This window comes from Pinus tabuliformis, chromosome 4_1 (genome assembly GCF_031772625.1).
Source record: "Pinus tabuliformis cultivar Carrire ecotype Pingquan chromosome 4_1, CPIR1, whole genome shotgun sequence".
Classification (NCBI taxonomy): Eukaryota; Viridiplantae; Streptophyta; class Pinopsida; order Pinales; family Pinaceae; genus Pinus; species Pinus tabuliformis.
Window position 1 is genome coordinate 235,058,714 of NC_142303.1, and position 72,089 is coordinate 235,130,802.

General features: G+C 35.5%; 1 protein-coding gene across 1 annotated transcript; it reads left to right on the forward strand.

Annotated features, from left to right (window-relative positions):
• Positions 1 to 48,437: 48,437 nt before the first annotated feature.
• LOC149175114 (uncharacterized) lies at positions 48,438 to 52,509 on the forward strand. Its single transcript, XM_089421049.1, has 3 exons — positions 48,438 to 48,835; positions 49,008 to 49,762; positions 50,060 to 52,509. The coding sequence occupies exons 1-3, from the start codon at positions 48,438 to 48,440 to the stop codon at positions 52,507 to 52,509; spliced, it is 3,603 nt and encodes a 1,200-aa protein (XP_089277175.1).
• Positions 52,510 to 72,089: the final 19,580 nt, after the last annotated feature.

Here is a 72,089-nt window from a genome sequence, read left to right on the forward strand (position 1 = left end):
ATTCTCTACCTCTTGACTACTGGCAAACAGAATCTCTATCAGCTATAGGAAATAAGTTAGGGCACTTTGTCAAAGTTTTTGAGGCTAATAGAAGGGGAAAGTATACTTCCTTCACTAGAATATGTGTGGAGATGGATCTCTCTGGAGCTTTGCTGGATGAGGTTATTCTGGAAGTTTTTGATGAGGAATGGATACAAACGGTAGATTATGAACATATTCCTTTCAAATGTCGCAAATGTCATGAACATGGACATCTGTTCCGAGATTGCCCTCTCAGTAAGATCGAGAACAAAAACAACGTGGATATAATGAAGGACCCAGAAAGCTTCTTCAAGGTGGAACACAAAGGAAAGGGGGGGAAAAGAGGACTAAGAACACACAAAGTGGCAGGACAGCAAGTTAACCAGAACATGTTCCAAGTCCTCGAAGCAGATGAAGGTCCAATAGATACTGCTAAAGCAAAGGAAGGAAGCCCAGTGGACGAGGAAAAAGAAGAAGAAAGTGTTCAAATACAAGAAAACAACAAACAAAAAGAATTTATGCTAAGTACTGCAGAACAGGCGATGGATCTTGAAATGACCCAAAGTGAGATGGATATGGAGGACCATGAACTCAAGGAAATTCTTGAGAAAGAGAACCTAGACTTAGAAGGTTTCTTGAATCAAGGAACCAGAGATGGGTTAGACTCGTTACCCACAGAGGAGTTCAATAGGGTTCAGCAACTGTTTTTATGGAAGACCCAAACTACGGGGTTGGACAGACTAAAACACAAAGATAGACAAGGTAAAGAAGGAGTGAAAATGATGAAAAATATAACAGGACTAGCACCCAAAATCCTAGGAAAGAAGAGGGGCAGAAAAAAGCAGAACAGGCTATTAATGGAATGTGGGAAGCTAATGATAGATTCAGGTAAGATGAAAGACCTATCCAGCTACTCCTTTACTAATCTTTAATTATGAAGTAATAAAATGAAACAAGCATCCCTGGATGTGATTTTCATTCAAGAAACTAAGTGTTCCATTTAGAAGATAAGAGACATCCACAGTAAATGGCTCAATATATTTGAGTTCCTGGAAGTCAAAGCAGAGAATACAGCAGGAGGTATTCTCACTCTCTAGAATCCACAAAAAATTGACTTAATAGATGCGAAGGAATCTAGGGATTATTTATCTATAGTAATGCAACCAATAGGAGAAAAGGAAACCTACCTAGTTACAAATGTCTATGGCCCACAAAGAATGGATGACAAACTTAGGCTTCTAAATTATCTGGAGACTCTCAGAAATAGACATGTAGGAATACCCTGGATCTTAGGGATGATTTCAACATGATTAAATCACTCACGGAAAAAAAATGGGGAACCAGAGTGCTTGGCAAAGACTCTTTGGCTTTTCAAACCTTTATTGATAAGATGGAGCTGGTGGATATTGAAATGAATAACAAAATCTTCACCTGGAACAATAAAAGAGGAGGAGAGTCTCAAGTAGCTTCCAAATTAGACAAATTCATAATCTCAGAGGATCTTATGCTCAATGAAAAGGAAATGGTAGCAAGAGTGCTACCCTTTGGCGGGTCAGATCACTGGCTGGTTCAACTGGAGGTTCAAGGCATTGGTAACCCCAGGAATAGACCTTTTAGATTTGAGAACATCTGGCTTTCCCACCCAGATTTCATCAACAATGTAACCAAATGGTGGGCAAAGGATTTAAACATTCAGGGAACCAGAATGTTCCTCCTACAGAAAAGATTAAAACACATCAAGCTCAAGCTTAAGGATTGGAACAAGAATGAATTTGGCAATATCTTTGAAGAGAAAAAAATGATTGAAGGCAGACTGCTGGTACTTAACCAAACCCTTATCAAAGAGGGCCATGACAAAGACCGAAGTGATCAAGCCACAAATATCAGCAACAATGGGAGAATATATGCAAACAAGAGGAAATATTCTGGAGACAAAAATCCAGACTTCGGTGGCTAAAAGAAGACAATCGTAATACGAGATTTTTTTACAAATCCACCATGGCAAATAGAGCTCATAATAGGATTTCTTTGATTAATGATAAAAGAGGAAATATTCTCAAATCTCATGAAGATATAGAGGCAATTCTAGTCCGGTACTTTAGAAACACAAAACAAGAAACATGTTATGAAAGAGATCACCACTTCTGGGACTTCATGAAGCACATACCCAGGTTGGTTTCCAGAGAGGATAATGTTAACCTTTACAGGCCTGTGACCAAAGAGGAGGTTAGTGGGGTTCTCAAAGAAATGCAGAATGGTAAGGCGCCAGGCCCGGATGGCTTCAATGTCGATTTCTTCAAAGCGTGCTGGAATATTGTCAAACAGGATATTCTGCAGGTAGTGGAAGATTCCAAGAGGCACAGAACCATTTTGAAAGCTCTGAAATCCTCTTTCATAGCCCTGATCCCTAACCAGGAGATGGCCCAAACTCCTGATAGGTTCAGACTTATAGCTCTATGCAATGTGATTTATAAGAAAATATCAAAGGTGGCTGCAAATAAACTCAAACCCCTCTTGCCTTCACTAATTTTGGGAGAACAGTCGGGATATGTGGAAGGAAGGCAAATTCTTAATAACATCATCCAAGCTCATGAAGTGGTGCACTCTCTTACTAGTAAGAGAAAAGCGGGAATGATCATGCAACTGGACATAGCCAAAGCTTATGATAAATTGAATTGGAACTATATCAGGAAAATTCTGATTGCTTTTGGGTTTGATCACAATTGGGTAAGATGGATCCTGGCTTTGGTTACTTCTGCTAGTTTTTCAATTCTAGTTAATGGCTCTCCTTCGGAGACTTTCACCCCTTCTAGGGGCCTTAGGCAGGGTGACCCTCTCTCACCCTTTCTCTTCATCCTCATGATGGAAGGATTGGGCAAAGCTATCAAGCATGCAAAAACAGTTGGTAACATCAGGGGGATTCAACTCTCCGACAATGGACAAGCCTTAACTCATCAGCAATTTGTGGATGACACCATGCTTCAGGGAATACCCACAGTCAAAGAAGCTCTTGCTTACAAACAAATCCTCCATGACTTTTCCAAGGCCTCTGGTATGGAAGCTAATCTCTCCAAATCTAAGATTTTTTTCTTCAATACTAACATTGCTATTCAGAAGAATATATCTAGAATTCTGGGTTTCCAAAGAGACTCTCTCCCCTCGAAATACCTGGGGGTTCCTTTAACGGAAAAACCGTTACACAAGAGTATTTGGGAGCCAATGATAAGTAAGCTGCAAGACAAGACCAGGAAATGGACAGTAAGATCATTAAACTTGGTTAGCAAGTTGGTCCTCACAAAGGCTGTGCTTCAATCAATCCCAATCTTTATGCTTTTAGCTATCCCTACCCCTAAAGGAATTCTACATCAAATGAGAAACATTCAGGGAGACTTTCTTTGGGGCAAGGGGGAAGAAAAGAAGAAATTGGCCTTAGTTGCCTGGTAAAAAATGTGCAAACCCAAGAACCACGAGGGTCTCAGATTGGATGATCCTGAGATTCTAGTAAGGTTCTAGGGGCTAAACTATGGTGGCGATGGATAAAGGAACCAGAAGCACAATGGGCCATCACTTGGAAAGAAAAATATGCAAGTTCTTGGCTAGATAATGAACGCATAAGGATGGATGGGAATATAAGAGGATCTCATATTTGGAACAAATCCTGGGATAACGGAAGCTTAATTCAAGACCATAGCTTCTGGGAAATTAGGGAGGGAGACTTAGCCTTATTCTAGGAGGATAGATGGAAACAAGAACCTATTCTGTTATAGGAGGACTTTGAGAACCTCAAAGCAGAGACAGATACCAAGGAGCTCACCCAAGTAAAGGATTTTTGGGACCAAACTGATAGTTCAGGGAAATGGAGAAAATGGACAAAACATGATTTTAGAAATGATATTCCTCTGAAAACCAAGGTCGAAAGACTAATGAAAATGTTAGAACAAAGGAAAATTCTTGTTTCAAGGGGACATGATCAGCTGAGATGGGGCAACAACAATGAGGGGAACTTTAATCTCAAAGAAGCTAAACTCATTCTCCTTGAACTGGATTCCTAGGCTCCTGACAGGATTTGGCAAAACCTTTGGAAGAATCAGGGTTGGATGAAAATTAAACTTTTTCTATGGCTAGTTCTGCAAAGGAAAACCCTGACCTAGGATAATATTAGGAAAAGGGGCTTCCTTCAGCCTTCTATATGCCATCTATGTGAGGCTCAAGAGGAAACCATGGAACACCTTCTCAATAATTGCATTTTCACCTCCCAATTATGGGATTCTTTTGTAGTAATCTTCCAACAGTCTGACAGAGATATTGGAAGTCTTTTCAATACTCTCTCCAATTAGTGAAAGAAATTTTCGAATAATGAAGTTCTCGGTTCAGCATGGGCTCTTACACCAAGCTTCATTCTTTGGAATGTGTGGAAAGAAAGGAACAATAGAATCTTCAAGAATATTAAGAAATCTTCCCAGTTTATTTATGATCTGATCATAAAACAGATTAAGGAAACGGTCAGCACTACCATTCGAAATCTTCCCTCGAATCCCCCTTCTACTACAGACTGGAGGATTCTCTGTAGGCTAGAACTGCAGGGTCTCGTTCCTCAGGGCTTAGTCAGAAAAGTTTCTATAGTGGATCCTGATCTAGATGTCTGGCATCCTCCCCCTAAGGGCTTTCTAAAATTTAACATTGATGGGGCTTCCAAAGGTAATCCAGGCAAGGCAGGCCATGGAGGGGTGTTAAGGGATGACAAGGGAGATATTCTGTGTATCTTCCATGGCCACTTAGGAAAATCCACCAACAACATGGCAGAGTTAATGGCCATGGAACAATGTCTTGAGTTCCTGGTTCAGGAAAATCGCCAAAACACGATCATTGAAGCTGACTCCGAACTGGTCATTAACTCAGTCAAAAGAATAAGCTGGGGAACAAAACCGGAAAAAGCCTCTTCTAACTGGAGGCTAATTCAAGTCTTCCAACGGATTCAAAGTCATCTACAAAGACTGAGAACTGTCAGCTTTGCTCATGTGAGAAGAAAGGCCAATAAACTAGCAGACTTGCTAGCCAATCAAGGAGTGATCTGCACTGATAATAGGGCAGTGAAGAATTGGCAAGAGTTCCCTAGAAACAGACTAAAGACGGAGTGTCAAAACCAAGCGAATGAAGACAATACAGTGTTCCTTAGAAAAGCCATGAGAGCGGCTACAATTAACCGGCAGGTGTTTGATCAGAGGTAGGTTCATAATGGGGTCTTTTGAAAGCGGTCTGGAGAGGTTAACAAGTGATTCCCAAACTAATTGGTTCAATGAAGTTTCCAGTTGTACAAAAGAGGAAGAAAGGTTCAGGGGTTGGAGGAAAGCAGTCAATGATTGCTCCAAGATTTGGGTCAAGGAGAGCAAAAGGTGCAAGCAAGCGGGAGAAAATGACACTTGAAGACAACGTAACCAGAAGTTTTCCTTTTTTTCCATGTTCTCCGCAAACTGAGTGGTTTTCCGGTGATCGCGGCCATCACAAGCGGGAAGCAGTTTTTCCCTTTCGGGAGCGATCCCACTCGATGAAATCCATGTGGCAGCGGGGTAGGGAGGAAAACCACCCTTATCACACGTTAATTCCCTTGAATGTTGGTGGGTGCGAGATCTATCTCCACTGTTGGATCTCTTAAGGTGAATCAACGGTCCTAATCGCGCGTGCAAGTTGCAGACCCTGGCAGTAAAGGGTGAGCATTTTTTCTTGGCGTTTTGGGCTTCAGCCGTTTGATCAATCAGAATGGTTCAACGGTCAATATTTTAGAGGAGGGCTAGGTTTGGCGGGAAAAGCATTTCCTGGGGGATATTTTAAAGTGCTTTCCGTGTGGGCCACCAAACCAATGTTTAAGTAACCAGGCAGTGTTTTGGCCTTTTTATGCAGTCATCCTTTGGTTCTTTTCAGAGCCAAGTCCATGTGTTTTTTTCTTTCGAGAAATGTAATGCTTGAAGATAGGATGTAGGAACAGTTTTGTGGGGGCTTCCCCCCAGTTATCAACCATGAGAGTTTAGATGTATTATATGTACTTTATTTTTTTGATTAATGAATTGGAAGGACCGACTCTTGCATTAGCAAAATATAATAATAATAAATGTATATCAATTACATGCACAACCACATTAATTATAATAACTATTATTATAGTTATATAATAACTATAGTAATATTTATTATAGTTATTATTTTCTTATTTATTTTTGCAAATATTGTAATAATTTTAATATCTATTTTAATAATCATTAAAGATATTTTCTTTAAATTATAAAACTAATAATTAAATTATTATTGTTAATATTAATAAATAATAAACAATAATATAATATATGTGGTTGATATAATAAATATGATTTATTATATCAACGACATATATTATTGTTTATTATTTATAAATATTAGAAACAATAATTTAATTATTACATATATAATTTTTTTTAAATATTTTTATTAAAATAGATATTAAAATTATTGTAATATTGGTAAAAATAAATAAGAAAATAATAATTATAATAAATATTATCATAAATATTAAAATAATTTATAAATAATTATTATAATAACAATAACTATCATAATAATTATTATATATTATTATAATAGTTATTATAAATAACTAAATAATTTACAAATAATTATTATAATAAAAATAATTATTAATAATATTAATAAAGTAGATATAAGTCTTTCGATTAATCACATCGTTAGGATGTGATTAATCCGAAAGACTTATATCTACATTATGGATCACAAAAGTTTTAGATCTAACAATATTAATAAAGAAAATTATTATATAACTATAATAATATATATTAGAAATATTAAAATAATTTATAAATAATTATTATAATAAAAATAAATATCATAATTTTTCTTTTTGCAAGCTTGGTAGAACTTTCTCATTTTCAAGTTTTTACATGTTTGTTATTCACCTCGTTTCCAAGGAGGGTAGCACAAGAATCGAACCCAAGATCTCTAATTCGGTGAGACTTCATTTCCACAGCCATTGCCACTTGAGCTACCCCATGCGGACAAAATAAATATCATAATTATTAGTAATACTAATAATAATAATAAAGAAAAAGATTATTGATTTGAGGCTTCTGCGATCTATGTTTTGTGTGTTCTTTTCCGAGGTCATCGCATTCATGTTTTCGGAATCGACGTTTCTCCTTTTTCAGAATCGACATTTCTCCTCTGTGGTTCATCATCGGGATAGATCCATGAGTGAAAAAATCATAACTCAAAGGTGTAGATAAATAATAGTGAGGTTAGGGTTGAGAATGAATGGTAGCCAACAAAATGGTAATGCTTTAACACAGCTTTTAGTATTTATTTTTATTTCTAATTTTATTAATGATTTTGGTTTTGAAATTTCTATTTAATGTTCGTTTTCTTTTTAAGGTATTAAAAATTTTAATTTATATATTCTTAGGTAATGAATAAAATAAAATCATTTTTATTTTTAATTATTTCTCATGTTTATTAGAATTACCTATTTATTTTATTTTTAATCATGTTAGGGTTAAATGAAATTTTATTTACTAAGTTATATAAAATTATTATTTTCAATTGGATAATTAATACTTATCATGTTTATTAACATATTTGTTACATGATGAATATAATTTTTATTAATATTTATTTTTATTAATTTCAAGAAATGAATTTAATTAATTTTTATTTAATATAAAGTCATTCTAGGTTTCAAGAATAATTAATATGTAATATATAGTTTTTACATAAAACTATAATATTTGCATGAATTTAATAGAAAAATTGAATGACATTTTATTAATCTTCAATTTGTTGAAATAAATTGAGAATTTAATTTGTTTATGTTGTTACAAGGTTTTAGTGTTGAATCATAGCTAATTATTATTGATTAATTTTTAAATTCATATAATAAGTGAATTAAAGTTTTTAGTTGAGAATTAAAATAAATTGGTTTATTTTAGTTTTAATTTTTTTTTGTTTATTTTATTGTTAGTTTTGAAATTCTAAATTATTGATTTTATTATAGATTAAAGTATTTTAAATAAATTTAGGGAAGGTATACTGAGGATAAGATCTAGTAAGGCAAATCTAGGCGTAAGAGGGTGGGGAACATCTAGGAAAGGGAGGAATTAGAGGTTAGAGTGGGAATCCAATTATCACTAATTTTCTAACCTTCGTCACAGTTAAGGTTATTAGGGCGCTTTCCTATTTCTATAGCTTCTCTAAATTTCCTATGGTGATAATGATCAATTTTGGCCATGACATAGAAGTTTTCAATGCAAATATGATGATTGGTTTTGTTGGAGTGTTCGGCAAAAGTTGAGGTTATGGGATTATTTTTTAACAATTTGATAAAATCAAACAATGAACATAACCTTAAAAATGTTATTGAAGCGAATCCCTATACCCCCAGGATCTACGAAGCCCCCAAAATTCACAAAGAAGGCATCCCCATAAGACCCATTGTCAACACCATTGGAGGTCCCACTTACCATCTCGCGAAATATCTTGCCAAAAAACTAAAACCCATGGTGGGTAACACCAGTTCCTTTGTTAAAGATTCCAATCACTTCATCAGTGAGGTCAAACAGATAAAACTTAACCAACATGAAATCTTGGTGAGTTTTGATGTAAAATCTCTCTACACTAACATTCCTATAGATGAAGCCATAGAAGTTGTCCACAAAGTCACTGATCCTGACACAGCTAAATTAGTAGAAGTTTGTATAAAATCAACCTTTTTCAGTTTCAAAGATGAATATTGAGTAGACTTGCGGTGTAGTTATGGGATCACCTCTATCTCCCATCATTGCCAATATGTTCATGGAACATTTTGATGCTAAATCCATTGAGTCTTCACCATTGAAACCTAAGATTTGGAAAAGATTTGTCGATGACACTTATATTATTTGGCCTCATGGCAAGGTAGAATTAGAAAAATTCCTAGAGCACCTTAACAGTCAATCTGATTCCATAAAATTCATAATGGAGGTCGAAGAGAATGGTAGCCTTCCCTTTCTTGACATGTTAATTAAGAGAACCAAGATGGCTCAATATCCCGCCAGGTCTATCAAAAGAAAACCCACACTCAGCATTACCTTCATGCCAACTCTCACCATCGTCCTGCTCAAAAACTAGGGGTTCTCAACACTCTAGCAACCAAGGTTGTTCACATTTCAGATAATGATCATTTTGAATAGGAGAAGAACCATCTTATGGATGTTTTTGAAAAGAATGGTTATAAAAGACACCAAGGAATCAAAGCTTTCAAGAAGGCGCAAAATCCTAAAAGCAAACAATAGATGGATGATTGTGCTGGGAAGGTCCACCTCCCCTACATATTAGGCACCACTGATAAAATTTCTCATATCTTAAAGAGGAATAACATAAAAACCACCTTCAAGCCTTTGAACACCATTAGCAAATGCCTAAAATCGGTAAAAGATCCTATTGATCCTAAATGCCATAAGGGGGTTTATTTGGTTCCTTGTTCCTGTGGCAGATCCTACATTGGTGAGACAGGTCGATCAATCTCCACCAAAATTCAAGAGCATGTCACTGACATTAAACATAACCATTCCAAAACCTCAACTTTGGCCGAACACTCCAGCAAAACCAATCATCATATTTGCATTGAAAACTCCTGTGTCGCAGCCAAAATTGATCATTATCACCATAGGAAATTTAGAGAAGCTATCAAAATAGGAAAGCACCCTAACAACCTTAACCGTGACAAAGGTTGGAAAATTAGTGATAATTGGATTCCCACTCTAACCTCTGATTCCTCCCTCTCCTAAATGTTCCCCGCCCTCTTACCCCTAGATTTACCCTGCTAGATCTTACCCTCATTATACCTTTCCTCAATTTATTTAAAATACTTTAATCTATAATAAAGTAAATATTTTAGAATTTCAAAATTAACAATAGAATAAGAAAAAAATTTAAAACTAAAATAAACCAATTTATTTTAATTCTTAACTAAAAATTTTAGTTCACTTATTATATGAATGTACAAATTAATCAATAATAATTAACTATGATTCGGCACTAAAACCTTGTAACAACGTAAACAGATTAAATTCTCAATTTATTTCAACAAAATTGAAGATTAATAAAATGTCATTCAATTTTTCTATTAAGTTCATGCAAATATAATAGTTTTATATAAAAATATATATATTACGTATTAATTATTCTAATTATTGAAACCTAGAATGACTTTATACTAAATAAAAATTAATTAAATTCATTTCTTGAAATTAATAAACATGAATATTAATAAAAATTGTATTCATCATGTAACAAATAGGTCAATAAACAAGATAAATATTAATTATCCAATTAAAAATAATAATTTTATATAACTTACTAAATAAAAATTCATTTAACCCTAACATTATTAAAAATAAAATAAATAGGTAATTCTATCAATATCAACAGTAATAAACATGAGAAACAATTAAAAATAAAAAATATTTTATTTTATTCATTACCTAAGAATACATAAATTAAAAATTTTAATACCTTAAAAAGAAAACTTAACATTAAATAAGAATTCCAAAACTAAAATCATTAATAAAATTATAAATAAAAATAAATACTGAAAATTGTGTTAAAGCTTTACCATTTTGTCGGCTACCATTCATTCCCAACCCTAACCTCGCCATTATTTATCTACACCTTTGAGTTCTGACTTTTTCACTCATGGATCTATCCTGATGATGAACAGGAGAGGAGGGTTTGAAACGTCGATTCCGATAACATGAACGCGATGACCTCAGAAAATATAACACAAAGAAAAAGATATTAATTAAACCCAAAAGATTGATATTATAAACTTAAGGCATACAAACCCTAAGATAAATATTATAAAACCTAAAATAAACATGGTTGACCATGGTTGATTTTCATATTGGCACAATCTATGTCACAATGTGGCATTGAACCATGATTGATTTTCATATTGAGACAATATTTGACACAATGCAACGTTGCACCAGTGTTAGCCATGGTTGATTTTCATATTGAGATAATCTTTGTCACAATGTGACATTGGACCATGGTAGACCATGGATGACCATGGTTGTCACAATGCGACGTTGGACCAAGAGACAATATTTGTCACAATGTGACCATGATTATTGACCATGGTTGACCATGGTTAATTTACATATTGAGACAATCTTTGTCACAATGCGACGTTGGACAATGGTTCACCATAGTTAATTTTCATATTGAGACAACCATTGTCACAGTGTGACATTCGATCATTGTGATTATTGACCATGATTGATTTCAATATTGAAATAATGTGACAAGGGATTGTCGCATTGAGACAATCTTTGTCACAATGTGACCATGATTATTTACCATGGTTAACCATGATTATTTACCATGGTTAATCATGGTTGATTTACATATTGAGACAATATTTCTCATAGTCTCACGTTGGACCATGGTTCACCATGGTTGATTTTCAAATTGAGACAATCTTTGTCACAACGTGACATTGGACTATTATGATTATTGACTGTTAGGCCCCTATAATACTAGTGATTCCCTCATTACTATTGTCATTGTAGCCCTTATTGTTATTATTGTGCCCCTATTGTCCCCATATTGTTATTAGTGTGCCCCATAGAAACCCACTATTGTTATTGTTGTGCCCTTATATTATTATTATTATGTCAGCTTTGATTATATTGAGACCCCTTAGACTCCTATATATAGAAAGGAGGTTTAGCCATTTGTATCATACAAGAATTGTCCATTTGTGTAATATAAAGTAGGTTTCCCCCTCGAAGAGGCTAGTTTTGAAGGCGTTGATCTATATTTTCTTCTATTTTGTGAACTGGTTGCATAACATTTGGTATCAGAGCTTTGGATTCTAGGGTTTCGCTACTCCAAACAAGTCATTGTGGAATTTTTTCTATAACTTTTTTTCTGCGACGTTTCAGAAGCTAAAAAAAACCATTTGAGACGAAATCCCTCTAAACCTTGGGTCATAATTTCAAATATTTTCTCGCTATATGTTCGAAGATATGATCCAAGGAAGTTAGGGTTTTTGCAGGATCCTGAATTATATCTCAAATAGGTGACATTAGGAAAATCGTCATAACTTTCTCTCTGAGTATCAGATTGAAATTTCGTAAGAAGTTACAGAAATAGAATGGACAATATTTTTTTGTGCATCGTTTTTAGGTCCGAAGGTTGAAACAGTGACACGTGGCACTTCGTACAAGTTCTCTCTACTGAAAAAGTGTATAATCAGATCATCTTGGGAGATTGGGCATAACTCTTTCTTGGAGAATCTAATTTTGATAATACTGGTGGCATTGGAAAGAGGACTCAGAGGGCTACAACAACTCTAAATTTCATACCTTGAAGATCCGAAATATCAGTGATACATCAGCTTCAATATCGAACTCCTACAAAGTGAAAAAAGGTGTGTAGCTTTTTTTTTAATTTTACAGCTTGGTTTGAAAAATTAGTTTGAAGGAATTCAAAGGGCATAGTGAAGCATAATTATCATTAATTGATGCCACGAAGAAAGAAAATGGAAACACCTAGTAAGAAACCTGAAATCTCTAACATGACTCATGAAGAAGAGGAAGAAATGCAACATGATATATCAAAATTACGAGACCAAGTGCAACAAAATACACTCTCACAAAAAGTAACAAAAGCTAAGATGGATGGTTTAAGGAAAGGCATGGAAGCTAATATGGAAGGCAAAATGGAAGAATTGAAGACATATTTGACAACGTTGCTACAAGAAATGTTTAGTAATAGTGAAAGGGTAGTAAAAGAAACTCATGATGAGAACAAAAGATATGTTAATCATGATTTCATACACTCTAATATTGGATTGAAGACCCACCATGTTAAAAAGATCGATATGAGCAAGTTTGATGGCAAGGATCCCATAACATGGATACTACAGATGGAGCAATATTTCGATCTCCATAATGTGAAAAACTCACAAAAGGTACATATTGCAACTTTATATTTGGAACCAAATCAGTTTGTATGGTATCGATGGTTTTGCTCTTGTAAACAAATTTTCACTTGGGCAATTTTTACGGAAGAAATGATAGCACATTATGAGGATACAAAAAGCAACACCTTTTTTATCCAGTTGATTAATCTCAAACAAAAGGGTTCAATGATGAAGCACATTAAGGACTTCCAAAAATTGAATATAAGGGTAAAAGATATTCTAGAGGAGTATAGGATTGATGTGTTCATAAGGACTCTCAAGGATAACATCAAACATGACGTTCACCTTTGGGAACCTGATTCATTGGAGAAGGAATTCAAGTTGGCAAGAAAAATGGAAAGCAAAATTATGGCAACCAGGAAGCCTACCACTCACAACTATAAAGACAGAAGTGTTGCTGCCCCTAGCCTTCTACAACCTACAAGGTTGACACCACAACAATTGGAAGAAAAAAAAGAAAAAGGGCTTTGTTACAATTGTGATAGCAAATACACTAAAGGTCATAAGTGTGTTGAGAATAAATTATTTTACATAGATTGTGAAGAGGAGGAAGAAAAAGAACAAGAAATGTCAAAAGAAGATGATATACACCAGGAACAAACCCTAGAGAAAGAAGAAATCAATCTGACCATATCTTGTAATGCATTGGTCGGAATTACCACTCCTCAAACTATTGAGATATAAGGACATATCAAGAAGAAAAAGGTAATAGTGTTGTTTGATTCGGGAAGTAACCATAATTTTATTCATTGTAAGATAGCCAAGGAATTGAATTATTTCCTATATCTAGCACCAGAGTGTCAAGTGATGATTGCAAGTGGCAGAACCATAAATTTCTCTCGAAAGTGCCATAATATCAAGCTATCCATGGGAGCATATGTATTGAATAGCCAAATTCTTTCCATTCCAATGGGTGGTGCTGATGTTGTACTGGGAGTCCAATGGCTATAATCCTTGGGTACAATAGCCTTTAATTTTCAAGAACATTTCATGAAATTTTGTTCAGAAGGAAAGAAAGTTGAATTAAGGGGTATCGCAGGTAAATCGGGAAAGATAATCAGCTCTAACGGAATGAGAAAGCTTCTAAAAAAATAACAAGGATGTATAACTGCACAATTATGTTCGCTAAAGGTTCCCACATTGAAATCATATATTTCTCTAGATGTCCAAAAAGTCTTGGACAAACATTCCAAGGTCATTGAGACTCCCAAAGGCCTCCCACCTATTCATGATCATGATCACGCTATTCATTTGATTCCAAGAAGTTTTCCTCCAAACATCAGGCCTTACAGATATCCCTATGCCCAAAAGAGTGAAATTGAACGTATGGCTGTAGAAATGCTAGAGGCTGGTATAATTCAACCTAGTCAAATTTATTTCTCTGCTCTAGTAGTATTGGTGCACAAGAAGGATGGATCATGGCGCATGTGTCTGGATTATATGGATCTCAACAAGCTCATTATTAAAGATAAATTTCCCATTCCTGTCATTGATGAATTGCATGGATCAATTTACTTCACCAAGTTGGATCTTCGTTCAGGATATCATCAAATCAAAATGAAGACTGAAGACACTCTAAAAACAAAATTTAGAACTCATGAGGGTCATTATGAACTTTTGGTCATGCCTTTTGGCATTACCAATGCACCTTCTACATTTAAAGGTTTGATGAATTCCATTTTCAAACCCTTCCTTAGAAAATTTGTGTTAGTATTTTTTGATGATATACTAATCTACAACAAGTCGTGGAAGGATCATGTTCAACATGTTGATAGGGTGCTCAAACTATTGGAGGATAAACAATTATATGCAAAAAGATCCAAATGTTTCTTTGGAGTATAAGAGGTGGAATATGTGGGTCATATTGTATCTCATGAAGGTGTTAAGGTAGACCCTAGAAAAATTAAAGCCATTAAAGAATGGAAAATCTCCACATCCATAAATCATCTATGAGGATTTTTTGGGTTAACAAGGTATTGGCACAAGTTTGTTAAGAATTACGGGAGAATAACAGCACCTCTAACTACATTATTGAAGAATTATGCATTTTCATGGACTCCAGAAGCAACAAAGACCTTTGAACATCTTAAAGAGGCAATGTCCCAAGCACCGGTCTTAGCTACGCCTAACTTCACAAAAACCTTTATTGTGGAATGTAATGCCTCACGAAATGGAATTGGTGTTGTTTTAATGCAAGAAGAAAGACCCATTTCTTTCGAAAGTCTTCCAATCAAAGGAAAGTATTTACACAAAGCTAATTATGAGAAGGAAATGTTGACAATACTACATGCACTTAAGAAATGGCGACCCTATCTAATGGGAAGACACTTCAAGGTAAAAAAAGATCATGATAGTCTTAAATACTTTTTAGAACAAAGATTATCTTCAGAAGAGTAGCAAAAATGGATCACAAAGATGTTAGGTTATGACTTTGAAATCATATACAAAAAAGGGAAGCAAAATGTTGTATACACTCTCAAGAAAGGATGAGGATTTGGAAGCATTTCTTTGCACCATTTCTATTATCCAACCAGATTGGATAAAAGAAGTAAGGGATGAACGGAAGAATGATGAAGAAGTGTGGGCACTCATTCAAAATTTACAACAATATCCCAGTACATCTGATACATTTAGCTGGAAAAAAGATTCGTTATGGTACAAAGATCGCTTATACCTATGTAAGAATTCCCAAGTCAAACAAAAGATTCTTATGGAATTGCACACTTCTCCCTTAGGAGGGCACTCAGGATTTTTAAAAGCTTACCACAGGGTTAAGAAGGAATTTGTTTTGGGATGGCCTTAAATCAGATATTCAAAAGTTTGTGGCAGAATGTTTGGTTTTCAAACAAAATAAATTTGAATTAATTAAAACCCCGAGTCTATTATAACCTTTATCCATTCCAATCCAATGTTGGGAGGAGGTTTCAATGGATTTTATCACAGGTTTACCCAAGTCCGAAGGAAAGAGTGTCATCATGGTGGTAATTGACAGACTTACCAAGTATGGACACTTTTTTGCATTATCTCATCCATTTAAAGCTAGTACAGTTTCTACTACACTTATGGAAACAATTAAAAACATACATGGAAACCCAAAGATTATTGTAAGCAACAAAGATTCAATTTTCACTCAAAATTTTTGGATAGAATTATTTTCTTGTCTCGGTACTCAGTTAGCTCATAGCTCATCTTATCATCCTCAATCTGACGGGAGAACTAAGATAGTAAATAAATGTTTGGAAGGATATCTTCGTTTCTTTGTCTTTGATAAATGGACACAATGGGTCAAATGGTTGCATCTGACTGAATGGTGGTAGAACACTTCCTTCCATACTACAACAAAAAGGACCCCATTTATGGCACTTTATGGATATCATCCACCATCCATCACATCATATTTAAGAGAAAATTCTAAGGTTCAAGCAGTGAAAGATCAAATCAAGCATCAAAAACAAGTTCTCCAACTCTTAATGGATAACCTCACTTTGGCACAGAATATAATGAAACAACAGGCATATCAACATCGCAGCAAAAGAATTTTTGATGTAGGTGACTGGGTATTCCTACAGCTACAATAATATAAACAAATGTCCCTCAAGCAAGCTAAGAAGAATAAAAATTTATCACCAAAGTATTGTGGTCCATACAAGGTGTTGCAAAAGATTGGTATTATGGCATACAAATTGGAGCTTCCTACAGCTTCTCGAGTGCACCCAGTTTTCCATGTTTTATGTTTAAAGAAGATTATAGGTGACAAGCTCCCAGTTCAAACAATATTTCCAGAACTTAACGAGGAAGGAAAAATCATATTGGAACCTGAAGCAGTCACGGAAACAAGAACTCGACAACTACGAAATCGATCAATCTCGAGGTATCTCATCAAGTGGAAAAACTTACCCACTGGAGATTCCACATATGAGGATGAGAATTTATACAGAAGCGTCCAGAACTACTCAAGCGTTGAGGACAACACTTTTTTGAAGGAGAGGGGCATGTTAGGCCCCTATAATCCTTGTGATTCCCCCATTACTATTATCATTGTAGCCCTTATTGTTATTATTGTGCCCCTATTGTCCCCATATTGTTATTAGTGTGCCCCATAGAAGCCCAATATTGTTATTGTTGTGCCGTTATATTATTATTGTTATGTTGGCTTTGATTATATTGTGACCCCTTAGACTCCTATATATAGAAAGGATGTTTAGTAATTTGTATCATCCAAGAATTGTTCATTTGTGTAATGTAAAGGAGGTTCTCCCCCTAGACGAGGCTGATTTTGAAGGCGTTGATCTATCTTTTCTTCTACTTTGTGAGTTGGTTGCATAACATTGACCATGATTGATTTTCATATTGAAACATCTTTGTCACAATGTCACATCAGACCGTGGTTGGCCATGATTGACCATGGTTAATGATGGATAACAATGGTTGAACATCGTTGATTTTCGTATCGAGACAATCTTTATTACAATGTCACGTTAGACCATGGTTGACCATGATTATAAACCCAAGGAATTTATAATAAACACTATGATTCATATTATAAACCCTATGAATAATATTATAGCTTAGGAATATGAAACCCTAGATTAATAAACCCAAGAAATTGATATTATAAGCCCAAGGGACTCATAAACTTAAGGGATTAATACAAAAATCTGAAGGGGATAATAATAAACCCAGTGGATTAATGTTATAAACCCAAGGTAAAATAAACATGTTTAATCATGGTTGAGACAATCTTTGTCACAATGTGACATTGGTCCATGGTTGACCATGGTTGACCATGATTATAAACCCAAGGGATTTATGTTAAAACCTAGGATTAAAATTATAAACACTATGAATAATATGATACCCTAGGAAAATGAACCCTTAGATTAATAAACCCAAGTGATTGATATTATAAACCTAACAGAATAATAAATCCAAGATATTATAAACCCAACAAAATAATATTAAACCCAAAGGATTTATATTAAACCCTAGGATTAATATTATAAACCCTATGAATAGTATTATACCATAGGAATATGACCCCCTGGATTAATAAACCCAAGTGATGGATATTGTAAACCTAAGCGACCAATAAACCCAAGGGGTTAATACAAAAAAGCCAAGGGATTATAAAGCCAAGGGAATAATATTAAACCCAAAGGATAAATATTATAAACCTAAGGTATATAAACCGTAAGATAAATATTATAAACCTTAAAATAACTATGGTTGACCATGGTTAATTTTCATATTGACACAATCTTTGTCATAATGTGAGGTTGGACCATGGTTGGCCATGATTGATTTTCATATTGAGACAATGTTTGTCCCAATGCAATGTTGGACCATGGTTGACCATGGTTGATTTTTATATTGAGACAATCATTGTCACAATGCGACGTTGGACCATGGTTGACCATAGATGACCATGGTTGTCACACTGTGACGCGGACCAAGAGACAATATTTGCCACATTGTGACCATGATTATTAATCATGGTTGACCATTATTGAGCATGGTTGACCATGATTTATTTACATATTGAGACAATATTTGTCACAATGTGGTGTTGGACCATGGTTTACCATCCATGACCATGGTTGAGGATGGTTGATTTTCATATTGAGACAATCTTTGTCACAATGTGACATTGGATCAATGTGATTATAGACCATGATTGATTTTCATATTGAAACAATATTTGTCACAATGTGACCATGATTATTAACCATGGTTAACCATGGTTGATTTACATATTGAGACAATATTTCTCACAATCTCACATTGGAACATGGTTCACCATGGTTTATTTTCATATTGAGACAATCTTTGAACACAATGTGACATTGGACCCTTATGATTATTCACCATGATTGGTTTTCATATTGAAAATATCTTTGTCACAATGTCACATCGGACCATGGTTGACCATGATTGACCATGGTTGATGATGGATAACAATGGTTGAACATGGTTGATTTTCATATCGAGGCAATCTTTATTACAATATCACTTTAGACCATGGTTGACCATGATTATAAATCCGAGGCTTTTATATTAAACACTGGAATTAATATTATAAACCCTATGAATAATATTATACCTTAGGAATATGAAACCCTAGATTAATAAACCCAAGTGATTGATACTATAAACCTAAGGGACACATAAACCCAAGGGATTAATAAAAAATCCCAAGAGAATAATATTAAACCCAAGGGATCAATATTATAAACCCAAGGTATATAAACCCTAAGATAAATATTATAAACCCTAAAATAAACATGGTTGACAATGATTGCCCATGATTGATTTTCATATTGGGATAATATTTGTCACAATATGAACCCCTAGATTAATAAATACAAGGGATTGATATTATAAACCCAAGGTATTAATACAAAAAACCAAAGGTATTATAAACCCAAGGGAATAATATTAAACCCAAGGGATTAATATTATAAACCTAAGGTATATAAACCCTAAGATAACTATTATAAACCCTAAAATAAACATGGTTGACCATGGTTGATTTTCATATTGACACAATCTTTGTCATAATGTGAGTGGGACCATCGTTGACCATGATTGATTTTCATAATGAGACAATCTTTGTGACAATGCGACGTTGGACCATGGTTGACCATGGGAGCAGTGTTAAAACCCTAAGGGATTATAAGCCCAAGGGGATAATATTAAACCCAAGGGATTTATATTAAACCCTAGGATTAATATTGTAAACCATATGAATAATATTATATGCTAGGAATATGAACCCCTAAATTAATAAACCCAAGGGATTATAAACCCAAGCAAATAATATTAAACCAAAGGATTAATATTATAAACCTAAGGCATACAAACCCTAAAATAAATATTATAAACCATGAAATAAACATGATTAACCGAGGTTGATTTTCATATTGACACAATCAAGTTCATAATGCGACGTTGAACCATAATTGATTTTCATATTGAGATAATCTTTTTCACAATGAAACGTTGAACCATTGTTGGTCATGGTTGATTTTCATATTGAGACAATATTTGTGACAATGCGACATTGGACAATCGTTGACCATGGATGACTATAGTTGTCACAATGTGACATTGGACCAACAGACAATTTTTATCATAATGTGACCATGATTATTGACCATGGTTGACCATATTTGACTATGATTAATCAAGGTTGACCATGGTTGATTTTCATACTGAGATAACCATTTTCACAATGTGATCTTCAACCATTGTGATTATTGACTATGATTAACTTTAATATTGAAATAATGTGACAAGCGTTGTCACATGGAGACAATCTTGTCACAATGTCACTATTATTATTGACCATAGTTAACCATGGTTGATTTACATATTGAGACTATATTTTTCATAGTCCAACATTGGATCATGGTTCACCATGGTTGATTTCATATTGATAAAATCTTTACCACAATGTGACATTGGACCATTATGATTATTGACCATGATTGATTTTCATATTGAAACAATCTTTGTCACAATGTGACGATGGACCATGGTTGACCATGATTAACCATGGTTGACCATGATTATAAACCCAATGCATTTATATTAAACCATAGCATTAATATTATAAACCGTATGAATAATATTATACCTTAGGAATATGAAACCCTAGATTAATAAACCCAAGTGATTGATATTATAAACCCAAGGGAATAATATTAAACCTAAGAGATTAATATTATAAACCCAAGGTATATAAACCCTAAGATAAATATTATAAAACCTAAAATAAACATTGTTGACAATGGTTGACCATGGTTGACCATTGTCAACCATGGATGACCATGTTTGTCACAATGTGACATTGGACTAAGAGACAATCTTTATCACAGTGTGACCATTATTATTGACCATGTTTGACCTTGGTTGACCATGGCTAATTTACATATTGACCATGGCTGATTTACATGGTTGACCATGATTGGTCATTATTGACCATTCTCAACCATGTTTGACCAATGTTGACCATGATTGTCAATGGTTTACCAAGGTTGAGCATCATTGATTTTCATATTGAGAAAATCCTATGATAAACCCTAAGATAAATATTATAAACAAAGGTATATAAACCTTATGATAAATATTATAAATGATAAAATAAACATGGTTGACCATGGTTGAGACAATCTTTGTCACAATGTGACGTTGGTGCCATGGTTGACCATGATTATAAACCCAAGGGATTTATTTTAAACCCTATGATTAATATTATAAACCCTATGAATAATATTATACCCTAGGAAGATGAACCCTTAGACTAATAACCCAAGTGATTAATATTATAAACCTTAGGGAATAATAAATCCAAGGGATTATAAACCCAACGGAATAATATTAAACCCAAGGGATGTATATTAATCCCTAGGATTAATATTATAAACCTTATGAATAATATTATACAATAGGAATATGACCCCCTAGATTAATAAACCCAAGGGACCAATAAACCAAAGGGGTTAATACAAAAAAGCCAAGGGATTATAAAGTCAAAGGAATAATATTAACCCCAAGGGATAAATATTATAAACCTAAGGTATACAAACCCTAAGATAGATATTATAAACCTTAAAATAAAAATGGTTGACCATGGTTAATTTTCACATTAACACAATCGTTTTCACAATGTGAGGTTGGACCATGGTTGGCCTTGATTGATTTTCATATTGAGACAATCTTTGTCATAATGCAATGTTGGACCATGGTTGACCATGGTTGGTTTTTATATTGAGACAATCTTTGTCACTATGCGACAATGGACCATGGTTAACCATAGATGAACATGTTTGTGATAATGTGACGTGGACCAAGAGACAATCTTTGCCACAATGTGACCATGATTATTAATCATGGTTGCCCATGGTTGAATTACATATTGTGACAATATTTGTCACAATGTGATGTTGGAACATGGTTGACCATCCATGACCATGGTTGAGGATGGTTTACTTTCATATTGAGACAATCTTTGTCACAATGTGACGTTGGATCGATGTAATTATTGACCATTATTGATTTTCATATTGAAACAATCTTTTTCACAATGTGGCAAGGGATTGTCACATTGAAACGATATTTGTCACAATGCGACGTTGGACCATGGTTGGCCATGGATGACCATGGCTAATTTTCATAATGACATAATCTTTGTTACAGTTCGACGTTGGACCATGGCTGACTGAGATTGATTTTCATATTAACACCATCTTTGTCACAATGTGACGTTGGACCATTGTTAACCATGTTTGATTTTCATTTTGAAAGCATCTTTGTCACAATGCGATGTTCGACCATGGTTTACCATGGATGACCATGGTCATCACAATGTGACGTTTGACCAAGAGACAATCTTTGTCACAATGTGACCATGATTATTGATCATTGTTGACCATGATTAACCATGGTTGTCTCAATGTGACGTTTGACCAAGAGACAATCTTTGCCACAATTTGACCATGATTATTGATAATGGTTGACCATGATTGTCCATGGTTGATTTACATATTGAGAAAATATTTGTCCCAATGTGAGGTAGGAACATGCTTGACCATGGTTCATTAAGGTTAACCATGATTGACCATTATTGACCATGGTCAACCATGTTTGGCCATGATTAACCATGGTTGACCATTATTATAAACTGAATGGAATTATATGAAACCATAGGATTAATATTATAAACTCTATGGCTAATATTTTACCCTAGTAGTATGAAGCCTTATATTAATAAACCCAAGGGATTGATATTATAAACCGAAGGGAATAATAAACCTAAAATAAACATGGTTGACCAAGGTTGACCATGATTGGTTTTCATATTGAGACAATCCTTGTCACAATGCGACATTGGACCATGGTTAACAATGCTTGATTTTCATATCGAATCAATCTTTGCCACAATGTGATTAATAAACCCAAGGAATCTATATTATAAACCCAATGGATTATAAACCCAAAGGATTTATATTAAACCCTAGGATTAATATTATAAACCCTATCAATAATATTAAACCTCAGGAATATGAACCCTTAGATTAAAAAACCCAAGGGATTTATATTATAAACCTAAGGCACTAATAAACTGAGGAGGTTAATATTGAAAACCTAAAGGAATAACATAAAACCCAAGGGATTAATATTGTAAACACAAGGTGTATAAACCCTAAGATAGATATTATAAATGCTAAGTAATATTGACTATGATAGACCATGTTTGACTACAATTGACCATGGTTGACCATGATTGGTTTTCAATTTGAGACAATCTTTGCCAAAATGCAACATTAGACCATGGTTGGTCATGGTTGAACATGGTTAACCATGATTGATTTCCATATTGAAATAATCTTTGCCACAATGTAACGTTGGACCAAGTTGACCGTGATTGACCATGGTTGACCATTATTGATTTCCAAATTTAGAAAATATTAATCACCATGCAATGTGTTTATTTTCATATTGAGACAATCTTTGCTACAATGCGACATTGGACCATGCTTGACCATGTTTGGCCATGGATGACCACTAATAAACCGAGGGGGTTAATATTGAAAACCTAAGGGAATAACATAAAACCCAAGGGATTAATACTGTAAACACAAGGTGTATAAACCCTAAGATTATAAATGCTAAGTAATATTGACCATGATAAACCATGTTTGACTACAATTGACCATGGTTGACCATGAATGGTTTTCAATTTGAGACAATCTTTGCCAAAATGCAACATTGGACCATGGTTGGTCATGGTTGAACATGGTTAACCATGATTGATTTCCATATTGAAATAATCTTTCCCACAATGTGACATTGGACCAGGTTGACCGTGATTGACCATGATTGACCATTATTGATTTCAATATTTAGAAAATATTAATCACCATGCAATGTGTTGATTTTCATATTGAGACAATCTTTTCTACAATGCGACATTGGACCATGGTTGACCATGTTTGACCATGGATGACCATGGTTGATTTTTATATTTAGACAATCTTTGCCACAATGTGACGTTGGCCCATGGATGACCATGATTGATTTTCATATGTAGACAATCTTTGCCACAATGTGACGTTGGACCATGGTTGACCATGATTGACTTTCATATGTAGACAATCTTTGCCATAATTTGATGTTGGACCATGGTTGACCATGATTGATTTTCAAATTGAAACAAACTTTGTCACAATGTGATTTTGGACCATGGTTGACCATGATTGGTTTTCATATTGACCACAATGTGACGTAGGACCATGATTGACCATAGTTGATTTTCATATTGACCACAATTGATTAAAATTAATCATTATTAATTTTCACATTAACCATAATTTATTTATAATAATTATTATAAATTATTATAATAATAATATTTTATAATATAATAATAATTATTTATTATTATTATTGATATAAGATAGAATTGATTTATGCTGAAGCTCTTCTTATAACTGTTATGGATCACAGAAGTCTCAATTCAACAATTGATATTCATTTTTATTTTTAATTTTAATAAATAAATATAAATAAATAATTATTTTATTTTAAAACCTATTTCTAATCGATTTATGTTAAAGTTTTAATGCAAGTATTTATTTAATTCAATATTATCTCACAACAATTGCACCATATTGAATAATCCCATATTGGTTTATAAATAGTATAATTAATATTAAAAGTTAAACTAAAGTTAATATAATTAAAAAATAATAAACCTTAAACTTAAAAATTAAATATATTTTTAATTATTATTAACTTGAAATATTTTAATGTTAATTTATTAATTAATTTAGATATTAATAAATTTAAAGATTACTTTAAAATACTAATTAAACACACGATATTTCAGGAGCACTCGGAATTTTCTCGAACCCGATGTGCCTGTCTCCCACACCTCCAATTGCTCCTCCTCGCCTTTCCGTTGTCCAACTGTCTACAACTGCATCCGACGGTCCTCACGCCATATAGTCGCTTGACCTCACCCTCCCCAACCTCCCCACCGCCTCTCGCCATTTGCAATATCAACCAGCACGCGCAGACTAAACCCTCCTGTCGACGGTCGGGATTTCGGTCCAGCCATTATAAATATTCTAATATTTTAAATGCCATTATTTTTAATTTAATATAAATATTTTAATACAAATGTTTTTATTTTACATTCTCATATAAATATTTAAAATATATATATATATATATTATTTTTAATCCGTAAAACTGCTTCTGCTTGGCTAAGAGCTCGTCTTCCTCGGACGTAAGGAAACAGGTTAACGGCCCAAGACCCAGAGGCATCTGGCAGGAGTGAAAGCCTGCTCCCTTACGGACCACCAGCGGGTTATTTCAGGTGGCGTGGTTTTCCTTGATAACGGTGATGAGTCAAACCGACATTCGCGGATAGCAGCCAGAGATGGCTGTCCTCACTGTTGGGTTGACACCTGAGTTTGATAGGTTTTGCCACCTTCGGAAAAAAAAAAAAAATACACATGTTTTAATATAAATGTTTTTATTTTAAATCTTTTAATATAAATATTTTTATTTTAAATGTTTTTATCTTTAATATTAATATAAACATCTTTATTTTGATTGTTTTTATTTTAAATTTGTATATAAATTTTTATTTTACATTTAAATATAATTTTATTTTTTAAATGTTTCAGTGTAAATGTTTTTATTTTAAATTTATATATGAATATTTTGATATAAATGTTTTTATTTTACTTTTGAACATAAACGTTTGTATTTTAATATAATTGTTTTTATTTTAAGTTTTAATATAAAAACTTAAAATAAAAAGACACCTAAGGTTCAATCGAGGGTGGCATAAAGACACAAGGGCCTCGTTAAACTATTGGGAGATCAACGAGAATGATGCATTGTAAAACATAAATAACATTAAAGATATTGTTACTTCTAACTAAGTTCAAAGAAAAAATGTGGTGTGAGAAAGATTTAGCGGCTAAAAGAAAATTAAGTTATTATAAGAAGGTCATCAACCCCACCCTAGAAGATAAAAAGTATCTCTCTATTTTAACTAGCTCAAAGAAGAAAATTAATATAGCAAAGATTAGAATGAATTCTCGTGAGCTCCATAGTGAAACAGGTCGTTGGGCAGTTCCTAAAACGCCATGGATGGAAAGGATCTGCCATATATGTGAAAATAGGAACATCGAGGATGAAAACCACTTCCTCTTAGCCTACCCCGCCTACAACCACATTAAATCTCAAATTCACAATCTTTGTTACAACACTGACCTTCCTAGCCTTTTACAATGTCAAAATTATAGTGAGTTCGGGAGGCTTCTCTCCAAGCTTTTTGAACATAAAAATAAAATCTTAAATCAAAATAAATAATTTGTTTCTTTATGTCCAATAGACCAATGTTTGGTCTCAACGAACGTTAACCATCATCATTATCATAAACTTTTATATTTTAAATATTTTAATATAAATATTTTTATTTTAAATTTAAATACAAATGTTTTTATTTTGAATTTTAATATAAATGTTTTTACATTAATTTTTTATTCTAAGTGTTTTTTATTTCTTATTTTCTTATTTTAGTATAAATGTTTTCACTTTCAATGTTTTTATATTTAATATTATTTGTCATTTTATTTATCTATATTTCAATATAAATGTATGGAGTAGTCTACGGAGGCTGTAGAATGGCCCCTTTTCCGGCACCGGCCGGAAAATCGTCCGGCTCCGGCGATCGGGACTACTCCCATCCTCCACCACCATCTCCCCGCTCCGCCACCCTCCCCTGACAGCCCTGACATTCCCTGCATTCTTCTGACATCCCTGACCCATCAGCGATGAGCTGGAATTCATGGCGCGCAGGGTGACCATTTCGAACCGGCGCGATTACGCTCTGCAGCTCACGCGGGTGACCATTTCGAACCGGCGGGGTGACCATTTCGAACCGGCGCGATTACGCTCTGCAGCTCACTTCCCGCTCTGAATTGCGATTCCGCTGTGCTGAGGTACCGCTCTGCAGCTCGCAGGTACCCTTCCCTTTCCCTTTCGCTGTACAATTGGGTTTGGTTGACAGCTAGTTTAATCAACTGTGTTATGGTACCTGAAGCTTTCCATGCAATTCTGCAATAGCAACTCACTAACCACTGGGGTAGACTATGAGTAGACCTTACCTCAATTCACACCCATAACAGTGCTTCATAGTTTTGGATTTTTTTGCTGAAATCCATGGAAAAAAAATTGGTATCTTCATCTTATATGGCTGGACATTTAAATTTTAAAATTTCGATTACCAGATGATGTTTACACAAAATTTGGGTACTCCTTAGTGCTTCTGCTTGCCTTCAGTTTATATGTGGCATCGATCAGTTTGGGTTTTTGTGTTCTAAATTGTAGTAGCGTTTCTGCTTGCCTTTAGTTTGTACGTGGCAGCGATCAGTTTGGGCTTTTGTGTTCTAAATTGATGAGGTGGGGCACCTAGTTCTGTGCTTTTTGTTTAGCTTTAACCCATCACGTGCAAATTCGTGGATGCTATTGCGTTTTACCTGTTCAAACAAATAACCGACTGGTCATTTTTTTTTTATTTATATAGTTTCAAATTTTAATTTTATTCCTTCGGGTCCCGTTAAAATTAATGACAGACTTTGCTGATTCCCTCGCATTAATAGAATTTCAATTTTACTCCTGCACTTACTGAGTTTTGCTTACTCAAATCAATATCTTTATCCAGATGCTATTGACTTACTGAGTTTTGCTTACTCAAATCAATATCTTTATCCAGATGCTATTGACTTACTGAGTTTTGCTTACTCAAATCAATATCCTTATCCAGGCTTCCTTGATGGTATTGATTTCTAGCTGTTGATATCAACATCATTATCCATTCATGAACATCCAGAGGGCCTTTAAAGGTTAACCATTATCCATTCACGAACATCCAGAATGCCTTTAAATATCAACAAATTTATTTCAGATGTTAAGTAGTAATGACGTGATTTTTTTATTAATTCTGGTAATATGAATTGGGTGAGATCATAATGTTTTGGTTGTTTAAATTACAGTTTTATATGTAAAGATGAATTTAATACCATGTAAAATCCATGTGATATTTTTATACCAATTTCCAACCAGCAAAACTCTACCCCAAAATCACACCTTCCTAGAGTACTGATTATTTCAACACCATACAGCCTAACAAGGACTCTCGCTTTTAAGATGGAAATGGAAATTGACAGTTATCCACGCACAGTCCAACGTTTTGCAGATCGATTTATAACTAGCTTTGATTAAGTAAAAGCTAGCATACATTTGGTGGCACGCTATTGACATACATCTAAAGGCTAAAAGCGACCTTAGCCTTACATAGTTACAGACAACTGAAAACTAATGGAAATATGACATGGGTTTTTGGCGATTCGTCCATCACTATCATAGACTGACCATTTTTCTTGACCTAGAATAGAAATCCTGAATTCAGCCAAGTTGGGACCATAGCTGCAGAGGATACCAAAATCAACCTCGACCTTACAAGCTGCAGAAAAACCTATGCTATCCAATGTACAGTCGATGAACCTGCTATCATATGCAGAACAAAGCTTGAGGACACCATCCGTTTGAAAATTGAAGGCATCCAAAAATATAATATTTTACCAGGGTTTTATCTTCTATGTTGCTGCTGTTACTGTTGTGAAAACTAGAAAGGGATTTAAGGAAAATAGGACTTCTTACTTTATGAAGCTACATAAAGAAACCCAACCAAGATAGTATGTGAGAAATCCAATCTTTTCCCAAACTGATCGCTGCCACGTACAAACTAAAGGCAAGCAGAAACGCTACTACAATTTAGAACACAAAAACCCAAACTGATCGATGCCACATATAAACTGAAGGCAAGCAGAAGCACTAAGGAGTACCCAAATTTTGTGTAAACATCATCTGGTAATCGAAATTTTAAAATTTAAATGTCCAGCCATATAAGATGAAGATACCAATTTTTTTTCCATGGATTTCCGCAAAAAAATCCAAAACTATGAAGCACTGTTATGGGTGTGAATTGAGGTAAGGTCTACTCATAGTCTGCCCCAGTGGTTAGTGAGTTGCTATTGCAGAATTGCATGGAAAGCCTCAGGTACCATAACATAGTTGATTAAACTAGCTGTCAACCGAACCCAATTGTACAGGGAAAGGGAAAGGGAAGGGTACCTGCGAGCTGCAGAGCGGTACCTCAGCACAGCGGAATCGCAATTCGGAGCGGGAAGTGAGCTGCAGAGCGTAATCGCGCCGGTTCGAAATGGTCACCCTGCGCGCCATTAATTCCAGCTCATCGCTGATGGGTCAGGGATGTCAGAAGAATGCAGGGAATGTCAGCGCTGTCAGGGGAGGGTGGCGGAGAGGGAGGGTGGCGGAGCGGGGAGATGGTGGTGGAGGATGGGAGTAGTCCCGATCGCCGGAGCCGGATGATTTTCCAGCCGGTGCCGGAAAAGGGGCCATTCTACAGCCTCCTTAGACTACTCCTAAATGTATTCATCGTGTATGTCTATTCAGGCGCTGCGGTCGACGAATTTTACAACACGCGGCAGTGACATTAATTGTCATACCTTCTCGTCGCGACTTTTATAACACGCGGCAGTGATCTCTGCTTTTTCCAAATCCAATTTTAAATCATTTTTGGGTCGTCGGTTCGAGTTCCTTTCCGCCTTTTTTCAAATCTAATTTTAAATCATTTTTGGGTGGTCGGGTCGGGCTCCTTTCCGCCTCGACCGGCGATCATGGATTAAGACGAAGCATATACTTCGGATATTCCCCCTCCAATACTTCACGTCCATCCATTAAATCTTGAAAATAAAAGTCAACAACCATTACCCACGTCAGGTTGATATATATACGCCTATGGGCGAATTAAATATAAGGATTGTGTATGTTGTAATAATTCATAAATTGTCATTAATGATGCATTTCTATTTTAAATATATTTTTCATAATTCTTTTATCTTATATAAAGATAAATTTTAATTTCTTTTCCTTACAGGAAGGTAAATTTTTGAAGAGATTTTCATGTGTAAACACGTGTCATTAATCATGTAAACTGGAAAATATGCAGATTTAAATGAGTACATTTTATTTCTTAAAAACTATTTTGATTATAATGATTTTTTTGAATAGAGTGCTTCTTATAACTTGTTTTCTTTTGAAAAAAAAAACTAACCATTATTTAATATTATTGATACAATTTTGCATTTATAGGGAAATTTGCATTTTAATGCTTTATGGGAAAAATTTGTTATGTATTATTTAAGGTTATTAGCACATGTTTAGATCTCATAATTTAGAGATTGTCCTGCAACAGTTGAGAAATTTCTATGGAACTTTGATAATTTTTTAAAATAAGATACTAAAAGTTTTACTATTATTTTATAATAATTTATTTTAATAAAAGAATAAAAATATTTATTTTTATAAATAATTTATTATTATTATTATTATTCTAATAAAAATATATATTAATAATTTATAATTTCATATTAATAATTTATAATTTCATAGTCGTAAATTTATTTAAAACTCAAAATTTCATGAAAAATAAATACCCATCCTCAACATTTTCAATTGACAGGAAAAATATTTGAAATTCCAAGTCGGCTATCCATCATTAGCATAGACTGAGGGACTCCCGCCACCGTTCTGATCAGACCACGCAATTAAGGCATGGATCACTTTTTTTTAAGGGGCATGGATCATTTTTTTAAAGGGGTGTGAAATTTTAGAAGAAATTTGCTTTCTATTTAATTTACGGAACAATACTTACAATAGATATTTACAAAATAGTCTATACATCAGACATACAACATAGTCTATACATTAGACCTACAACATAGTCTATACATCAAACATTTTTTTTTCAGGAACATAGTCTATACATCAGACATTTTTTTTCAGGAATATAGTCTATACATCAGACATACAACATAGTCGCATCACGAGACTGAAACCCAAATAGAAAAATTATCATTAATCCCTCCAATTTGAACCTGCCCCATATAATACGGCATGAATACCCAGGAGGCCGGCTTTCTGTGGTCTGGATTTCTGTCTAATGTAGGCATAACGCATAACACCCGTGTCCACCACCATCTTCTCCTCCCAGGCAGGACACAAACCATTGACCTAGCTGCAGGTTGGTCTAGCGTCTACGCATTTCTGGGAATGTATGGGTTGCCCCTTTGATTCTACTTGTAAGAGAAACTGCTCCACTACTAATTGTGGGGTTCCCTCCAATGCAATGGTGCTCCACTGCTGATTGTGGTGGTTCCCTCTATTAGAGTGTTAATTAAGATGCCGACAAACCCTGTTCTTATAAAGGCGGTAGATGGCAGGAGTAGCTGAAAAATAATAACAGTCGTTGTAGTTTTACAGCTAGTTTGGTCTCTAAATTGACATGTGTTGAATGAAATGTTCAAGGTCACTACGGTGAGTCTTCCTAGTGCTATCAACTCGTATCGAAGCCATGTGAGCTGCTGTGCGTTGAGTTGAGCCCTGTGAGGAAAAGGCTGAGCTGTCTGGAGAAGCAGCTAGCGTAGACCATGGGACAGAGCGCGGTTAAGAAGAGCGTTGTTAAAAGGCTGTCTGGAGAAGCAGCCAACGTAGACCATGGGACAGAGCGCGGTTAAGAAGAGCGTTGTTAAAAGGCCACCTTGTGTGTTGAGACTCACTGCCAGAGCCTGTGGAACTATGTGAAGTCCAGTGTTGTCCGAAAGAGGGCATAAGGGTGAGCATAGGAGCGTTTAAGCTCGATGGTATGCAGAGTTGTGGGCTTTGTGGTGTGAAAAGCCATAGGAGGGTCTTCCAGTTCTATCACCCTCGAATGCAGTGGTGCAGGAGCGACGCTAGAACATAAAAACATATTCGATTAGTACTTACGAGGTCGAAATACACTCCAAGTTAAAAGAGAACTACAAGTTTCCATTACATTACATTATGGTGTTCAATCCTCTGTTTCCCGGTGAGGGCGATCGAAGGATTTTGAGGGCACCGACCACTGACTACAGCCAGGTATGTCTTTCGGAGATTGCAAGAATCGCCTTCTATCGGAAAAATATTGTATCTCCAATCTCGTCTTTTGCCAGAAGTCGAATCCGTTCAAATATGATTCTGAAAGGACGACATTTAATTACAACTTCAAAGAGTTGACGTGGAAGAAGATACGAGAGTCTGTTGGGAATTTCTGGTGATTCCAAACACAATTAACAAAAGAAAAATACACTGTTTTTAACACAAGATCTTAACACAGGGAAGCTAAAAGTTGTTTACTGGAAAGAACAGAGTTTCACACATGCCCAATAAAACTTGTATTCATAAAAAAAACTGCTGTTACATATTTCTTCCTCTCATAGAGGGATTACAACCATAGACTGCTTCAAATGCAGTTCCAAAACAAACAAACAAAATTACTCTGTCTTCTCCTGAAAATACTCTGTTTCTGCTTGCAAAATATTACACTACTGTGTGTAAAATTACATATATTTATGCTGCTGCATATTCCATTACAAAAAAAAAACTTACATGCTGCTGCGTTTTTCACATTCTGTGTTCAACGAACAAAAAAAAAAACTCCCTTCGCGCTGCAGCGAGTTTCACATTGCATATCCAATAATAATCAACAAAACATAACAATACATATGTTTTACTTGTGTCATAAAACCAAAAAACTACACCCGTGGATAAAAAACTAATAAAATTAAAAAACTTACCTACATTTACCAACCCATAGTAAATTTCATTAAATGTTTTACTGACGGTCAAAATGAAACTTTTACTCCACGTCAATTCATGTTGCAGGCCTATACTTCAACCATTGAATTATGCGATTTGCGATTTGATCGCATCGCGAAATCGCATTCGGCGGAAGAAGAAAAACGGAGCAAAAACATATGGGTGCGATTTGCGATATGGCGATCGAATCGCATCGCAACATCGCATCGGAAGAATTCAAGTGAACAAACAGAGGCAGTGGGCATGGATGCGATTTGCGATCTGCGATTAGATCGCATCGCAAGAAAAACAAAACAAGGCAGTTTTCTGAAAAATTTGCAGTTGTTGTTCAACTGTCGCTGCAGTTGAAATTACATTTCAACACTCCCCTTTAATTTCAACTACTGGGTTATCAGTCATACCCAGACATTTCCTCAAAAACTCAAAACTTTTCTGTCCCAATGGTTTGGTCAGAATGTCTGCAACCTGCTCCTGAGTTCTGCAGTGTTGTAAAACAATTTCTCCATTGTTCACCAATTCCCTGATGTAGTGAAACTTTGTGTCAATGTGTTTCGTTTTCTTATGAAACACGGAATTCTTGGATAATGCAATAGCTGAGCTATTGTCACAAAAAATTACAGTTCCTTTTGTTTGCTCTTGGCATAAACTCCTTAACATTCTTCTCATCCAAACTGCTTGACATGCTGCTGTTGTAGCTGCCACATATTCTGCCTCTGCTGTAGACAATGCTACAATAGGATGTTTTTTAGAAGCCCATGAAATGGCTCCTGAACCCATGTGAAAAACATAACCGGATGTGCTTTTCCGATCATCTACACTTCCAGCCCAATCACTATCAGTGTATCCAACTAAATCTGAACATTCTGTAGTAGTATATAAAATGCCAAACCTTTTAGTACCTTTAACATACCTCAAAATCCTTTTCGCTACCTGCCAATGTGCTTCTTTTGGCCTCTCCATGAATCTGGAAATTAAACTAACAGCATGCATTATATCCGGCCTAGTTGCAGTCAAATACATAAGGCTGCCAACTATGCTTTTGTACAACCTAGGATCAAAATCCTTGCTGCTGCCGTCTTTGCTGAGTTTTAATCCCATCACTATGGGAGTGATTGCTGCCTTGCTCTCTTGCATATTAAATCTTTCCAACACTTCATTAACATATTTCGCCTATGAGATAAAAATCCCATTTCCATTTTGTTCTACTTCTATTCCTAAGAAGTATCTCAGCAAACCCATGTCAGTCATTTCAAATTCTTCTTTCATGACTGTTTTGAAGTTTTCAATAAGGCAATCATCATTACCTGTGGAAATAACATCATCAACATATAACACAACAATTAGAATTTTACCATCCTTTTCTTTGATGTAGAGGGTGGGTTCTCCCTCACACTTTTCAAATCCATTTTCCAGTAGATAGGAATCTATCCTACTGTACCATGCTCTTGGTGCTTGCTTCAACCCATAAAGATCTTTCTTCAATCTGCACACTTTGTGCTCTTGGCCTTTCTTTTCATAGCCTAGAGGTTGTTCAATGTAAACCTCTTCCATTAACACTCCATTTAGGAATGCTGACTTCACGTCCATTTGGTAAGCTTTCCACTTGTTTTGTGCCGCTATGGACAACACTGCTCTCACTGTTTCCATTCTAGCAACCGGTGCAAAAGTTTCCTCATAGTCTCTCCCATACTGTTGCTTATATCCTTTGACAACCAGTCTTGCCTTGTGTATTTCTATTTTGCCTTCAGCATTACTCTTGGTCTTGTAGACCCATTTAACTCCAATGACTTCCTTTCCTTTTGGTAGTTCAACTAAATCCCATGTCTTGTTTCTTTCTATGGCATTGATTTCCTCATCCATAACTTCTATCCATTTCCTATCCTTAATTGCTTCTTCGAAATGAACAGAGTCATCAACATGACAATATAGTGCAAACAAAAAATTCATACCTTCATTTGCTGTGATCTGAATGGAAAAGAGCATCAACCCATGGTACTCATCCACCCATATTATTCATCGACCCATGGAATTTACCCATGGTATTGTAAATGGCATCCACCCATGGTATTGTAAGTGACATCCACCCATGGTATTCATTCACCCATGGTAAGTGCCCATGGTATTGTGACATCCACCCATGGTATTCATTCACCCATGGAATTGGCCCGTTGTATTGTGAAATCCACCCATGATATTCATTCACCCATGGAATTGACCCGTGGTATTGTAACTGAAAAATACTATAAGTAACAAGTCACATTTTGTAAAAGGACAATTTATCCACCACAATGTAGCCTTTACAGTTATAATCGATTTTAATAAAAAATTTCTTTGTGGTTTTTGTTTATTGGGCATTTTCCAATTTTTCTTCTCGCAATTCAAGTTTCCAGATCTTGGGGGTCTCTTCCCCCAAGATCCATTTCAATTTTTTTTAGATCTTGGGGGCCTCTCCCCAAGATCCGAATCAGTGGTATCAGAGCAGGTTACGATTCCATGGGAACAAGGGTTTGATGCATATTTCAGTTTCAAATTTTGCAGCAATATTCAACAAACTTCAGGCATGTGCTACATCCTCCACAGAGCATTTTCTTGGGCCAAGCGGGAAGAATTTTTCTTTTTTCATTTTTTTTGCAGGAATGTTTTTGGGCGGCGAGTTTGCAGATCAGATCTGAAAATTTTGGTACAAAATTTACAAAAACAAATATCAGATCTGGATTCCTTGTGAAAAAATACCAAAATTAAAAAAAAAAATCAGTTGAATCAGAGTTCGGATGAGGGAGATATCACTGATTTAAAATCCGCTATGTTGTAGAATTTTTTTCTAATGACAATTGGTGAATGGTGGCTCTCTTATCATTTTTTGAAGCTTTTGGTACAGAATTTCAGAAAAAGGATTTTATATCTGAGCTCCTCATGAAAAATCATCCAATTTAAAAAAAAAATGGGTCGAATCGGAGTTCGGATGTGGGAGATATCATTGATTTAAAATCAACTATTTTTTTCAAAAACATCACAGTTATGGGTCATCCACAAACCCACACTTCATCGAAGTCCATTTGCTAGGCCGCACACTGTCAGAATCACAGTGGGTCACAAGCATTACAGGGTATCTCTATCCTCGGATCTTCGTTTATCAGAGTTTTAGGTTAACCACATAAAACCCTTATCTTCAGTGGCTCTTCATATTCAACAAAGGCTTTGCAGGAGGGAACTTTACGCAATGGGGACCATTGCTTCTTAAGGAGGGGGAATGATCCGAATGGAAAAGGGCATCAACCCATGGTACTCATCCACCCATATTATTCATCGACCCATGGAATTTACCCATGGTATTGTAAATGGCATCCACCCATGGTATTGTAAGTGACATCCACCCATGGTACTCATTCACCCATGGTAAGTGCCCATGGTATTGTGACATCCACCCATGGTATTCATTCACCCATGGAATTGGCCCGTTGTATTGTGAAATCCACCCATGGTATTCATTCACCCATGGAATTGACCCGTGGTATTGTAACTGAAAAATACTATAAGTAACAAGTCACATTTTGTAAAATGACAGATTATCCGCTACAATGTAGCATTTACAGTTATAATCGATTTTAATAAAAAGTTTCTTTGTGGTTTTTGTTTATTGGGCATTCTCCTATTTTTCTTCTGGCAATTCAAGTTTTCAGATCTTGGGGGTCTCTCCCCCCAAGATCCATTTCAATTCTTTTTAGATCTTGGGGACCTCCCCCCAAGATCCGGATCATGCTGCCTCTTGCTCATAAATATCACTTAAATTTCTGAACTTCTTACCTCTTTCATTTGGTGTACAAGTGCTTGAAGAAGCACTTGAATTTCCTCCTTGTGGTGTGCTTGTAGAAGCACTTTCATTTCTCCTCAAGGGTGTCTCTTCTGCCTTTGTGTTGGTGCTGCTGTTTGGGGATGTATTTCAGCCATCTCCTCATCATTTTCATCATATAACACAGTTTTTAACATTCACCGTCTTCTCTATGCTTCCATCCCAAGCTTCCTCCTCAATGAATTGAACATCTCTACTCACAATGAGCTTCTTGGTGGATGGGATATACAACCTGTAAGTTCTTCACTATATCCAATGAAAATACATTTCTCCCCTTTGTTGTCCAACTTCTTCCTTAGCTGGTCTAGAATGTGTGCATATGCCACACATCCAAAAACTTTCATGTGGGTGACTCCTTGCTTTGTCCCACTCCATGCTTCTTCCGGCACTCTGTTCATGACTGCTTTTGTATGGCATCTATTTAGAATGTACACTGCACAATGTACAACTTGAGCCCAATAATCATTTGGCAAATGCTTTGCCTTCAACATGCTCCTCACCATCTCCATGATTGTCCTGTTCTTCCTTTCGACAACTCCATTTTGCTGTGGGGTGTATCTAGTGGTAAACTGCTTATGAATTCCATTTTCTCTACAAAAATTAGAAATTCCTTGGAGATATATTCACCTCTTCTATCAGTTCTTAGAACTTTTATATGCAGCCGCTTTGGTTTTCTACAAGTGCTTTGAAATTGCAAAATCTTTCAAACACTTCAGTTTTGTTCTTCAGGAAATAAACCCAAGTTTTTCTAGTAAAATCATCAATAAATTTTAGAATATAGTGGCTGCCTGCAAGTGATGGAGTTTGCATCGGTCCACATAAATCTGAGTGGACAATATCTAAGGGTGCTTTTGCCCTTATGCTTTTCCCTGATGGAAAGCTTTCTCTGTGTTGTTTCCCCAAGATACAACCTTCACAAAGGCTGTCTGGTTTCTCTATCAATGGTAATCCTCTTACCATTCATTTTCTATACAACAAGTTAAGACCTCCAAAGTTGAGATGTCCAAATCTCAAGTGCCACAACCAATTTTCATCTTTTGGTTCGCTTTGGAAAGCCTCTTGAGTTACTACTGCTATTTCTCCTCCATCCTTTAAATCAGCTTTCATTCTGAGAGGGAACATCATGTTCCTTGTCATCTTCACTTCAGCAATACATCGTTTGTTGGGTGCTCTATCCATGATGGTGCATACATCATTCTCAAAGAAAACATTGTAGCCCTTTTGAACAAGCTATCCAATACTTAAGAGGTTACATTTCATTCGAGGAACATAATAAACATCTGCTATGGTTCTCTTTTCACCTTTCTTTGTTAAGACATTTACTTCTCCTTTTCCCATAACAAAAACTTTATTATCAATCCCTAGTGTGACTTGTGACTTCACATTCTGATCTAACATAGAAAATAGGGCTATGTTTCTTGTCATATGGTTACCGCAACCGAAGTCTAGAAACCATACATCTTCACTCTTTTCTTCAGCCATATTACAAGCTAAAAAAAAAATATTTTGGCTGATATTTTCTCTAGTGAAATTTGCATTAGTTCTATTACTCATATCATGCTGCTTCTTCCTACATTCATTTGCATAATGCCCATATTTTTTACAATAATGACATTGGACATTGGATTTATCATACCTTTGTCCTTGAGCATGATATTGTCCACCTTGTTGGCTGCTGCCTTGGCCTTGGTTATGATTTGGATTGCTGCCTCTTCCTTGAGCATTTGCTGGACTGTTTCTTCCACCTCTGTTTTGGCTTCTGCCTCTTCCTCTCTTGTTTCCTCTGCCTTGACCTCTTCCTCTTCCAAAGAACATCTGGGTCTTAAAGGCATGTTCTAGAGATGAGTTTTCATTTCTACTCAATCTCTGCTCATGTGTTATCAGTGATGCATGTAGTTCATCAACTGAGAAGTTTGTGAGATCCTTTGTCTCTTCTATGGTGGTGACAATCACATCGAACCTTGAGGGTAGGATCCTCAATAGTTTCTCCACAATCCACCTCTCTTCAAGAATTTCTCCATGAGACCTTATTTGTGTGACCAGACCAATCACATGTGTGAAGAATGAGTCAATATTATCTGACTCCTTCATGCAGAGGTTCTCAAAATCTCTCCTCAGCAACTGTAGTTTTGCTGTCTTCACTTTCTCCATGCCTTGATAGGCTATCTTGAGAGTTTTCCATGCTTCTTTGGATGTCTTGGCTGCTGCTATCCTTGGAAACACACTCTCATGCACTGCTTGATACAAAAAGCAGAGGACTTTAGAATCCTTCTTCTTATTGCTCTTCAACAGATCTTTCTCTGCCTGAGTTAATTTATTAAACTCATCTTCATCTGCTGGTTCTTCAAAACCATACTCAACAAATTCCCATAAGTCTTGGGAAGCAAGCAAAGCTTTCATGGTTATTGCCCAATAGTCATAGTTTTTCCCATTAAATTGTGGGAGCTGAGTATTAAAGATACCCATGCTAGTGTTGGCTCCAGCCATTCTTGCACTCTTAACTATGCTTCAAAATACTTGACTGTGTATTTAAAATAACTAACTGTCTTCAGCAGTAACACAAAAATTAGCTTGAGAAATACCTTGGATTTTTTGACTGAGTCTTCACTCTGCTGGAGAAGCTGTTGCAGCAAAAAACCCTTCCTTCGGCTTCTTTGACACCTTCAAAGAGCCTGGACAAGCTCTGATACCATGTTGGAAATTTCCGGTGATTCCAAACACAATGAACAGAAGAAAAATACTCTATTTTTAACACAGGGTCTTAACACAGGGAAGCTAAAAGTTGTTTGCCGGAAAGAACAGAGTTTCACACATGCCCAATAAAACTTGTATTCATAAGAAAAACTGCTATTACATATTTCTTCCTCTCACAAAGGGATTACAACCATAGACTACTTCAAATGCAATTCCAAAACAAACAAAAATTACTCTGTCTTCTCCTGAAAATACTCCGTTTCTGCTTGCAAAATATTACACTACTGTGTGTAAAATTACATATATTTATGCTGCTGCATATTCCATTACCAAAAAAAAACTTACACGCTGCTGCGTTTTTCACATTCTGTGTTCAACGAACAAAAAAAAACTCCCTTCGCGTTGCAGCGAGTTTCACATTGCATATGCAATAATAATCAACAAAACATAACAATACATATGTTTTACTTGTGTCATAAAACCAAAAAACTACACGCGTGGATAAAAAACTAATAAAATTAAAAAACTTACCTACATTTACCAAACCATAGTAAATTTCATTAAATGTTTTACTGGCGGTCAAAATGAAACTTTTACTCCACGTCAATTTCATGTTGCAGGCCTGTACTTCAACCATTGAATTATGCGATTTGCGATTTGATCGCATCGCGAAATCGCATTCGGCGGAAGAAGAAAAATGGAGCACAAACATATGGGTGCGATTTGCGATATGGCGATCGAATCGCATCGCAACATTGCATCGGAAGAATTCAAGTGAACAGACGGAGGCAGTGGGCATGGATGCAATTTGCAATCTGCGATTAGATCGCATCGCAAGAAAAAAAAAAAGGCGATTTTCTGAAAAATTTGCAGTCACTGTTCAACTGTCGCTGCGGTTGAAATTACATTTCAACAAAGTCGAAGGACATTAAGAGTAAACCTAGAATTGGTTCACCCTTAGATGTTAATGCTAAAATTGTGAATAAACGTTTATTATGTTGGCTGATGGAGGGTAGTATAGGACTGTCAATTCCATACATGGTGCTGTTATTTGACTTTGAGGAAGAGGCGTGGTTGGAGCCAATCTGGGTGGGATACGAGCTGTTTGTTACCTTGTGTATTATAGAGAGTGAAAATGAGTTGTGTTTGGTAGGGAAAACAAATGGGATGATGGAGGTAAGTATTTGGAAATTCATATGCTGCTAAATTTTTTTACATCAGACTAATACATTGAACCCCACCTTGTTTGTTCTCGAGATGTCATGATCTCTTGGGAGGTTGGGGTGTTTTTTGTGTGGATCACATGCTTCCACAATGAAGAAGACGAAAGGGACGTCAAAATAGAGCGTCTATCGGTTTATGACATGTCACTTAGTTCTTGGAAATGTCTGGGCACCTTATCTTGGGCATTTTTAAGTCAATTGTCGATTTTCTGAATATTTGGGAATGACACTGACATGAGTAGGTCAATTTTTTGACCAAATTCATATCCATCTAATTCCAAAATATTCAGAGAATCTACAATCAACTTAAGCTCAAAGCCTTACCATTGACAAATACATATTACTATGTTGAACACGAAATTCTAAAAATTTGTTTTGAATCCACCTTTTTAGATGGATGTAGTTATTCATTTGATCAGAAAGCATCCCACAATAAGGTCAAAATTCAAATTTCAAATGAGAGGGATTGTGATTGGAAAGTGATCAATGCTGTTAAAACATGGCGGGGGAGAATGCCTTTGTCGATGGTCTCGGGGCTTGTTCATTCTACCAGTGATCAAAAAGTTATCGTAATTATATGATGCATGCAATGACCATAGCATCAGGTTAATAGTTTCCAAAAAATAGACTATGCCTTCAATAGTCCTTTGGATTGAAGGTCACAAATTTCAATAATACACGTGGCATGTTATTGCTACAAAATTTGTTATGTTCCATGCGTGTTAAATGTCTTCCAAAACAAAAAGCTACCCTCGATCCAGGAAAAGCCGTGATTTTATTGATTTTCAATACGGCTGGTGAATTCAAATCATCCACATTATCATTAATGTTTATCACATACCTAATGTTTCCATTTAATTATATTTTAAAATAAAGAAACAATTAATGTTTTTCACATACCTACTGTTTCCATTTAATTATATAATCAATTTTTTAATTAAAAAAACAATTTATAAAATAAAGATAGTGTATGACAAAATAATTTATAAACACTTTAATATTAAATTAATTATTAATTATGTTAATATTCATTTTTAATATGTTAATATTCATTTTTAATATAAATTAAATTATGTTATATTTGTTTTTAATATATTAGTAAATTAATATTATAATTTAAATATTATTGTTTGAATATATAGTTGTTACTTGAAATTATCTCTATATTGCTCTTTATTTAACCTTTTGCCATGGTCTGAATTTTCATTTAATTCTGATGATGAACCACACTTGTCAATTGGAAACTCTACCAAAAATTTTTCTAATAAAAAACTTTAGTTAATTGATATAAATAAATGTTACAAAATAAAATACTTACGGCTTAATTTAAATATAATTAAATTAAAATAAAAAATAATAAAAACATAATAACCCAAAGAAATTGGCTTTTGTATACAAAATTCAAATATTTTACCAACAAAATCTGTCATACAGTCGGCCTTGAGGCTTTTGGATATCGTTTTCATACACTTACAGCCGTCCCCATTATTTTGATCGATCACTGCCGCTTGAACCTCCTTTCTGGGATCTACTCTCGGCATACATGCATGGACCGTTGAGGTAATGAAATTTCTCTCGGCCGCCCTAATCTGGTTCACTCTTGTCGTATTGATGACTCTAGATCGAGGGGTTTTCGTTAGTGGCAAATACGTGCCACTGTTAATCAACATACTCTTCTCTCTCAAATCAACAACGATTCTGCCGCTTGCGTTAAAAATAAAAAGAGAGTGATCTCACTGTACGTCATGATATTAACATTGCTAGACGTTTGTGTGAACGGATTACTCTTCCAGGTTGGCACGTGCTCTGCTGTTGTCAACGTCCACATATTTAATTCAAATATCATACAAGTGTATTATTTTTTAAATGCAGGGATTGATTAATGTGCATTGTTTTTTAAATGCAGGGATTGATTAATGGACTTATTGGACATTATTAAAAGAATTGGAATGGTTGCGGCCCATAATGTTGTACCAATATATGATTGATTGGGCTTCATATTTTTTCTTGGGCTGGACGCTGTTTTGTGTTAGAAGTTTCGATCTGGAGTACGTTGTTTTGTGTTATGAGTAATATTATCCTCAAAATTTAATATTTTTTATTGGGCTGGATGCTCTTTTGTCTTAGAAGCTTTGATCTGGAGTACGTTGTTTTGTGTTATGAGTAATATTATCCTCAAAATTTAATATTTTTTATTGGGCTGGATGTTGTTTTGTGTTAGAAGTTTTGATCTCGAGTACATTGTTTTGTGTTAGATTTCCAGCTGAAATAAACCTAACAAGTAAAGACTATGTGTGGAACCAGAAGCTTGATTATGAAAGTGTCCTCTTCAGATGTCGATCGTGCTTTGAGACGGGGCATCTAGCCAAAAATTGACCAAAAGCCTCTGAGAAAAATTTTGCTAGAAAAAACCACCACAAATCTACATGGTGGGAAGGAGCACAAAAAGAACACTACACTGTCATCAAAGAAGAATATTCTAGAGAAAACTCTGAGTCACAAGAAATCAAGGAAGAAGGAAACAACTCTCAAAGCAAGCAAGGAGAAAGCCCGCCCCAACAAATCAACAGTTATGAGGATTTGAATACCGCAGAAAATAAATCTTCATTTAACAGCAAAGCAGATCTCCTAAACCAAACTTCTTCGACTATAGATCGCGAAGCTAAGACACCAATGTCCCAAGAACCAGAAGAGATGAAGGAGATGCAAGACAAAGGAAGTTGGAAGACCGTAGAGAAAAGAAAGAAAGCTACAACACCAATCTCGCCAAGAAAGACGAGGAAAGTAAAAATTAAGAAAATTGTAGGTCCGATAGACCAATTTGGTCTCAGTGGACGTTAACCATCATCATCATCATTTATATTGTGATACATAGACAACATAGTAATGATATTTTTTTTAAATAATTTATATAATATAATAATTTCTTAGTATAATATTATTTAAGAATATAAGATTATTTTTAAAAGTTATAAGTTTAAATTTAAAAAGGTGAAAAATATAATTATTGAATTAAATTTTTTATTTTACAAATAATGAAAATTCATAAATCATTAACTTGTTATTGTGTTAAGATTTTATTAATATTATTATTATTATTATAATTTTTTATTAATTTAATAATAATAAATATAAATGGTGAATTTAATTAATCATAAAAAAACGAAGTATAAAACATTTAAAAATATTATTTTATTATAATTTATAAATTAATATATAAATAATATCTTTTAATGTTACAAATAACCATTACTTTAACTTATTATTTAATGTCATCCATAATTAATTGTAAATATGAAAGAATTTAATTAAAAAAATTAACTGTAAATATGAAAACGTTAAATTAAAAAATTAACTTAAAATAACTAAACAAATAATATTTTTACAAATGAATAATATTCATAAAAAATAGAATAATTTATTCTAGATTTAAGACCTTCCAAAGCTCCCAAAAGTAATTTGAGTAAAACAGAACAAAAGGCCTTCAAATCCCTGCGTAACAATGAAAAAATTGTGGTTCTCAAGGCAGATAAAGGAGGAGCAGCAGTGATCTTGGATAAAGAAGATTATATATGCAAAATGAATGAACACCTCAATTGTGGTAGTTATAAGAAGCTGAGCAAGAACCCGATCCCCAAGATTATGAAAGAGGTGAAAAAGGCAATTTTGGAATCCAACCTTGATGATAAATTAAAAAAGAGATTAATTCCCTCTAGTGAATGCATCCCTAGGATTTATGGGCTACCCAAGATCCATAAAGAAGGAGTCCCTCTCAGACCAATTGTCAATACAATTGGATCCCCAACCTATGAGCTCGCTAAATACGTTGCAAGAATCCTCAGGCCCCTTGTCGGAAACACTGATTCTTTCATCAAGGACTCCCATGACTTTGTGAATCTCATTAAGAATGAGAAATTAGAGCGTGAGGACCTCCTTGTTAGCTTTGACGTAGTGTCCCTATTCACCAAGATTCCTCTTGAAGAAGCCATTCAGGTTATAAAAGAGGTTACTGATCCAGGGACTGCAAGATTGGCCGAAATCTGCTTGCGATCAACAGTTTTCACCTTCCAAGGAACATATTATGAGCAAACATCCGGAGTGGCAATGGGATCCCCCCTTTCACCGATCGTGGCCAACCTATACATGGAATATTTTGAAAAGAAGGCCCTGGATTCTTACCCTTTGAAACCAGCATGGTGGAAGCGATTCGTCGATGATACTAATATAAAATGGACTCATGGTAAAGCAGAGCTTGACAAGTTCTTTATTCACCTAAATTCCATCTCCCCAGAAATAAAATTCACTATGGAGCTTGAAGAAAACATGAGCATCCCTTTTTTAGACATCCTCATCATGAGAAAAGATTATGGCTCCATAGGGCACAAAGTCTTCAGAAAGTCTACCCATACAGAGAACTACCTCCACGCTGACTCCCACCATCATCCAGCCCAGAAACTTGGTGTTCTAAACACTCTTGCCATCAGGGCCCTTCGAATTTCTGACGCTGATCATCTGGATGAAGAAAAGAAGCATTTAGTCTCAACCTTTAAAGGTTTAGGCTACAAAGAAAATGAGATTAAAAGAGCAATTCAGAAAGCCGAGAAAAGGATGTTATCTCATGAACCTAAAACCCGAGATCAACCTGAGGGTGGTAGGGTTTTTCTTCCTTACATTCATGGAGTTACAGATAAGATTGCGAAAGTCCTAAGAAGGAAAAACATAAGCACACAATTCTCAGCCCCTGGAACAATTAGGCAAAGTATGAGATCGATTAAGGATAATATTGATAAACATCAACTTAAAGGGGTCTATAAAATTGATTGCTCATGTGGGAAAAGCTACATTGGTGAAACAGGTCGCTCCCTGCAGACCAGACTCAAGGAACATGGAGCTGATATTAAAAATGAAAGGTCTCGTTCTTCCGCCCTCGCAGAACACTCATCAAAAACTAAGCACCATGTCCTCTTGGAAAACGCCTCCATTATCGCTAAGGAAGAGCAACACCATAAGCGAAAGATCAGAGAAGCTCTTGAAATTATCAAACACCCGCATAATCTCAACAGAGACAATGGTATGGAGATTAGTGGAAGCTGGTTTCCCCTAATCAGAAAAATTAACCCGATATCAGTATAATAATAATAATAATAATAATAATAATAATAATAATAATCTCTCAATTAAACATTTACAATATTAATTAATTAAGTATTTAATTTAATCACCCTTATTAATTTCCTATTATTAAAAATATTTATTTTAATATAATAATAATAATCATTAAATATTTATTCTTTCAAAATAATTATTAAAAAATTTAACCATTTTTAATTTAAATATTCTAATTAAGAATATAATTATCATTGTACTTAAATAATAATAATAATAATAATGGGCGATCGCAGCAGGAAGGTGTCGGCAGTAGGCGATGAGCCAGATCTAGGCCCGTAGGGCCGAGGTTAGGGCCCATCACCAATGGACGGGGCGTAGGCAGTAGCAGGCCGTCTCCGTTCAGGTGGAAGGCAGGCAGGGATCGGCAGGTGGAGGTCCACTGCTCACAAGGAAGGACACCTGGCGACCACAGTAACAGTAAAACGTGAAGGTTAATCCCTATGGGGAAAAGGAATAGCATTTTCACAACAGCGACTTCTCAGCACTCGACGAGCCGACAGCAAACCGCGATCTGCACTGTAACCATGGTTAACTCGGAGGAGGGCATTGACCTAGACCCCACTATGGAAGATATTCTCTCTGTTTGGGGAAAGGACCCAACATCTGAGAACATTGATCGTTACTTCGGAACGGTGGAAGCCCTAGCACCTTCTCCGTTCTGTCCGGACTCTGTTAGATCACCCCATTCACTCTCAAACGCGACCAAAGAACTGCATGAGTCGGCAGCAGAACACCAAAAGGGAAAGATTCAGCACCAGTCGCCAAGATCGACCAAGGGATCTCTACAGACAAGCCCGTCTATTCCACATTTCGGGATCAAAGGGAGACTAGGGTTTACAGGGCCGATCCTCTCAGGCGGCTTGGAAGATATCGTAACCCTTGGCTCAAAGCTAGGGCAAAGGCCGGTAGGAGAAGCCGGAATTCCAGCAACCATTACAAGGGCCTCAATAGCAACCAGCAGGAACAGCCCGAAAGAGACCGAGAGGCCGGATCAGAGCGCCGAAGAAATCCAGGAGCTAAGGGGGGAAGAAAGGCGACCCATTCAGGGGTCTCAGGTAACAAATCCCTCTCGTTTCGAATCTCTAAATCCTCCCACTTCTTATGAGAAGGAGATTAGTCCGGAGCCAGGATCTTTTCCCCAGATCGCTGGGCCAGACTCACATAGAGGGTTGCAGTCGAACGAAGCCCTAAGAAACCCCACAAGAGGAACCAAATCCGTAGAAGGGCAGAGGAAAAAGCAGAGATTGATCAAATCCCAAGGGGTTGAAGGGAATCTGGTGCTGGGAATGGACGTCCAGATTGAAGAAGTGTTGGAGGTCGCTGAATGTACCCTGGTTGGCAGAGCTAGAGGGAAGAAATTCTCATCAGAGTTCATCCAAGCCTGGGGGAAGCAGAACTGGCAATCGGATTTAATCAGTGACTTCCGGGTCCTGACTTTAGCTAAAGGATGGTTCTCAGTCCGGTTTGATAACAAAGAGGCAGCAGATTGGGTTATGAAGAGGCATTGGTCGCTCGGGAACATTCCGGTGCTGTTCAAAAACTGGAGTCCCATGTTTGATGCAGACCACGAAAAGGCCGATGTCTTCCCGGTATGGGTTAGAGCACCTGGGCTGCCATCGTTCCTATGGGTTGAATCGGTGTTTAAGGCAATTGGGAATCGGCTAGGCACTTATTTGGAGGCTGACATGTCCTTCCAGGAAACTCACAACAGGGCAATGGCTCGGATCCTGGTTAATCTTAAACCCAGTGGAGGATTGGCGGAAAAGATCATCCTTCAGTACAAGGATTATGTATTCGAACAAATCTTGGACTATGAATATTTGCCGTTTCGCTGCCATAGATGCCATGAGTATGGGCACTTGGCAAAGGAATGTCCATTAGGAAGACGGTGGAGAAGGTTTCAGAGAACAAGGGAGAGGACGGAAAAGAACTTCAGGCGCCCTCATCTCCATCCAAACAAGGAGATACCCGCAGTCCAGGAGGACGAACCTATGGATATAGACATGCAGCAGGGGAGTCTCGGTCAGGAAGCAGAAACCCAGGCACCATCGAAGGAAAGAAATGATGTCGATCCGGAACCAGGGGAACCACAGAAGCCCGCTGAAGAGACCCCATCGAGCTCATCTCCAAGGCCTGTAGAGGATCAAAAGGGTACGAATTCAAATCCAAATCTCTCTTCTCTTCCTATCTTTGAAAATAAAGACAAATGTTTGGATAAATGTTTAGCAGATGATCCATCCATTAAACCCCTTTATTCTGATTTAAATGATAAAATTGTAATGATGGAAGATGGCAAACTGGAAAAATCTATTGAAAACTTATCAGCTGCTATTCCCTCCCTGGATTTGAACCGTGATGGGTGCTGCCTTATATCCCCTGCTCAGGCCCAGCAACCTCTATGTCCCTATAATCTCCGCTCTCTAGTAAACAAGCCTGGTTCCATGTCTGCTGTAGGGGGCATCGATCCATCTTCATCCATGAGCCAGCCAGGGAAAAAAAGGGGTAGAAAATCTAAGCTCTCTGAAGCCAAAGTCCAGGCTATCTTCGATGTGGCAGACGGGAAACAACTTTCAATCACAGGGGCACTTAGAGCAGTGCAAAGCCCCGTATCTGCCTTAAAATGATAATTACCTCCTGGAACTGTAGGGGTTTAGCCAGTAAACCCAAAAAACTGGCCCTTAGGGAGTTAGTGATGAACTCAAAAGCGGATGTCCTCCTTCTTCAGGAGACTTTGGGGAAAGGGGAGGACATTGAATCAATGCTTAATGCTCTCCTTCCAGGATGGTCTTTTATAGCCATGGATTCTGACGGCCACTCTGGAGGCTTGGCTGTAGGAATCAGAGAAGGTAAAATTAAGATCTGGAACCGATGGGGAATGAAGCAGGTGTTGGGGATAGATTGTCAGTCCACTGAATTCGATTTCCCCTTAACTATTATCAATATTTATGGGCCGTGTCAAGGAAGGATTCCCTTCTGGAACGGTTTGATGGGAAGCTCGCTTGTGAAGAATAACTATATGGTGATGGGAGGAGACCTAAACTTCTCTTTAGGAAGAGCGGAAGCCTGGGGCCCTGCTGCAAGAGAGGACCCGCAATCAGAATTTTTTTATGAATCTCTTAGCCTCAAATAACCTCATAGAAGCGAATCTCATCAAACTGAAACCAACTTGGAGGAACAGAAGAGTTGGAGATGCCAGAGTGGCGAAGAGATTAGATCGTTTCTTAATTAATGAGGCTTTATCTGCTGCAATTCCTTTATTCAGGCAATGGGTAGAAGAAGGGGGCCCTTCGGACCATTTTCCGATTTATCTTGAGCTCTCTAAAGCCCCCTCAAAACCTCCAGCTCCTTTCAAATTCAATGCCTCCTGGCTACAAGAAGAATCATACAACAAATTGTTCCAAGACATATGGATTCATCCTGCCAGAGGTTCCCAAGAGAGTAAAGGTTTTTTATTTATGGAAAACCTCAAAAGACTGAAAAAGGCAACTATTACATGGGCAAAGGATAGAAAACTAAAGCAGAATGAAGACCTATCCAAGATAAACGAGGAACTCCAAAAGCTCGAAAGCATAGAGACGGATGGATATGCGACTCATGAATCAAAGGAGAAAATTGTAGCACTGGAAAAGCACAAGAATCAAATCCTGCTGGCAAGAGAGGAAGAATGGAGGCTTAAGAGCAGAGCAATCTGGCTCAAAGCTGGGGATGACAACACCAGTTTCTTCCATAATTATGCAAAAGGAAGGAAGAGTGCAAACACCATATGGCACTTAAAGTCCGAAGAAGGAAGGGAGGCTAAGACCTTTGAAGCTCTTTCAACCCTTGGGGTGAACCACTTCCAATCTTTATTCAAAGACAATGGTGAGATTACCATTGCGGAAGTAATCCAAACAGCGCAATGTTTTCACAGATATGTGGAGGAGGAAGATGCAGATTTCCTAATGGAGCCGGTTACGAAGGAGGAAGTGGAAAGTGTCATAAAATCCATGGCAAAAGAGAAAAGCCCCGGGCCAGACGGTTGGTCGGTAGAGCTATTCTCGCACTTCTTTGAGCAAATAGGAGAAGAAATAACAGAAGTGGTGGAGGAATCAAGACTAAAGGGAGAGATTTATAGTCCTTTCAATGCAACCTTCATAGCCCTCATCCCAAAAAAGGAAGCTCCGGAATCCTTCGAGGACTTTAGACCCATCTCCCTTTGCAACAGTATTTATAAAATAATTGCAAAAGTGATAGCTCTCAGGATCAAACCAATTTTATCAAGGCATATCTCTCCTGAACAATTTGGGTTCCTGAATGGGAGACAAATTCATGAAGCAATAGGGGTGGCACAGGAGGTCCTTCACAGTGTAAAGATGAAAAATAAGAAGGGAGCTGTAATAAAAATTGATTTATCAAAGGCCTACGACAGGATAAACTGGTCATATATCCGCCTGCTCCTAACACACCTCGGTTTCAAAGTGGACTTCATCAGATGGGTCATGGGGTGTATCACAGATGTTAGTTACGCAATCCTCATAAATGGAGCTGCTACCCCTTTCTTCAAAGGACAAAAAGGGCTGAGGCAAGGCTGCCCTTTGTCCCCCCTGCTTTTCCTCTTGGTGGCTGAAGGTCTAAGCCAGCTGATTCATAAAAGCAGAAGGGAAGGTAAGATAAAAGGTATAGAGGCAGCAGTAAATCTATTCATATCTCATCTTCTCTTTGTAGATGATATTCTGGTCTTTACTAATGGATCCATAAATGAATTAAAGGAGTTAAAAAATATCTTTGACCTCTTTTTGAAAGCTACCGGAATGCAGATCAATCCCAGGAAATCTCAAATCATTGTGGAAGGGCTAAACAGACAAGAAAAGGAGCAGTTCAGCTTGTACTTTCCATATGAAATGTGCAATATGGTATCCCCGTTTAAGTACCTGGGATTCTGGTTGAAGCCAAACGATTACAGGAAGGAGGACTGGTCTTGGCTAATTGCAAAAATTGAAGCTAGAATCAGGCACTGGAGTTTTAAATGGCTTTCCAGAGCAGGGAGATTGACCCTGATAAAATCTGTGTTATTAGCCATCCCAGTTTACTGGGCAGCTCTAACATGGGTCCCTAAAGGTGTGCTGGAGAAAATTAGGAGAATCTGTAGCAGATTTTTGTGGGCAGGATCCAAAGAAACTTCGGTTCTCCCTTGGGTTGCATGGGAGAAAGTGGCGAGACCAAAAGACTGGGGAGGTTGGGGGATAAAAAGCTTGCCCGACTTCAGACTCTCTTTGGCAGCTAAATCAGGGTGGCGCCTCATTAAGATGGAAAATCTCTGGACTAGAACTGTTAAAAGGAAATATATAGATCCAACTCCTTTGGAAGTTTGGATCAGGAACCCAGTCAAGAGCCAAAAGAATGTGTCGGCAATCTGGAAAGCAACTCTGGAGTCTTTTAAAGTGATCGAACAAGGACTAGCATGGAAAGTCGGGAACGGAGAAAAGGTAAAGATAGGAAAGGATCCCTGGGTCGGCTGTACCGAAAACTATGCACTTACCCCTGAACTGGTTCAGCAGTTAGAGGACAAAGGGCTTCTTTACCTTAGCCAAGTGGCAAATCCGGGATCTTCATCCATCTGGGGTCAAGCTTGGAAGAATGGTGAAGATTTGGATCTGGAGCAAAGATGGTGGAACGAATGGAGTACCTTTACTCAAGAACTCTTCAGAACAAATGTCTGGCTGAATGATAGACAGGATGAGTTAATTTGGGCCCATGCAGACTCTGGGGAATACGCTCCAAAGAGTGGATATAATTTCCTTATGTCAAGAAAAGGATGGGGAAATCCGGAGTGGTGGTCAAAACAGCTATGGAAACTTAAGAGCCCCCCAAAGTCAAAAATCCTGTTCTGGTGCATTCTAAAAAGCAAAATCCCAACTTGGGACATCCTGCAGACCAGATTCATGCACGGGCCTGGGAGATGCACCTTGTGCAAATCAGAAGCAGAATCTATAAACCATCTTTTCATAAAATGCCCAGAAGCTATTAAAATTTGGGGCGAGGTAGGGAACCTATTGAACAAAAAGTTAGAATGGGATGGGAACTCTGTTCAAGAAGCTTGGCAGAAGTGGTGGCACTCTCATCCAAACGGGAACCTGCGCAACCTCCCTCTCATCATTAGCTGGGGTATTTGGATAGCCAGGAACAGGAGTATTTTCCAGGATAAAGGAATTCCCATAGCTATCACAGCAAGTCAGAGCACTGCCATTTTTTCTAGTATCCCCGAGCCTAAGGAAGCCCACCCCCAAAGAATCATTCCAGAATTGCAGATCACAGAAGGAATCCCCTGGGCTTTCTTCGATGGTGCATCTCAAAACAATAAAGCAGGAGCAGGTTTAGTCATTAATGAATCCCCAACGCATGTCTTAAAAGCTTCTATGGGTCTTGGAACTGGCTCCAATAACTTTGCTGAACTCCTTGCCCTGAAATTCCTTATATGTTGGCTCATTCAAAGGCGCACCCTCACAATTCAAATTTTTGGGGACTCACAAATAGTGATCAGATGGGTAAATGGACAAAGTACTTGCAGCAACCAATTATTAAAACAAATTCTGGGAGAAGTTCAGAGATTAAAATCTTATTTTAACAGTTTCTCTCTTCGCCACATTTTCAGGGAAAGGAATGAATCAGCGGACCAGCTTTCTAAAGACGGTCTACAACAGGATTTGGGCAGCTGGAAGATTGTAGAAGAAGACCAAGGCCAAACCAGAAGATCTGAACAACCGCCCTATAATCAGACTATCTAATACTCTGGCAGTTTTTTGTTTTACTCTTCTATTTCAAAATTTTTGTAATTATATATAAACTTATCAGCACTGTATCTCGGCTTTTAAAACTTCATTACCGCATATCGGGCTGTTTTCCTCTATGTTGAGGAGGCCCGGCATGTTTGGAAATTTTTGGTGCAAACAGTCCTCTGGTTTTTCAGTATAAGAACGGCACCTCGGTTCAGAGGTAAACAGAACAGCTTCAGCACCTTAGAAACAGGTGTTTGCATAAGTCAGAATTTTTTTGTAAAACAGTCTTGGTAATCCCTCAGACGGATTAGTGATGCTTCAGCATTTGCAATGTAAACTTTTTATAATCTTAATAAAAAGTTTCGTTTTTTCCTTTGGAAATAATAATAATAATAAAATATTAAATATTAAATTCTAATTTCTATATGCTAGGATTAATAATTTCAGCATTACCCTTAATTCAAAATTTTAGGATTTATTTAATCATTATTTAATATTATTAATTCTAATTATTATTTTTATTAAATGAATTAATAATTATTATTAATAACAATAATATTTCTATTAATAATTATTTCTTTTTTATTATTATTAGATTAATTAATAATAATTATTAATAACAATAAGCTATAACTTAAAAAAATAATAATAATAAATAATCATTAATTTTGATCATTATAATTAATATTTCTAATTACTAATAATTATATTAATAATAATAATTAAAATAATTATAATCCTTTCAATTAATTTTAATATATATTATTGATTTGATATTATAATTATTAATTACTAATTATTATATTAATAATAGTAATTAAAGTAATAATAATCATTTCAATTATTTTGATAATAATAAATATAAAAAAAAATAATAATTAATTAATTAAATCAAAGGCAGCCGACTTCTCAAAAATTGAGAGCCTACCTTCCCTCTTTTCTCTCCTCATTTCTATTTAAACCCTAAAATCTGCTCTTCTTCTATCAAGCATTCAAGTTGTCCTGATGATGGATCCCAGTTGGGATTTGAAACGTTGGCATAAAATAGTTCTTACTGTGGATTCTCCGGTGACTAATTCAAAAATAATTTATTGTTAAATATAACCATTGATAATATTTATTACATGGAAAAAAATAAATTTTCTTTAAGCGTTCATATTTGTATTTTTACCATTAAAAAATATGAATAACCTTACAGAAAGTTTATATTATTTAAAAATTAAAAAACAAATGTACATCCACAACCCTAATAAATTAAATGAAAACTATATAACCTTACTTTAACTCATTATTACCCTAATAAATTAAATGAAAACTATATAACCTTACTCTAACTCATTATTAAATATTATGCATAAAATTTTCATTAACTTTGAATGACAAACTCCTTTGAATAGCCATGTGCACAGTCGGTGGGAAGGTACGTAACACTCATATGAACTATGGCTCCCCAAGTACAATGATTTCGAGATATATTGAACTCAGACCACTGAGCTTGTTTGTTCAAATGCTGATCTTGTCCGAAGCAATATGGCTGGTTCATGGTTTTTTTTATTGGTGCTTTACCATTGACGATGTTTTAATTTTTCCAAATACTCTCACAAGGCTCTACAAGGTAAAAGAATGTTACTTTGTTTGAATTTAAATTATTTCAAAATTATTTATTTGTTTTTATGAAAATTTACATAATATATTAATATTATTTATCGTGCTGAGAGATGTTTTATAACCAAGTATTACATTAAAATATATTAAAAAAACATGAGAAAGATGTTAACGTTACATTAAAAATTATATTAAAAAATATGAACAAGATGTTGCCACGTAAAGTAACGTTACATTAAAAAATATTAACAAATTCAATTTTGAAAATAATATATATACAATTTAAAAAGAGATCGATTAGCTTATTCATTGAATAAAAAAGAAAATTAGGTAAAGGAAGCGGAGGAATCAATTGGGCATACCCTATAATAATAACGAGATAAATTTCCTATACAATTTAAAAAGAGATCGATTAGCTTATTCATTGAATAAAAGATAAAATTAGATAAAGGAAGCGCAGGATTTAATTGGGCATATCCTGTAATAATAACGAGATAAATTTCCTGGCATTTAGGTTTTCTGTTGTGTGATTTTTGTAATAATAATAACCCAACAAATTTAGTCGTTCAGGTTTCGGTTGTGTGATTTCTGTAATAATAATAATAATAATAGGAAGGTAAATTCAATATAATGGAAGGTGCTCAATAAAATATTGAGTAGAATGTAATATTTATGGTGGGGACTGACCTAAAATATTAGGTAAAATTTAATAATATTATATTTTAGTTAGTATTTCTCCCCACCCCTGGCCACTATTTATTAGGTGGGGGTGGTAATAAATATTGTAACATATAATATTGTAATGTTATATTTTATGTAATCAATATATTTGTAACACTTAATATAGATGTGTTCCATCTATAAATTTTATTAATAAGCGGATAAAAATTTAATTTTTACGATATGACAAGATTTTTAATCATGAATATTTACCATGGATATTATTAACTTCTAAGTAGTTTTTTTATAATACTATGGGTCAATACCCACAAGGAAAAGGTACAGAGAGAGAGGAGGGAAGAAAATTATAATACCATGGGCGACTATTATGGTTTATGAATGCCAGGGGCCATCTAGACTTTTGATTATTATGTTATGGACCTAGGCTTCTAATTGTTACAATATCAGGGGTCAATTGCATGTCTTATCCATACCACATACCCAAAAACAATAACTTATTTAAAAATAAAAATATTTTAATTTAATTTAATTTTATAACATTTTTTAATGAAATCTAAGAGAAAAACGTTTATAATTACTTTTGAGGTATATCTAAACCTTCATCGTCACGACTACTAAAAATATTTTCATAGAGATTAAATGGAGGTTTTAATAAATTAAAAAATGAGAATACTTTTATCTATACATATGTGAAATTTATATAATATAAACAATATTATAATGAACTGGGATAGATGCATCTTAACCAAGGATCCAAGGGAAGTGAGAAAGAAAAGTGATTAACAATGCTAGAGGAAAGATAGTGTGTGATTCTTTTAATTTTTTTATTATTGTATTTTCTTTAACATGATTGATCCAAAATATAGGTTTAATATTTTAGAACCAATTATGTTTTTATTAATTTAGTTACTTTCTTAAATATAATACAATGGGATCATATTTAAGAAAAAGAGTGAAATGGAAGAGGGAATAGAGTGTGGGAGAGAGAGATAGTGAGAGAGAGAAAGGAAGAGAGAGGGGAGGGGGGAGAGAGAGGGAGAGAGATGGATTTGGAGGGGGAAAGAGAGGGAGAGATGAAGATGGAATGAGGGAGAGAGGAAACAAGGGAAGAGAGAGAAAAGGAGAGGATAAAGATAGGGAAAGAAGGGGAAGAGAGAGACACAGAGACATAGATATGGAAAGGGGAGAGAGCGGGAGAGAGGTGTGTGTATGATGGGGGGAAGAGAGTGGGAGAGAAGGGGAGAGAGGCAAAGGAAGAAGAGAGAGGACTTGAGAGAGAGGAAAGAGGGGGGAGAAAGAGATGAATTTGGAAGGGGAAGAAAGACATGAAGAGAGAAAGGTGGAGAGGGAGTGGCAAGGGAGAAATGGAGGGTCAGCGAGTGAGAGAGAGAGTATGTTTTGGGGGTGAGAAGGAGAGACAGTGGGAAATAGAGATATAGATGGGGGGGAGAAGAAAGTAGAAGAGAGAAGCAAAGAGAGGGAGGGAGGAAGAGGGATAGATGGTAGAGAGAGAGAGAGGGAAAGGAAGAGGGAGAGATGGATGGATAGATAGATAGATAGATAGATATGGGGAGAGAGAGAGATAATGTGACATATGTTTAAGGGGTTGAGATAGAGAGAAGAATAAGGAGAGATGGAGGGAGGTATAAATATAAATGGCAGGGGGAGAGAGGAAATAAGTGAAAGATAAAGAAAGTTAGGGAGAGGCAGATAGAGTGAGACGAGGGAGAAAGGGAGAGGGAGAGACAGAAGGAGAGGGGGAGGTAGATAGACACAAAATGGAAGGTACAGAGAGAGGGAAGAAGAAAGGGTCTCACAAAGACAAATACAAACATAGAAATTAGATCTAGAAAGTCATGAATATTTTATATTTTCACTAAAATAGATGTATTGATTTCAATGTAGTTGTTGATTTCTAATCCTATTTGATCACATGCACTATATGCATTGATTTCAATGTAGATGTCGATTTATAATTCTATTTAATACCTTACGCTAGATGCATTGATTTCAATGTCGATGTTGATTTCTACTCCTATTTTATTGCTTGCACAAGACGCATTGGTTTCTGTGTAGATATTGATTTCTAATCCTATTTGATCACTTGCACTAGATGCATTGATTTCAATGTAGCTGTCGATTTATAATCATATTTAATACCTTACACTAGATGCATTTATTTCAGCATAGATATTGATTTCTACTCCTATTTGATTGTTTGCATTAGATGCATTGGTTTCAGTGTAGATATTGATTTCTACTCTTATTTAATTTCTTGCACATGATGCATTGGTTTCAATGTAGATATTGATTTCTATTCCTATTTGATTGCTTACATAGGATGCATTGGTTTCAGCGTAGATATTGATTTCTAATCCTATTTAATTGCTTGCACTAGATGCATTGATTTCAGTGTAGATGTCGATTTCTAACCATATTTAATACCTTACACTAGATTCATTGATTTCAACGTACATGTTGATTTCTACTCATATTTGATTCCTTGCATTAGATGCATTGTTTCAGTGTAGATATTGATTTCTAATCCTATTTGATTTCTTGCACTAGATGCATTGATTTCAATATAGATGTTGATTTCTAATCCTATTTGATTGTTTGCATTAAATGCATTGATTTTAGTGTAGATGTTGATTTCTGATTTGATGCAACAAGATGTATGATGTACATTAATTTCAATGTAATTAGATTAATAGTTTGCATTGATTTCAATGTAAGCACATCTCTACCTCCTCCATCTATATCTCTATCTCCCATTGTCTCTCCTTCTCTATCTCTATCTCGCATTGTCTCTCCTTCTCTATCTCTCTATCTCAGCCCCTAAACATACACACATACACTCTCTATATCTCTCTTTCTCTCTCTCTCTCCTTCCCTTCCCCTCCCTCCCTCTCTTCCCCTTCTCTCTCTCTCTAACATATCTCTCTCCATATGTATATCTCTTCCTCTCTCCATGGCTTTGCCTCTCTCTTCTTCCGTCCCCCCCGATCTATATCTCTATCTCCCCTTTCTCTCCTTCTCACCCCAAAAAACACACACTCTCTCAATGTAAGCACATAAACATTATTCAACCATAAATACAATGCTTGAATTTTCATCCTAAATAAATTGTTTTCTTACACCAAATGTTTTCTTCTTTAAACTATAAACTATTTATAGTTGGGTACATTCTTATTAGTCCCATTTTCCATCATTCAACATTGTTAATTACTTTGCATTCAAACTCAGTAATAGAAAATAACTACAATGATTGACTTTGGAGAAAACTACTATTAATATTGGAGAGCAAGAGATACAAGGTAACTCAGTAATAGAAAATAACTACAATGATTGACTTTGGAGAAAACTACTATTAATATTGGAGAGCAAGAGATACAAGGTATGTTGTTTATTATAGTAGCTCGAGTTAAATATTTGAATGGTCTATGATTCCAACTACTCTTTTCATATGATCCATATGAGAAAATGGAAAAACTAATAGGTGTGACAATAGAAGAAAATAGTTTTAGATTGATTGCAATGAAGATTTTTTGTAATTGACTATATTCTTAGTATTCACATTTTCTATCTATCAAAATTGTTACCAAAATTGTTACATTGACACTTTGCACTCAAAATTTGTATTTCATCATTTTTCATCATTCAAGTTATTCACAGTCTCTCTCATCTCAACAAACTGAGGTAACTAAGCAAATTTTAAATTAAATTGACCAAATTAATCTTAGACATATTTAGCATATTTAAAATTATCAAAATAATTAGATGTTCAACAAATTTTGTATGGCCACACACAAACCAGCCACGATCCATCTTAATGCCAGATCTATCAAGCGCCGAGAAGGATCAAATGTCTGGAGGTGTAAACATTTTCTCAAATTTTGCACTCAAAAAATTAGTTTATTCGATCCCTCTTAACGCTCGATAGATAGAGTATCAAAATAAATCTAAACTAATTTAATCCATATGAAAAATTGTATAACTATTTCAATATTATTTGTTTATTTTTATTAAAAACTACATAATATATCAATACTATTTATTTAATCTATATGAAAAATTGCATAATACATTAATATACGTAAATCTAATATATCATAAACTAACGAAATATGAGAGTCTTCTATTATAGGAGAAACGAACGAAATTTAAGAGTTTTTATTAGTTAAAAATAAAAATAAAATAAATAAATATAATTTTATTCAAATTGCAACCTACGCATTTAGCTATGAACAAAGAGAAAAGTATCCAAACACACATATGAAAATCTGCTAACATCTTGAATGTATATATTCATATATGGAAATGAATGTATATATTTTTATGGATTTTTTTTTTTTTTTTTTTTTATTTATTTTTTTTTTTTTTTTCCGAAGGTGGCAAAACCTATCAAACTCAGGTGTCAAACCAACAGTGAGGACAGCCATCTCTGGCTGCTATCCGTGAATGTCGGTTTGACTCATCACCGTTATCAAGGAAAACCACGCCACCTGAAATAACCCGCTGGTGGTCCGTAAGGGAGCAGGGTTTCACTCCTGCCAGATGCCTCTGGGTCTTGGGCCGTTAACCTGTTTCCTTACGTCCGAGGAAGACGAGCTCTTAGCCAAGCAGAAGCAGTTTTACGACATACTCCAGGCCGAATTTTTATGGAAATTTTGTGACATTTGGATTATTTTATATATATTATTTTTCATATTTTTTCAAGTCAAAAAAACCCTTATTTAAGATGCTATAGAGTATTTAATACACATCAGCCATCTATACAATATATATATATATATATATATATATATATATATATATATATATATATATATATAGATATATATATATATATATATATATATATGTTTCCAAATTCTAAGTTCTTTTTTCTCTGACATAGATGACTTGAATTCTCTAGTGTCTGACGGGTTTACTGATAAGAAAGATCGTTCGGTGACTGTACCTGCCATGCCTACACACCCTGGTCAGTACCATTACCATGTGGGTATGCCATGCACTTGGAGGTGATGCCATGCACCATACATAATAGTGTGCTCATGCTGAATAAATTTTCATTCATTCAATGTTTTCAAATTGTGCGCGGGAGAATGAAATTCAACTTTGAAATCTCTATAGAAAAACAGTCGCGTCTTCCTCTTCAAAAACCCAAACATTGTTCTTACTGCTGGATTCGGTTCAGCGCATCATTTTTTCACCAGCAGCACCTCGCGCCACTCCGCATTCATTATGATTTTTGCACCCCATACCTAACAGTTTCAAACCTGCACTTTTTTTGGGCTCACAGTTGTTCTAAATACAGAGACAATTCGGAATTTCAGAGGACCGAAAGTTGAAAACGAGCCTCCCACGCCCCATTACTGTAGAATGCTCCGTTACATATAGAGACCAGGGAATCAAACCCGACGCCTTGGCTTCCTCATCTTCGTCTTCTTTGAAGGGTAGATTTTTGTTATACTGTTGCGACTCTGCAACTTCTTCGACAATGTGTTCATCCAAACAACCGGAATTGGCTTCTGTTGTTGTCGACGTGGAGCCGCAGAAAAATAACGATGATGCTGCCATGATCGATATTATGTTGCATCTTCTTGATAATGATAACCACATCAACATTGGGAATTACTGCTACGCTCGACATCCAACGCTGCGGCCCACATCGCCGGCGGGGTCAAAGCAGCTGTGAATAATGTTGGTGCTTCCTCGACACTTCCTCATGAACTTGATTTTTTCTGCTGGGACTAGATGTGGGAATCGAACCTGGGCCCTGGGGCCGCTGCTGCTCTGAAATGGGAAGGAGGCGATGTTGAAGAGACTATGAATGAATGGGAAATTTATGAGTGGATGCTGGACGAAGAAATGGATTTTGGTGGCTCGAGGACTCTGGAGATTCAGGATCCCTGAAATTTTCTAATTTTGGTTTTTAAATTGGCTCGTCGGGTTTTGCTCGACACAGGGTCTCTGTGAATTTTTGGAATCGTAATGGTAAATTCGTATTTGCCATCTGGGGTTGAAGCGTACTGTGCAGGTAGAAATGTAAAATGTTAAAACTTCTGGCTGATTTTGATTTGGAAATATTTGTGAGAAATCTGCAACATGGGTAGCAGAACCGAAAGTGTTGGAAAAACAGTAAGTAGTTCCAACCACTGCCATTAATATTTCATATAGCTTTTTTTTAGAATTCAGCGGAGCTGGATAGCTTCATAGGGAAGCCACTGCCCCACCAAACTCCGGAAATTTCTTCTCTGTCTATAAAAACCCTTCTTGGCAATCAAAACATGTAATTTCCAAAGTTTTGCGCTCTCTGTTTTGGTATCAGAGCGAGGTGAGGTAGAGTGCTGCAAGGTTCTTCGGAGAAAGGTGCGTTCCAGAGAGGCTGGAGGTGCGAGAAGAACGAGCTGTGGTGCAGTAGAAGAGTGGAGAGCAACTGCGCATAAGTTTGCGCTGGTGCATTTTGAAGAAAGCAATTCGCTGAGGCGGCGGTGTAAATCGATTTGGGAGAAGGGTATAGCTGTTCGCTACGTAGAAAACGATTCCCTTGCTGGAGAACTGTGTTGCTGATCCTGTTCCTACTTGTTGGAATGAAAATTCAATTTCTACCCTTTCTGTGGGTCCGCGCAATGATTTACAGATTTTCTTTTATTTCATGCACAGTGCTTAATCTGTTAGTGAAATCATCAAAAACAATGATCTTATTTTAGTTTAGATTTAACTTGAAGGAGTTTTTTGACTCACTGTGTATGCTTGAATTGCATGAGTGGATGAAGACCGGTGCGATCGTTTTATTGCGTGTTATTAAGATGTAAACTCGGGGTTTAACATCTAGGGTTTGAAATATTTACAGTGAAAAGATTTGGTTGGCGCGGCAAGTATTGTGGTCGTAAAATCTTTATCAATTCGGTTTGTTGAGAATATAAGTTTTTTTTCAAGGTTTAAGGAATAGAAGTTATAAAGGTTTCCTTGTTTAAAAAAACAAAAAAAAAGGGTTGTTATTAGTGATTGATTAAGGAAATTAATTATTGAAGTTGTGAAAAAAAAAAAAAAATGTATCTTGTTGGTGATACTTAAGGATTTATAAGCTTATTGGCAGAATCTTATTTATCTGAATCTAACAAGTTAGATGGTCAAAAATTATGCAAATTGGAAGTTTAAGTTGCAGAGTTTGATGGAAGGTAACAATACATGGGCGATTGTGTCAAAAGTTAGGCCAGTGTCCGCTCAAGCCACAGATGCTGCAATTCAAGATTGAGAACAATGGGAAAACAAAGCAAAGGTGCTTTTGCGGATGACGGTTAAGGACAACATTATTCCACACATTAGAGAGTGCAAAACATCCAAGGAGACATGGGACATTCTCAAAAACTTGTATGAGACGAAGACTACAAATCGAATATTGTATTTAAAGAGTAAGCTTCTTTCAATTAAGATGGAAGAAAATGAAAGTGTTAGTGATTTTATCTCTAGAATTAAAGATCTAAAGAATAAATTAGGTGACATTGGTGAATCAGTATCTAGTATAGACTTGGTTACTATGACATTAAGTGGAATGCTTGATGAATATCAAATGTTTATAATCGGTCTTTCAGCTAGAGAGAAGGCTCCTACTTTTGATGAGTTGGCATGTATACTTATGCAGGAAGAAGAGCGGAGAAGAAGCCTTAAACAGAAATCTCCCAATTTAGATTTGACATTGATTGCCAAAAGGAAGCAGTTCTTCAAAGGCAAACAATGGGAGAAAAATAAAGGCAAAAAGCCACAGGTAAAATCATTTCAAAGTACCCCTTTACCAAGAACAAATGCCAAATCAAGTAGAGATAATGTGTGTTATTACTGTGGAAAATCTGGTCATTTTGCTAAGAATTGCATGAAAAGGAGGTCTGATCAATTTAAACAAAGAAGGCATTTAGGAAATTATGTTGATAGAGATGAAGCAATTAGTCAAGATGTTAGCAATCTTAAATTGTGTGTGACCAATGCTGCTTTATCAGCAGAAACTGATGATGATAATGCTTGGTTTATAGATTCTAGTGCATCAATCCATATGTCATGCAAAAGAGAATGGTTTGATACTTATCATGAGATTAATAATGGTGGACACATCTATTTAGGAGATAATAGCTCACATGAAATTAAAGGATATGGTAATATAAATGTTATGATGCCTAACGGACAAGAAACACAAATTCAAAATGTGGTGTATGTTCCAGGATTAAAGAAGAACTTAATTTCAGTCTCTACTATCACAGATCAACATTTAAAAGTTGAATTTGTGAAATCACATTGTTTGGTAAAGGATGTGCAGGACAACTACAAGGTTGTTGCAAAAAGAATGAGAGTTGGAGGCTTATACAAGTTGGATGTAATGAAGAATGGGCATCAAGCTTTGGCATCAACAGGCATGTCAACTATAGAACTTTGGCATCAAAGGTATGGACATTTAAATCATAATGACCTAATGTTACTACAAAAGAAATTGATGGTAGAAGGTCTTCTAATTATAAAGGGTGAACACTTTGAATGTGAAGGTTGTGCACTAGGAAAACAACACAGGGAAGAATCTCCTGTGCATGAAAATAGAAGAAAATGTGAAATACTTGACCTAGTGCATACTGATGTATGTGGTCCAATGCAAACTAAGTCACTTGGTGGAGCATATTACTTTCTTATATTTATTGATGATAGCACTAGATACACCTGGGTATATTTTATAAGAAACAAAAGTGACGTATTTGAATACTTTAAGGAATTCAAGGGTATGGTTGAAAAGAAAACAGGGAAGAACATTAAAATTCTTCGATCAGATAAAGGTGGTGAATACACGTCAGGAGCTTTTATCAAATATTGCAAACAAAATGGAATTATACAACAATTTACAGTACCACATACACCTCAACAAAATGGAGTAGCTGAAAGAAAGAATAGAACATTAGTTGAATGTGCTCGATGTATGTTAAAAAGTAAAAGACTTTCTAATAGTTTTTGGGCGGAAGCCATTAATACAGTTGTATATATTAAAAATAGAAGCCCTACTAAGTATCTTGAGCACAAAACACCATTTGAAGCATTGTATGGTTTTAAACCTAAAGTTAGTCATTTAAGGATATTTGGATGCAAGGCCTTTGCTCATATTTCTAAAGAGGATAGGAAAAGGTTAAATGCCAAAGCCATCAAATGTATTTTTATTGGATATTGCACTAATCAAAAAGCATATAAAATGTATGATCCAAGTACTCACAAGGTCTTTGCAAGTAGAGATGTTATATTTCATGAAGATGTAGATAAACAAATGAAAGAAGATAAACATAATACATGGCAGTCTTCTTATGAAAAATTTAAGGAAGAAGAAGAAGTTGTGGAATCTACTCAAGAACTAGAACAGAAGGACATTCCAAAAGACACATCAAGGAGTCAAAGTCCACAAAGAAATGAATGCACTCCACAGAGAAGAAAAGGAGAAGGTATTCCACAAAGTAATGAACCTCTAAAAAGGTCAACACGACAGATTCAAGCCCCCATCAGGCATAAAGATTATGCTTTAATGTCTCAAGTAATGACTGTTTTTGAGCTCTTAAATTATGAACAAGCCAAAAATCATAAAGAATGGATGGAAGCTATGAAAGAAGAATATGATTCTATAATGAAAAATGAAACTTGGGAATTAACAGAATTACCTGAAAATAAAGTCCCTATAGGATCAAAATGGTTGTACAAAACAAAATTTAATGCAAATGGTAGCATAAACAAGTATAAGGCAATATTGGTTGCAAAAGGTTATTCACAAAAAGAAGGAATAGATTATGAAGATATCTTTGTTCTGGTTGAAAAAATGAATACAATCAGAATAATGATAGCATTGGCAACTAAATATGATTGGAAGCTACATCAATTAGATGTAAACTCAGCTTTTCTAAATGGTGACTTAAAAGAAGAGATTTATCTTGTTCAACAAGAAGGATTTGTAAAGAAAGGTCAAGAACATTTTGTATGCAAGTTAAAATAGGCCTTATATGGACTAAAACAGGCCCCCAGATATTGCTATGAGAAAATCGACAAATTCTTCTTTCAACAAGGATTTAAAAGGATTAAAAATGATCCTAATTTGTATGTCAAGACAGACAGAAATGGGGATATAGTATTACTTTCTATATATGTTGACGATCTAATAATAACAGGGAGCGCTGATAAATTAATTACAAATATAAAAATAAATTTATCACAGGAATTCAAGATGAAGGATCTTGGTGAGATGCATTATTGTCTAGGTCTTGAAGTATGGAGAAATGATGGAAGAACCTTAATCACACAAATAAAATATACAAATGAAGTACTAAAGAGATTTCATATGAATGGATGTAAAGCAGTGAGTACTCCATTGGAACAAAATATCAAATTAAGAAGTGATGATGGAACAAAAGAGGTGAATGGAACATTGTATCGACAATTAGTGGGAAGTCTGAATTATCTCACTACCACCAGACCAGACATTGCTTATGCAGTAAGCATACTTAGTCAATTCATGGCTAAGCCTCATGAAAGCCATTGGATAGATGCAAAAAGGGTCCTTTGATACTTAAAGGGAACTATCAATTTTGGTATTGAATATGCTAATGCTTGTAATGTTGAATTGACAGGTCATTCTAATTCTGATTGGGCTGGAAGTCCAGATGACAAGAAATCCACCACTGGATATGTCTTCAATATAGGATCGGGAGCTATATCATGGAGCAGTAAAAAACAAGCAACAATTTCCTTGTCATCAACTGAAACAGAATATAAAGCATTATGTAGTGGCACCTGTGATGCTATATGGCTCAAAAGAATACTTGAAGATGTTGGTGAAGGTCAACAAAAACCTATAGTGATTAGATGTGACAATCAAAGCACCATCAAACTGGGGAACAATCCTGTATGTCATGCAAGGTCAAAGCATATAGACACACAATATCATTTTGTAAGAGAAAAGGTCCAATCAAAATAAATTTCTTTAATGTACTGTAATACAAATGAAAATATAGCTGACATATTCACTAAGCCTCTTGGGAAGGAAAAATTTGAGTTTTGTAGAAGTAAGTTAAATGTGTTGTAGAAAATCAAGATTATATTGTAAGCCTAGCTGAGACTTAGACCAACATGCATGACAATTAAGAGTGTGTTTACAGTGTATTGTATATTTGTTATATGGTTGGAATTAAGGGGGAGTGTTGGAAAAACAGTAAGTAATTCTAACCACCGCCATTAATACTTCATATAGCTTCTTCTAGAATTTGGCGGAGCTGGATAGCTTCCTGGAGAAGCCATCGCCCCACCAAACTCCAGAAACTTCTTCTCTGTGTATAAAAACCCTTCTTGGAAATCAAAACAAGTAAATGTTCTGAGTTTTGTGTGTTCATTTCTGAAGTTCTGCATGCTCTGATTGAAAGACCGTGCAAATTTTGTTGCGGGAGATTCATTTTTTTGTGGTGCCTATGAATGCTTTTGGATAGTAAATGCTTCATGGGTTTTTTGTGGAATTAATTCTGATGCAGGATGCTCCCTTAGGGATAGCCAAAAAAATGTCAATTAAAAGCTTCAATAAAATATGATGAGCAAAGGAAAGTGATCATAAGGAGAAAGTAATCCATATACATTTACGTTGAAGCTTTCTTAGACTCGTCCACCTCAAGTATTATCCAAAATTTTCTTTTAAGTGAAGTTTTTTTGGATGGACTATGAAAACCTTCATTATGTTATGCATGATTGAGGAGAGTTGTTTTTGTTTTTCTTGGGCCAAGATAAACTTATAATTGAATAGGTTTTGTATATATGTGACACAAGTTGACTCGGACCACTAACATTATAACTTTTAACATGTAATATAGGTGGAGTCAGGAGACTAGTAGTAAAAATTTGAACTTCGAATTTCACTATTAAAGATATGATTTGCATGATCCTTCAATTAAGCCATACCAATAACTTTTAAATAGCATTCACACATCAAAATAAAACTGTGTTTTTTGGTCAAACTACAAGAATTTTTTAATCACATTCGCACAAAATGTTTCCTGATTTTGTTTGGAAGGCTATACAAACCATTTCTTAATAATATTTGGAGAGAAAAATTGTATAAGATTCTAAAATGGCGTAAAAAACAAGATGGGTAAAGTAAATGGTTAAAAAAACCATTACACAAAGAAAAGAGTTAATCAAAAAATTATAGAAATGTTAAACAAATTAAATAAGAAAATATTAAATAAAATATAATGGAAAATAATAATAATAATAATAATATCTATTTTTAATGTCATAGCCAAGCCAACACCAAATAAAATATAATGGAAAATACTAAAATTACTAAAAAAAAAAGAAATTTTAAATAAAGAGATATAAATAAATAAATGTTGATAAATGAAAAATTGAGGAAGATGATAGGATTATATATCTTAACATAGAGGCCAATTTATACAAATTAAATAAGAATTTTTAAGTAAATAAAAAAAAATAAAAAAATAGATAAATGAAAAATTGAGTAGAAAACAATAATATTATATACTCAAAATAGAGGCCAACTTAAATAAATTATATAGAGAAAAGCAAAAAAAAATAACATTTAATATAGAAAAATAAACAAGTAAAATATATATATATATATATATATATATATATATATATATATATATATATATATATATATATATATATATATATATATATATATATATATATATATATATATTTCTGAGGTTTCTTCAATCTTTTTCCTTTTATTCTATTTTTATTTATTTGTGTTTCTTTCACTTTTTTTTTCACATATACATTTTTTATACCCTCCTTTTATTTTTTCTTTGTTTTTTCTTCTATGTATATTTTTTTATTTTTGTAAATCATTTGCAGAATAAAATATTATTTACAATTTGATCAACTGAAAGATAATATCCAATCATCATTTGATCCTATGAATCATAGGACCCTAACAGTGGGTTTTGAGACCCTTTTATTAATATGAAGATTACATGGAAGACTTGCTGGATAGTAGGGTCTTTATCCATTTGCATGCCTTTTATTTTCTACGTTACAAGTTGTTGTGTTGCATGGGAAGCCTTGGATTAATGTAAAGGGGAGTTTACCCTTGGGATCATACGAGGCACCAAATGTGCCTAAATTGCCTACAAGCTATCCTTTTTAGTAGTTTGGATACCTATTATTGGTGTCTTAGGACAATTGTCGAGGCACCAGAAGGTTTCTTTAAGTGTCATGGAGCTACTTGCAGGCTTGGCATAGGGTCCGGCACCATCGGTGTGTAGTAGGAGAGGTAGGAAGCTCTCAGTAGTCCACACCAAAACTGTGGTAGGTAAGTGATGCAGGAGCACCTACGACACCTTGGGTAGGATTCCTTCCCAGTGGGAAGGGACGACTTGCCAACCATGAATCCATTAGAGAAAATATCACCCAAGATCAGGAGGGATAACGACATAGATCCTCCTAAGTAACCAAAGGTATCATCATCAAACCATGAAGCACCTCTGGGAGTGTACGAGATTCCTGAGATAAAGGCATAGTCAACAAGACTGGGTCGATGAAGCCTCTGCAACAACAAAGCTTATAACCAGGGAGGTTCTAGAGCTTTTCGGCTAAAGCACTACGCGATGTAGAGGTGAGGTTCCTTGGCCGAGTCATGACAAGAATCAGAGAGAAGGCTTTGTTGTGGTGCATAAGAGTGAGGCTATGAACTTAAAAGAAATTTTGGGATAACCTTATCCTTTTGATGGTCAAAACCCTAGTCAAGGGAGGCTTCTGATTGGTGGAACCATATTTCCCCTCACATGATTGGTCGGAATGACATGGCAGGAAATCCATAGAGTGGTTGTAGTCTATTGGTGGGAGGAACCTTTTGATAATAGAGTTATATCAGAGGTATGACATTGGAGGAATTATTTTAGAAATCTCCGATAGTAAAACTCTAATACATATAACATTGGTTATTTATAATAATAAGAAAATATCTAAACTTTGAAACACATAAGTGATAGCTCTTTTAAAAGTTTTCGGTGTATTATAATAAGCACTATCGGAGGAGGCCACATGGCATATTAGACTTTGCTTTAGCAAATCGGAGATTCCCTATTGAAATTTTTGTTATGTGACATGATTCAAAATCCCCGCTCTTCGATATGTGATAAAGGGATGGATTTCAATATTGTGATATGATAATCTCACAGGTTGTCTGATATCAGAGGTCAGAGGCAATCACATATCAGAATAAATGCCTTTAAGGATTAAAAGAGATTTGCGAGTAAGTGAGAGAAGTTTTGTTTTGTTTTTTTTTTTTTTTGTCAAACATTTTGAAAGTAATTGATTTGAATTAGAGTTGTAAAACAATGTTCATATCAATCGCCGAAATGCGATCTTATAAGATTTGTCCATTTTGTTTTCTCCCAAGCACAACTAAACATTATATTTTTTTTAGAAAGGGGATTTTTTTGGAATTTTAATCGAGTTTCACAACAACTATACGTAAAATAAAGTAAATATTTTAAAATTGAATCAAAAGTATGCTTACGGAAATTAAATTGGGTGGAGTTGGTTCAATATAAAAGGGCTAGATTTGCACTACAATACAAATGTTGGACTCAGGGGATATTTTTGTCATTTATTCTAATTAATGAATAGTAAAAAGGAAACTAAAAAAAAGATTAATTCAAATTGAAAACAAAACAGAGCGAAAGGATAAGAAAAAGTGAAAGAAGAAATGATGCAAAAGGCAGTTACATATACATAGGGGTCCCCATTACCAATATGATAACAATAAAGTCAAGTTGGGAGTGTTTTTTTTTTTTTTTTTTTATCACAACAGTTTGGAAAGTTTCTTCATTTTGATTCCTTTTGTTGTTTTGAAAAATCGTTGTGAACTTCTATGGTAAGTCACTCCTTGGAGAGATGAAAAGAGATTCGGCAGTAAGTGAGATCATATATTTTAGTTTCTATTTGAAAGTATTTGATTTTAAGCAGAGTTGTAAAAGTATGATCATATTAATCAGTGAAATGCAAACTTGTAAAGTTTGTCCTTTTTCTTTTTTTTCTAAAGACAAATGCACACAATATGTTATTTTGTAGAAAGGGAAAAATGTATGGAATTTTAACTATGTTTTGTGGCAACTACTTGTAAAAGAAATGAACTATTGTAAAATTGAATGCAATGTATTCTTATTGAAAGCAAATAAAAGGGGTTGGACACAACGATTAGATTGGAGGTGGCTGTAAAGGTTTTGATGCTAGTACTGATTCCTCTTGCTGCCTATTCTTGATGTAAGGATTTCCTTGCATGCGGGAGTAGCGGCTGAAGGAAAATGGTGGAGAGATGTGAAGATCAACCAACGTTCGAACTATGGAGATAGCAGTGAATTTTAAGCGTTGTTAGTCTATGTTGCCGATGTACATTGTTTCCATTGGTAATGAAATTACTTGCGATTTATGTATTGTCAAACCCCATCCCATTCGAAGGGTAATTTGCCTACGAGACCCTCACATTATTGGGGAAAGTGGAACATAAGATGGGTTGAAGGCATCCCATTGTGGACCTTTGTATTGGAAGAAGTCAACAATAACAAAGGATGGTAATTGAGGGGGTTTTGATCTAGCTACATAGAAAATGGAAATTACTTTTCCAACTGCTCTGTTTATAAGACCTACTTAAATCCACAAGTTACATGTGAGGAAAACCTGTTGTTGATTGCAAATAAGAACTTTTTCGTCCAACTGTTCATTTTCTCCGTGTGCACCAATAGGATGGTCATTCCTTTTCTCTGCGCAGCAGCATGCAATTGGCATGTTGAATTTTTTTTGAGAATTTGTTTGTTATGCAATTCGACAACTATGTTTGTTGGATTTGGTGGATTGCATTGTCAAATTCCTGCTACTCACCATTTGACAAAATGGAATTTGTCCTTGACATGAGAAGGTTCCAATCTTTGACTGTTGGTGTTTCATTTATGAGATTCATTAGAAATTTTCGGAATGCAATTTAAAGAGGGTTTGTCCCTTGTTGAAGAAAGATGGTAGATGAAAGATGGTAGATAGTGTGACGACCATGTCAAAGCTGCGCCACAGGGCATTGCCTCATGATGTGATGATATACATGGGGATGTCCTTCACACTGGGAGGTAGTTGCCCAAGATCACCAACAAGTATTATAGGCCAATTGTTAAAAGGCACATTCTCATACAAATGAAATACCTTCCTTAAGTGATCATCTATCTGTGAAAGAAGTTTAGGGAAAATAAAGCTCATTTCATCGATTAAAATGGCTTTGACGTGACGAAGTTTTTCTTGGAGATGCAAAAGTGGTTGGTCCTCAAGAGGATGCATTGACACTAAAGGAATGTGAAGGGAAGAATGTATTGTAAGTGCCTTTATGTTAAATTTTTCAACACTTGTTGGAGTGAGTATGAACAATGGACTTGAATTGGGAAGAGATTCTACAAGAAATGTATCTTTTAGGCAATAAATTAAATGAGACTTCCCCGTGCCAGTGGTGCCTTGGATGATCATTCTCAGTGGAGGAATGGAGGAAGTGGTCCTAAAGTGGGTGAGGACAATGGTGAAAGAAACTTGTTGGGTGGGAGATATGTAACAGCCCAAAGTAAATATAAAATTAATTTCCTAATTAAAATCAGAATCAACAAATAAATACATACCTATATTACCTGTGATCGATGTCTGCCAGATGACAACCAGGTTTTGGGGACGACTCTCTACCCAACCGTAGGATCAATTTGTGCAAGGATTTGCTACAACTGGCCACCCCCGAGCCCTTAATCAATGTACTACTGTCAGTGACTCCTAAGTCTTAGAACACCATTCTCCCAAGAGAATGAAAGATAGAAATCCGGAAAGATGGAATGTAGGCATGCCTCTCATCTCCCTCCCATCTATTAAATAGAACAATATTGAAAGGGAAACCACATGCACACACCCATGTCTACATGCAACTTTCTTTTGATTTTTAGTTTTCTTGTTTTATTTCCTTCTTTTTGATAGTTTCCTTTTCTTGTTTTATTTCCTTCTTTTTGATAGTTTCCTTGTTTTATTTATTCTTATCTAGAGCTTTAGTATGGTTATTACTGTTTTTATTTATTTTCTTTGTATATATTTTTCACGTTATTTATTATTTAACATTTATGATTTATTATTTTTATTATTATTAAGTGATTTATTTATTATTAAGGGGAGGGATATTACATACTCTCCTACTTTAAGGAACTTCGTCCCAAAGTTAAGTTGAATTTTGTATTATTTATTACTTTTATTATTTT

Coding starts and splice junctions, on each gene's coding strand:
- LOC149175114 (XM_089421049.1), top strand. CDS start 48,438: ATGAACTCAAAAGCGGATGTCCTCCTTCTTCAGGAGACTTTGGGGAAA. Junction 48,836..49,007: donor CCTGCTGCAAGAGAGGACCC/GCAATCAGAATT, acceptor TCCTTTATTCAG/GCAATGGGTAGAAGAAGGGG. Junction 49,763..50,059: donor GAAAAGCCCCGGGCCAGACG/GTTGGTCGGTAG, acceptor AAATTCATGAAG/CAATAGGGGTGGCACAGGAG.